Source organism: Thermobia domestica, chromosome 10, assembly GCF_964235325.1.
Source record: "Thermobia domestica chromosome 10, izTheDome1.hap1.1, whole genome shotgun sequence".
NCBI lineage: Eukaryota > Metazoa > Arthropoda > Insecta > Zygentoma > Lepismatidae > Thermobia > Thermobia domestica.
The window spans coordinates 1,527,359-1,590,649 of NC_137463.1; the positions used below are offsets into that span (position 1 = coordinate 1,527,359).

Consider the following 63,291-nt stretch of genomic DNA (forward strand, 5'->3'; position numbering starts at 1 on the left):
GAAGTGTAACCAAAGTGGAATACTGCAGTGGCTGCTTGATGTTTGTGAAACTACATGCAAAACCAATGGATATTGTGATAATACAAATGTATATGCCAACAACCGACCATGATGATGATGAAGTAGAAGTTATGTTTGATCAGATTAGTGACATATTGTATCAGGAAGGAAGAGGTACGGTCAACGCCATAGTAATGGGAGACTTAAACAGCGTAGTAGTAGAAGGAGCTGTGAATAAGGTAGTGGGACCGTTTGGACTAGGTAGAAGAAAAAACGAGGTGAAATGCTTATCGATTTCTGTAGACAACACGATCTGATGGTGATGAACACGTGGTTTAAGAAAAGAAAAACCGAGCTGTACACGTGGAAAGACCCAGGAGATAAGAAACGCTACCAAATCAATTACATTCTTGTGAAGCAACGTTTCAGGAATAGTGTACAAGACGTGAAGACACTGCCAGGAGCAGACATTGATTCGGATCACAATCTCTTGGTGGTGGAAGTACAAACCTGGTTAAATTCGATCAAGAAAAATGGGAGGAGAAATCGAAAATGGAATTTAGAGCGACTAAGAAATATCGACGATGATGTGAAGGAAGAAATCGAAGAAAAATTCTGTGCAATGGGCAATGTGGTTGACAATATAGAGAATAGTTGGGGAAAAGTTAAACAGATTCTACTTGACACACTCCACAATAACATTGGCAGGATGGAAAGACCACCGAGAAAACCATGGATAACTGAAGCAATGCTTAAGAAGATGGAGGAACGCAGAAGGGCGAAAAACATGGACATCAAGGAATACAGAAGGCTGAATAATGAATTGAGAAGGGAAACGGACAAAGCCAAAAAAAAGTACATGGAGCAAATATGTGAAGAAGTAATGAAACTTCAAAGGCGCGGCAGATATGATCTGATGTACCAGAAAGCACAAGAATTAGGAGGGAACGTTAACAAAAGTATACGAACGTACGGCATCGAAGATCAACAAGGTAATGTAAGCACTGACCTCAAAGAATCCTTAGAATTTGGAAGGAATACATAAAAGATCTGTATGATCAGAAGAACCGCCCCAAAGATATTGCGATCGAAGCAGAGGAAGAGGTGGATGATGAAAAAGGATCCAGTATATTGAAAAGTGAAGTAGTACAAGCAATCAAAGACATGCGAAGGAGAGAGGCCACTGGAGACGATGACATACCAGTAGATTTGCTCAAGGGATTAGGAGACAACGCAATGAAAGTACTGACTTCACTTATTAACAAGATCTATCTGAGTGGAGAACGGCCAAAGGATTTTCATGATGTTACAATGATTACATTGCCCAAGAAAAAGCAAGCAAAGAAGTGCAGCGATCACAGAACCATTAGCCTGATTTTCCACACTGAAAACCATTACCCTGATTTCACTGCACGCATACTGAACAGGCGGCTGGAAAGTAAGATAGATGAGAGGTTAGAAGAAAATCAATTTGGATTCCGGAAAGGAAAAAGCACCAGAGATGCGATTGGATTGATGATAATTATATCAGAAAGAATTCTTGATGTAAAGGAAGAGTTCTGTTTATGCTTCATCGACTGGTGAAAAGCTTTCGACCGAGTCAACTGGACGAAACTTCTGAAAATACTTAAAGAAATCGGAGTCAACTGGAGAGATCGACGACTCATTCAAAACCTGTACATAGGACAACGACTGAAGTTGCGCTTGAAAGAAGGAGAAACCACTAGTGTGGAAATTGGAAGAGGGGTCAGACAAGGATGTAGTTTGTCGCCCTAATTATTCAACATTTACAGAGAATGTTTAATGAAGGAAGCATTAATGGGAACTGGAGACTTCAAGATTGGAGGGCAGATCATTAGCAAGATCAGGTATGCAGATGATACGGTTGTAATACGAAGAACTAAAGGAGATGATTGACAAAATAGTTGACACTGGAAAACTGTATGGAATGGAAATTAACATCGAAAAGTCCAAAGTCATTAGAATATCCCGTGGAAACACGCCCTTACGCATAACAGTAGAACAAAGAAACTTGAAGAGGTGGAGAATTTCAAGTATCTGGGAAGTATTTTGACGAGAGACGCTTACTGCATCAAAGAGATCAGGTCAAAAATTGCCATAGCTAAAGAAGCATTCAACAAGAGAAGATTACTTTTAACAAGCAGGCTCAATATTGAACTTACGAAGAAGTTGGTCAAGTGCTAGACCTGTATATGGAGTATTGGACTTAATGGTTGAGAGACTTAGACATTACGGAATTTAGGGAAGAAATATTTAGAGAGCTTCGAAATGTGGTGTTGGAGGAAGATGGAGAAAATAAAATGGACAGAGAGAGTGACAAACGAAGATGTTTTAAAACGGATAGGAGAGAAGAGGACACTTCTAGCCACCATTATTCATAGAAAGCCCAATTGGATTGGACACATCTTGCGAAGAAATTGTCTTCTTCACACCGCCATACAAGGAAAGATGGAAGGGAAGCGGGGAAGGATGAAGAAGAACACAGCTGATCGATGATTTGAAAGATAGGATAAACTGTTGGGAGTTAAAAGAGAAAGCTGAAGACCGACAAAAGTGGAATAAACATTTCCAGGCCCAAATCTAAAATTGAAAAAAAATCCTCAGTAGTCCCAGGACCTGTCGAAAGGCAGAATACTTAATAATAATAATAATAATAATAATAATAATAATAATAATAATAATAATAATAATAATAATAATAATAATAATAATAATAATATATTTTTCATGTCAACTCTAAATATTGGAGATAGAATGGTTATAACAGCGATAAGAAAAATGAAAAATGGGACTATAGAAGACCATAGGCAGTAAAACCTTAACGGACCTTTATCGTGACTATGTAAAAGAATCCACAGAAAGAAATGAGCCGTATGAAAATATCAGCATGTATTGCAAAATATTCAACCACGAATTTAACATTTCATTTTTCAAACCGAAAAAAAGACCAGTGTGCTACTTGCGATACATACAGCAACTCATCAAATGAGTAGAAAGTTCAATTGGAAGAATCCTTCAGACGCCATCATGAAGAAAAGGAACTTTGTAGAAAGAAGAAGGAAGTCAACAAAGAAAATGCAAGGAATTTGAAGTGCATTGTAGCTTGTTTCAATCTCCAGGCGGCACTGCCAACATCTTATGGAGAGGTATTGGTATTCTACTACAAATCGAAGTTGTCTACATACAATTTCACAATTTTCAATCTTGGTAACGACGAAAGCATATGCTACATTTGGGATGAAGAAGTCAGATGAAAGGTGAATGAAATTTGGTCATGTATTTTCAATTTCGTTTCCACTTATTGCAAAGGAAAGGATGTTATCTTTTATTCTGATAAGTGTGCTGGGCAACAGAAAAATAAATATATGGCTAGTTTATACTACCAATACGGAGTTTTAGAGTGAGGCGTTGAAAGCGTTACTTATAAATTTCTTATTGCTGGTTATGCGCAAAATGAAGGAGACTCCGTGCATTCATTGATAGACAAGCAAAAGAAAAGAATTCTAGCATCAGGTCCAATGGGTTACTGTGGTACTATCAGCTAAAAAGTATAAACCACTCAGATGTTAAGAACTTGAAGAAAATATTGGTCGTAATTATTCTCAAAATGTGACAGAAGAAAAGATTAAAGTGTTGCGGGTTGAGAAGAAAAATCCATTCATTCTGTTATACAAAAAAACTTCTTACACGAAATTTTTGGCGAAATTTCTATGTTAGGAAGAGGAAGACATCCGCGTTCACCCAAAAAATTAAAAGAAGCTTTTATAAGCAAACCACCAACATCACAAAAGAAGAAAGAAGACTCAATGACTCTGTCAATCAAAACCACTTCTCGTCAATGTACCATGAGTTTTATGAGTCACTGACAATGTCTACTGATGATTCAGGACGATTGGAATAAAAAGAATAAAGATCCTTGTATTAAACATGTGCACAGTGTTTTTGTTCACTATTTTCTAAAAATAACATTTTGCACGTAAATTCGTACTACTTAAACATAAAGAATGTAAGGCTAAAGATACAGTGACGACTATCAGGTGCACATTGCAATCGGAAAACGAAAGCAATAGATTAAAATTGAGTAAAACAAAGGACGTAGATGTTCCTTGGTCCAGGGTCCGTGGCCCGCACTACGTTTTACTCTATTTGAATCTGTTGTTTGCTTTTCAACCACTGTACTAGGGTCGATGGCTATGAGTCTTAGGTCCATTGTCCTCACTGTTTGCCTTGACCAAATTATTTTATACGGAGTTGATTACCTATGCTCAACTTCAATCTAAATATGTACGAAAACAATCAGAAATAGCGCCATAACACAATAACCACAAGAATTATGATAATTATTAAAAATACCAAGAGAGAGTTCTATAATGCTTGTATCAAGTATAAAAGAGAAATACCTAATAAATTTCATATGAGAAACCTGTTACTAGAAATTTAAATCCTCATTTTCAATACCACTTTTAGACTTTCAGACGGTAATTTCTCAAAACTTCAAAATTTGAGTTGTGGCGGTGTTGCAGCCGTGGTGCGATATGATCTATGAGATTTTCACGCAATCACTATTGTTTATGGTTAAAACCAATCAATGAAGGAATGAATATACCCCATCCCCCCAGCCCCCGCGATTTAAAAATATATGCTTTACAGCAACTTCTATAAAAAATAATATTCGATTTGACTGTTACATGAGTTTTCATGCTCGGTACTATTGTGAGGTTTTCCCCGCTATAATTTCTAAGAAATAAAAACAGGAAACATGGGGAAGTCTTAATAAATTGAATCATTTCATTCTCAATAAAAGTAAAAATAAATAAAATAAAATAAAAGGATACCATGAAAAAGTTTAATCTAATAGTTTGTAAATAAGAGCATGCTTTTAAACTGCAAAAAGTTGTGAATTACTAAGATGTACCTAAGAAGAAACGTTTCTGTTCAAAATTTGGATTATTTCAAGGTTATTGAAAACTGTAAATGTACTTACAATTAAATATATCATTTGAAGAAATGAAACATTCTGTTTAGCTGATTTTGAGAAAAACTAAACAAAACATGCTGTGGTCAACATATTTTATTTTTTAAAATATTGTTATTATACTATTCGAAACTGTCTTGTTCCCCAATAGAAGCGTCTTTTGAATATGTGGATATTGGATACAAAACCTTATTTTGGCAAAAGTTGAATGTTTCCCTTCTTCAAATGACATGTTCAATTATCCATCAAGTTGTAAATTTTGCATACACTTGGCAGAAGAGACATACCATCTAGAGAAACTCAATAATCGAAAGTGTGAGAAAAGTCGCGTTCTTTACTTCCAGAAAAAAGCTGAGCAGTTTTTGAAATACTACACATATTTATGGATTATATCTGTCTTCAGACAACATGGAGGTGAGTGTAAGAAATTTTGATAAATATTCCTTACCTTCTGTTTTATTTGAAATCACCCAATTTCATATTAAAAGATCCCTAACAAAATTACTTTTTTTTTTTTTTTAATTTTAGGACACGAAGTTGTATTATATTTAGAGAATACGAAACAAGCATTCATTCATTTTTTTAGATTTTCAATTATTTTTGAACGGCCATTTTGTATAGGCCGGTAAGCCAATTACCCAATTTTGCACTCTACAAACGTTTGCAGTAAACATTCTAGTTACGTTAGTTTTGAAGAGGTTGATTTCAAACAAACAAATGAACAAAAACCTAAAAAATGATTAAGTCCAGTGCACAATTAAACCTACTATACTACAAATGCCTGAAAAGGCTGCTTCAAAGTAGTTTTAAAAATGCAAATTGTCATTTTTGAAATTGAACATTTTGAAGGAAAATATAAGATTCGCTGTTAATTTTTCCTAAGTACAGGATTCATGATATACTACTTCTCGCAGCAGCTAGGAACTTATGTCGTGGGATTACTTTAGTGTTACCCCACAGTGTTAACCCCCACGTGCATTAGTGAGTGGTGTGAGAAAAGTGTTTGTGGTGAACTCCCAAATATAATCTTTCATTCATCTATATGCGTGATACAGAGGGTTATTATCTCGCGAAATGTGAAGTGTAATTTTGTTTGTGGAAATAGTCAAGTATCTATACTCATATCAATATTTTGTGTAGTCTCTTTCTGGAAATGTTCTTTGATGTTTTAACCAGGTAAGTTCAGGTCTCCTGAAAGTACTCGTTGCTGAGACAGAAGGTGGCAGATCTGGAAAGCGGTTATATATGGGTAGTGTAGTATGCTTAAATCTGCACTAGACATAAAATGTACATTTAAATTATCTTCCAAATGGTTTTTGTTCGAAATGAATATCTTCAAAAGTAACGGAGCTACAGCGTTTAAATTACAAAATAGGCTTACGTGTCAATACAAAATGGCTGCTCAAAAAGAGAGAAAAAGAATATTTAAAAAATGAACGAACGCTTGTTTCGTACTCCCTAAATATAGTACAACTAAAATATGAACAAAAATTTAAAAATTAAGTTATCTGATTTGAGATGCATTTACTCGTTAGTAATGACAAGGCATCAATTTTGCAAGTATAATCAGCACTAAAATGTATTTAAAACAACTATCAATTCTGTACGATGCACGAACCAGAAACAAGTAACAAAAATGTTGACAAACAAACCCACAGTATGTAGATATGGTTGGCTTGATCTTTTATTTTTTTTCAAATTTCATAAGAACAATGTGTATAAAGAAAATGTTTACACTACTTATTTTATTTCACAAGAAACACAATTTCATTATCAAAATTATAGTTCACGCGAGGAAACGTTTCATTCTATCAGCAAGAAGAAATTTCCTCTCTTACCTTTCTTGTAGCGGAAATATCACATAAAAATACGTTACAAAAAAACAACAATGCAGCGAATCCAAAACAATTGAAAATCCAACCACAGAGGATAAAATTGTTATGTTTAGACAGCAGTCAGTCTTCAGATTAATACTTGATAATTTTACAAATCAAGTTTTGATAAATTTTGTGTACAATCTAATTCATTAAAGCGTGGTCCGTCCTATCCTTAAAATATTTTAATACTTCATTTGACACAAAGAACATTCACATCTGTTGATTTAGTTCCATTGATGGATAATAATAATGAGCTTTAAGCAAGATGGAGACCAAGAGTGTACTTGACACCACCTACAATTAGCATTTATCAATTGGTACAAATATTTCAGTCTGATGTAAAGAATAAAAAAAGAGAAAAAAGATTAGTGCACCTTTTGCTATTCTTTTGTAGTATTTTCGTATACCCTAGCAAAAATAATTTCCTTCTGGTGTTAGACGTGCTTCTAACTGATACGGATTACTTATAACTGAATTACTTAATTGCCCCTAAAAACATTGCATTTACTTTATTAAGAATAGCAACAAAAGGAATGGAGTATAACAATCAGTTTAAATAGCTTTGTGCACTTATTTTTCATTCTTTTAGGAACGAATTAAAAATAGATAACAATTAGATTGAAAAATTCTCAAAAATTTGGTGAAATTAACAGCCAGCCTAGAAATCAGGAACCCCAACAAAATGTCAATACTAGATTATATTATGGTCCTTTCGTTACAAATCTGGGGACAAGACGTAATGGTTACTAAGTATTATATGAGAATATGCCTTTCTATTCTGAAAACGGTTTTGGAAGGAAACAGTAAAATGAATATCAAAGTTGAATCAATTACTACATTTTGCTTCAATAAGCTAAACCCCAACTTATTATGCTCATTCTTATTCAATTTCTTGTATTTCTATGAAGTTTGTGGAACAGCATTCTCCTGGCTAAGGAGTTAGCATTCACTTCTCCGTATGCAGCCCAAATATGGCTTCAATGCTAAAATCGAACGTTTAACTTCAACCATCCAACCTACTTCGTGTATTATCGTATGAATTGAGTTTGTTAAAAAATTATTTCAAGCAGTTGGCTATAAAAAAAATATATGGAAATCAATTTTTTTGGGGATCACTGGGCTTCACTGAATATAGGCAGTAATAGAACAAATCAAACATAATGTGCTTGCAGTGCAAATATATACACAATTGATCACTATCGTTATAAGATCACACATGTCAATATATGTATACAATAGACACATTGTCAAGTATATAAATTGTGAATTCAAAATAATTTAGAATTTAAAAATGCAGTAATAATCTAGAATTTTTTTTAAAAAAAATCAAAGATCACTGATAACCACTATTTGAACAAAATGTACTCTACTACAAAAACTCTTAACACATTTTGCACCATGATAATTAACAGTAACAGTTCTGTCTGGGTGATCAGATCGACAAAAGAAAATTCGAAAGGCACAATGTCATGATAAATAAAACTGTTAAATACTCTTTGTTTTCTTCTTGAAGTTAATTTAAACAAAACTTAAAAATACAAATCAACATCATCTCCAACTTGCCTTCGTCAAACCAAAAAGAAAACAGATATTCTAAACTTTACCTTCATATTATCATTCACTCTCATTCTTTGAAATTATATTATAACACAATTTCTCCGAAATACCTTTTATTAGCTGCGCTGCACATTTTCGGTCTACTGATTTCTGTCTACTGTAATTTGAGACCAAATAAAAGAATATAAGATAAGATAGCTTTAGTGACAAATGTTCAAAAGATTATGCTATGGAGTTACGATATTTTACCCCAAATAATCAGCGTTATTCTCTAGCTGAAGTTTGTGCTTTCCTAATGGTATATCTCATTCATATTCGATAAATAACCTCTTTCACACTCCTTCCAAAGGTATTACATAGTAACTATAACAACTTTTTACCACACTGAAATGCACTAAAATCTACTAATACGTTATTTAGTCACACATCTTTATTATATATATAAATCACATTGCACCTTTCTTACAAACACAAGAATAAAGCTATAGCAACATAGAACATAATGATAAACATGAAAATAACAACAAACTATGAAAAATAACATTCATAAATAGAATTTCCATAATACGAAAACAAGATAAATTGAAATAGATTTTATACAAAGATCTTTCAACAGTACAAAATAGCAGCAGCTACTTAAGATATGATGGCACTGAAGAGAAACAGAGATCGCAAATGCAAGAACGGAAGAAAGCTAAAAACATTCTTCCTTTAAAGATCGCTTCCTGTATCTTTCCATTAATAAAATCTTAAGCGAAAGCAAGGCATCAGAGACTGTTTAACCCTCTTTTGTCTGGAAGACTTACTATTGTACTGTAACATTTTGCTCACAGGAAATACTTCAATAAAATGGCGCTTAAAACTACATTTTCTCCTGTATACATAGACTAGCATTTTCCTCTTTACATGGATTCTGTAAAACTGCTGTTCACGTGGTTGTACTAACTTCTGCCATAATCACACTTTTTGGGTTGAAAGTGTCCGAGTACACGTTCTCCTTCTTGTGCATTCGACGCACGTGAGATCGGAGGTTGTCTCGACGAGCCGAGCGATAGGGGCAGTGCGGGCAGAGATGGGGCTTCTCCCCTGTGTGCATTCGCCGATGCTGAATCACCTACAATAGAAACGTAACATAAACCCCTAATACGGTATTTGTAGACACTCACGCATGCACGCACATATACTTACATACATACATACATACACACACACACACATACATACACACAGAGAGAGAAAGAGAGAGAGAAAGAAAAGAAAAAGTACAGTAGTATTTATCCAAAACTACGTTTATAAAATGGCGTACTATTTATATATTTATTGTATGTTCAATTAATCAGAATATCGAAGTTGATACATATCCTCTCTGAATAATTCTAGATTGGTGAACAAAATAAAGAAATGTTTAAAGATTGAGCATATTTCATAATTATTGGTTAATTATTTTCAAATCAATTGTTTACTACCAGAAGTCTCTTGAAGTGTGGTCCATCCATGAATTCCGTACACAATAATAGTGACTTCTCATTATCAGATGGAAGATATATTCAAGATGAAAGTAATTTCTAAGAAGTCCTTTCATCATCTTCCCACTTACGCTTGCTTTTACCTAAAAAGTTTACAACGCATTTTTGTTCAAATTTCCATGCTATACAAGACGCTAACTGTCAATATTGTTAATGGAAACAAAATACAAGGTTTATTTGCACAATCACATTATAAGCCTTGTCGGTGGGCAAGTAATATCTTCGTGCGTAAGTTGGCTTTCATTTGTATTTGTCAGCCTTCCGCTTCCCTTTCGAAGCTATTACTTATTGCTATATGGAGTGTAGTGCGAGTGACATGTTTACGATGGCTGCTCTGATTCAGAATCCTGCCAAATGAACTGCGCTCCGCCATACGTTTTCTCCAAGCACGAGGTAAGCGTCCAGCGGATATTCTGGTTTAAGGAAACATTATGAGTCGTCAGCATATAACGAGACGCTGTTGTGATATGATGAAGATATCAAGAACGAAGCTAAAAGGTGATTTCAGTAGCAGGCGCTAGAATTGTATGACCGTGGGAAACAAAAGCTATCACCATGACTTACCAAGTGTTTGGACAATGGCGGCAATTCCGTCACAAACTAACCCCTGTATTATTACATACTTGTAATAGACATTTTGCCAAATACAAATATTTTGAATGAACTGCTGCTGTAACCCCACTTTCCAGACCCGCCTTGTATAAAATTTGTCTGGTAAATGCACATCTCATGATATCACAACGTCCATCCTGTAGATGCACTAATTGACTGCGCTTTTCTTTCTTTCTTTACAATGTTCTTTCGGATGAACCTTCGCAGTTAAACAGACAATTTGGATATTCCAAGTCTTGATATGTTTGTTAACTCCAGTAATGAATGTTTCTGTTTCATTTAATTTTTCTTTTTCCTCCTGTTTATCTTTCATTCTTTGAAAAGTACTTACGTAGTAACGTATCACTTACAAAGCCCGAAATTTCCTGCTGTTTCAGTTACTTAATTTTATAAATTCCAGTACTGAACTGTACACTCCCAAATCCTCTTGTTTTGTCAAACTTGGATATTCTATGTTGCTGACTTTTTTTTTTACACACTTAAATTTAATATAATTTTAATCTGTACTTCAGGATGTCTCTTTGGAAGTATCTCATATATGTTGTAATCTCGGAAACGATAATAATCGAATATCTTTCCAATATTCTATCCTTAAGCAGTGTTGAGCACAATTTCGATTTCTTTAGTGGAGAAATTTAATTTTTATTTTGGCCCCTTTTATCTTCTCTCTTAGAAGTCATCACTACTTTCCAAGAACAATTCATTAATACCGTCACCACTGTCATTATAACTACCACACCGTAATATAATACCGTAAATACGCGCGTAATTTTCGCCCTCGCATAATTTTCGCATCCCAATTTTGAAGGGCATTTTCTGTATATTTTATTTTCCTCGCGTAATTTGAGCACGCGAGGATTTGACAGTGATTTCTAAGGTAAGAAACTTCTTAATCAATTTTTTAATGTTATTTTTCTACAAATTTAGAATTAGTTGTTTATTGCCAATTATTGCTACAAAGAAAATGTGAACCGGTATTTTCGTATTATTTTGACAGAAAAAAAAAATAGATAATCTTCACTAATGTGGCTATTTTTTTTTCCGCATAATTTACGCACCCTTGTTTCAAAACAACTTTTTTCGTCTAAAAAAGTGCGAAAATTACGCGAGTAAATACGGTATTACCATATTTTATACGTTTCTTAGGTTGGTTAATGATCAAGGAAGAAGAAAACATGGGAACGACTTATATTCCAAACCATGTTCATGGCTGCATTGATATTATAGTCTTCAAACCATTTTTTCTCTGACTATATACACAAATAACCAAGTAATGCGATACAGCCACTTACAGTCACTAGTGACGTACTGCAAGGCGAGCAAGGAGTGATTGAACATAACCCTCTACAGTTTTACGGAGAAGCAATTAGCTTTATTACTACTGCAGTAGGCATAGGTATTTGAATTCAGGATGTCATTCTTTAGACGGCAATCCTGACAATATTTCTAGTTTTTCTTATTTTTATCTAAAGGATGCTAAAAAGGCATATTACTTTATATCTTATGCATTTCCCTCTCTCTACTACGTATAGAAGAAACATACCGTTATGCCAAGACAAGCAATGTTCTCAGAGTAACATTCATAGCTAAAAATGTAATTTTGAAAATGAAACAAACATAAGCACGACACATTATACAAACCAAAAGATTTCATGATTATGAAATAAATATGTTACGTAAGGGGGCACATAACACATCCAATATATTACTATTTTCACAAGACATACGAAAAATCTTACCTTTTTCAATTGCACAGTCTTGAAAGGACAAATATCGCAACAAAAATATTTTCCGTTTTTGTGTTTACGCATATGCTTCTTCCGATCAATTTCCGTTGGCCGGTCTTTGCCACAGATTACACACGACACTTTAATATTCAAGTTCTTCAAACCGAAAGAATGGAGCTTCAAATGTTTATGAAATGCCTTTTCAATTGTACACGAATATTGGCACATCGGACAATGGTACTCTTCTCTCTCATACCTACGGAAAAAAAAAAAAATACATAGGCTATGAAGTGTAATAATACATCTTTTTAAAAAGCACTCATATTATTGAAAATTATTTTGATTATAATAACCACAATGTAGACTCTCACTCTACTACCAGATGACTATTGCTACATTTAAGTATTCTTATACTTAAGAATTCTATGTAATTTCAACTATTTACAAAAAACAAAGGCCCCAGAGCGTCACGCTGTATCGTCTGCCTGCTGACGCTCATAGATGTCGCTAGCATGCAGTCAATTTGCTGATTTAAAACTATTGTGACAATTTAGTTACAACTTACCATCTGTATTGTTTTAATTTAATTATGGGACGTAACCATATTTAAATTTAAGCACTAATAATTCTGTTAGTGTTAAATAAAGAAGTAGGAGAGGAGAAAATAGACTAGTTCTCGATACCTGGGTATTATTATTAGTGAGAACATAAAATACGAACGTGAAATAAAAGCAAGGGTAAGAAATGTATATTTGGTTTAATTACATCGATGGACTTATTGTTTTAAAGAGAAATATGTTACCAGGTTTTATGAACAAGAGGGACACTGAACAAAATGTCAGAGAATGTTAAAATGTAGTGCTGTAACTTATAAAAACATAATTTTAGTCTTAATTTTCTCGATGATTTTCCACCATTTGATAATACTGAATATAAAAGAAGAAATTGTATATTTTTCCAAAAGTAATGCGTACCTTATTCTCTGAAGAGGACCAGAAACAGTGCGTTTCTTTCCCGTTGGTGTGTATCCCTCTTCCAAATGTAGTGCTATGTGAGCATCCATTTTGTCCCTTCTGCGTGTCTTAAATTTACACGCTTCCTTGGGACAGACGTACGTTTTCCTCAGCAATTCTGCTGGCTCTTGCTCGGGAGACGAATGATATGTTGAAAGGTGCTTCCGAAGGCTTCCACGGGTTTCCAGCACCATGCCACACTCTCCACATTCATATTTACTAGCCGCACCCACACTGATCCTCAAACTAAAAGAAATTTGATCTTTTTAGTGACAGTAAAAAAGGAAATCAGGGTGATAGTACAAACACATACTAAATTAAGACTATATGGAGGAATAGGAACATTGAAAGGAGCAAATACGTCATAGTATTTGCCACTAAGACCATATGATATAATCGTGAGAGCAAATTCAAAACCCCCTCCCCAGTGGCGTACGTAGAATTTCATCAAGGGGGATTCACGTACTCAACCTCAAATCCTTTCAGGACAAGGGTGATCTTCTTAATATCTACCATAATATAATAAATGTTTATTTTTCCATAATATCTTGCTCAAGGGAAGTCCTCCCTTGTGTACGCCACTGCCCTCTCTCCCTAATTTTCATCAATGAAACACACTGCACTTAATTTTTCATTTTGTGCTAGTTGAACTCCATTCATTAAATTTACATATTAGTAGAATTAACAGAATAACGAATATTTAGAGTGTGTAGAGCATTAACAAATATTATGAAAGCATTAAAGCTACAAAATATATTAATTGCTCTAATTATATTTGAATATCATGTTCGCCTTGTTAGTCTATCTATTTTTCCATTTACTTAAACATTTAAAATGCATCGTACAGCTTCAATAAGGAAATACTCCAATTCACTGAACTTTTATCTTCAGAAGCGATTTCCAATTGCACACATGCCAGAGAAGTCTCAGAATTGTACAGATCAGATCTGAGACCCAATCATTTCCAAAATAATATGAGAAATCTTTGTTGAGGATTTGTTTCTTTTTATTTCTATTTCGATACTTTTCAACATTTATCCTCAACACATCACCTATCAACAGATCCAATGATAACTTTTAATAGTACAGGTATTTCATATTTATTAAATGGTACAATAAAAGAAAAACTATTTACAATGAGAAATGGACAAAACAAACGAGTATGATATTCAAATACAGTGAAGCTGCTGTAGAGCAGTGATGGCGCTTGAGTGATTGAATGGTACACTGTTTTGTTTGGCAACGCAAATGCTTTATTCGCGCGGTGGCTCAGTGGTAGAGCGTTCACCTCCTGTGCTTGGGGTCTCTGGTTCGATCCCAGCTCGCGCCGTGTGGACTTTGTGGTGGACAAACACCGTGCTCGTGGGTTTTCTCGGAGTTCTCCCGTTTTCTACCACTTTCTTCATTCCACCATTTCATTCATTTCTCATAATCACCATTTCCTTTAGCCTAACCGGCATAAACGTGGGACGTAAACTTAAAGATTTCATTTCATTTTTTTCAAATGCTTTATTCAGTGCAGAAACAAATGCAGTGCTATCAGAATCCACGTGACAAAATACACGTTAATGTGAGTTTGAACGTCAGTATGTTTCTATGTGTGCACCATTCACAGCACATTAATGTCCAGGAGATAATTAATTTCACAGCAGACCAGCATGATAGGCCACTTCCTCACTTTGCTCGTATTGTTTCAAGTGCTTTGAATGTTCATTTTGAAGATCAATAGATTGACGCCAAGGACTCATTCCTTGGCTCCAAGAAGTCCCACTCTCTCACAATTAGATTTTTTTTCGTGGTGTTTTATCAACAACATTGTGTACCGTGTTAAATTGATTATATTAACTATCTGAAAGCAAGTATCAACCACGCAGGTGGCTCTGTTATGCCAGAAAATGCTCGACAGGGTCTGGTGTGAAACTAATTATCGCCCAGACATGTGTCATGTCGTGAATGTTGCACACATAAGCGTAGTGACATGCAAACGCACTTTAACATGATTTTTGTCACAGTAAAATGTCTTTAAGAGCAGTGTATTTGTTTTGGCTCTGAATAAACCACCTAAGTTGTCAACCAAAACGGAGTTCCATCACTCCTGCACAGAAGCACTACGAAAGCCCAACCTTCTTTCTCGATGACTTTCGTATAATGAAGCAAGCTATTTCATACTGTTGTTATTAATGCTTTCATACTGTAAGCCAAACTAATCACCAACCTTGGAATTGTATTGTCGATCATCAACGGAAAGTCTTCATCAGAATCAGGGGCCTTCGTCGGAGAAGAGGGGGAGTAGATGTCTTCGCTGCTCAAATAGTGACCCTTACGATTCTGCTGATCAGCCTTCTCATTCTGTCTCTCTTGTTTCAAGCTTCGATCTTGCTTTATGAACTGGGCTTCGAATCCCTGCGGAATCTTACAAACTTCTTTCCCTAACAAGTTCACTTTCAGGTACTGCTCTAACTTCGATTCCTGAACTTCTTTCGAATACTGATCACGTTTACTCTGAGCCTGTTTATTCTCTGAACAACTTATATTCACATTCTTACTATTCACTCCAAAAAGCGTTTTCCGTTTGGATTTCAGTTTACTTTCACTAGATCCACCATTTGTATTTTGTATTTTTCCCGAACACTTCGTTTTCCCTTTTTTGGTGTTAATTTTCTTAGATCCTGGGCATTGTTTCGGCACCTAAGAAAGATTTCAGAAAAGAATAAATAGTATGATATACGAAAGATACTTCTTAAGTAATAAGGCCGAAAAACAAAATTAACCACTTACATATCGTAAAATATTGTCTTAATGATGGAACATACAAATGTTGAATATTTTCTTGATAATATAAAGCAAAACTAATTAAGAAGAGAATATATGGATTACTAGCAAAACTGAGGTTAAATTTACGCTTATACACTTTAAGTATTCTCTCATTTATTAAGAGAAATTGAAAACGTGTTTCAGCCGACCACAATTCTACCATTTCTTCACAGTTGACGCAATACTATGAGGGAAACTCACTACACATCATGAAATACAATAATACGATTCAATATTTTGTATGCATAATAAAAGAATCTGGAAAACGAGAATTAGCTGCTTTTATGAACTTCTATAGACATTAAAGTCACTGATCACCACTCCCGATCTAACTAATTGAAATTCAAATCGTTCCCAAAATGCAACGAAAGTGATATCGGCCACACAACCGCCTGGAGCTGTAACTAATTGCATCGTCTGCTACTGGCAGTAGCTAATTGTATCACTGGCTAATTCTATCAAACTGACGCTCGAATGATTTGATTCGTTCTTATTTTTCAGTAGTTCGTGCTATCCAACTGCTTTGAGCGGCGGCTCCATAATCTTCATTCACGTAATTTAGTTTCAACGACAAGAGCAGCTGAAACCTCTTACACTATATCCTTACTCTATGGTTAAAGTTTTATTTTGGTAATAACACAATAATACCAAGTTCTGCTTTAACAATGCCTCTTTTTAAAAATTCAAAACGTATTCTAGCAAGAATGATATTTTCTTTCTAAATTACACAAAGTAACATAACAAAATTGACTGTAAAGGCAGATTTAGGCGCAAAATTAAATCAGACTTGATGTAAACCCAACAGGGGCCCAGGGCAAGTGAAATTCATTGAGACCAGTTTGTCAAAGCACACTGCTACTATTAACTATTTGAACGAATTATTTATTTATTTTTATTTTTATTATTATTATTATTATTATTATTATTATTATTATTATTTCGTTGACATCCATCACCGTAAGTAAATACCGTTAGAAATGTTTATAGAACCAGTGTTTTAATAAAAACTTAACTGTTTCCATTCAACATCTCATCTAGCACGTATTTCGATGCCTCTAAGGGTACAATGAGGTCTTCGAAATTAATAGCCAGATGAAATTGATTCAACAGGCACTTACTGGTAAGTATTAAATATTTGTCTATAATGTGCCTATTGTATCCTTTTTTTTTTTCTTTAAGTTACTGAATGTATTTACATATCTACATTATTGTTTTTAACTGTTATCTAATTTTTCATGTCTACTGCGTCCATGAACGGTGTGAGTCTTATGATAACATCAGGGAAACAATTATGTTAATTGTTTTAATAAAAAAAAAAAAAAGAAAACTGTTCAACAGAAACGGTGAAAAGATAAGCAATCAGGGTCAAAATACGTTATATATGGTGAATATAAAAATCATTTCTCGCACATTTGTATTTAAGGACTGACTCCTAGTCCTACCATCACAAAGTCCAACAGAAAGTGGTATGTTATATATGTATATAATATTACTCAAGGCTAGAATGCTATGGAATGATTATTATCTTCAACAAGAAATATATTTGAAATATGTTTTCTGCACAATGGCTGAAACAAAGCAATTAATAAGACAACGACAAACTGACGATGTTAATACAAAACAAATCTGAACAATGCTCATTCTATCTTCTTTTTTAAGTTATACTAACAACTCACGAAATAAACAAATAATAAAAAAAGATTCACTCCATTAAATCGTTAAGTCCTTCAAAAAGATTGCCCGTTATTGAATAAAGACGAGACGAAAAAAAAAAATTTAAAAAATAAAGTAAAAACTACATTTCTGTGAAAGATCAAGGATGATTACCCCAAAATGTTTATTTCACTGCATATGAGTGTGCACTTACATATTAGGGGAGCAACTAATATGTGAGGGGAGCATTCGAAGATGTGAAGAACATGCAAGAGCTACACATAAATGCTCAATAAGAGAGGAACAGAAATAAAACTGATTCATACAGTGAACAGAATAGTTTTCAAATTGAGGGATATTTGCAATATGTAAATTGATCTTATTATTAATGCTAATCAATTTGAAAGCGGGTTAGATTTGAGTTTAGCGTTCTTTTCAGCACCAAGGCTATTCGAGACGTGGACCTACAGCTTAATGTGTGATCCGAACTACATGAACTTGCGCCGGGAATAGAACCCGGGGCTTCCAGCCAGAGGTTCGTACGCTATCCACATAGCTACAAGGAGCTCGCCAATCAGTTTGAAAATTATAAACTCACACTTATTGTCGTAAAATATGTATGTTATGATATAATGTACACTGAAAATGAAACTAAGTTGGTTTTGGAATGTCAGAAATGAATAAAACAAATCGCTGACGGAAACCGAAACTGTTATATTTAACGTTCTCCATCTAACCTTCTTTCGCGTTTGTGTAGTAACAGCAGTAGGAGTATCGGCATCTGTGGATGTGTAACTCGATGAAGGAGTACTTGACATGTCAATCGCAGTACTAGGAACTAAGATTAAATCTCCCACGGTTGAAAGCTGCATCGTATTCGTTCCATCTGCAATCTCAACGCACTGCTGGACTATCATATCATTCTCACCAGACATCACCACCTGTGGAAAGAAAAGTTACGTTTAGTTTTACAGACATTAAAACAGATTTAGTAACATATTTAAACACTACAAAGAGTGCTACAAAAAAAGAATGAAAAAAACTTACAGAAATGTGACTTTTCTTACAACGATTCTAGATATTTAGAAAGATTATGCAGGGCTTGAAAAGGGATGCAATATGATTCAACCGACAAAAACCTTTTAACGGTGTAAATATGGCACAAATTTGTTTCTCTTCTCAGTGCCTACAGGAGAAAATCTGGACACTCAGGCACTTCACATACAGAAAGGCGCCGGCTTTGTTGTCATTGTGCTGTAAATTATCATTTATTTTTTCTAATTGCCATTATTACGCCACCTGAGAAAACAGTCATACACAAGTCTTCTATTGGATTAATACTTTTGTTTACAACTTTTTGTAATTAGTCGATTTCAGATAGTGGCTTGTATACTTAAAATATTAGGGTGTATTCAAGGCAATGAATGAATAATTATGGTTGAACAGAAACGTCAATAGCGACGCTATTTGTCTCTGTTCACGATCAGTACGACTGCTCAAACACGGACGACCTTTAAAAATACTAAAACGAACATAAAAACACATAAGAAGCAAGAAAAGCGCTGCAAAATAAAAATGAAAACAAACAAGAAGAGTCAAAATAATATGTAAACATGTGAGATAAACATAACAATAACAATGAACAGCAATAATAAATAAATAAATAAAATGTGAGAATAAAAGGTAAAATATTAGTAGTGAGAAATGAAGTGACAAAGGACTGAAAGGCTCAGAGAACGTAAGCAAGGTCAAGAGCGTGGACGAAGGCAAGAACACGAATAACAAAATCCGTAATGCACGGCTCTCTGAGACCTCAGTATTCAAGAAATTCGTCACAATACGAATAGTCCAAGGCATACGGCAAATAACTGTGTCCGATACACAAACTTGCCACGAGCACTCCATCTATCCAAATAGAGTAAGGGGATGCCTGCCAATTTCCCGAGAGGGACTTAATGCCATAAAGTTTATTTCTATTTGCCTGTCAATCAGAGCGCATCAAATTATCAAAATAACTACACAGATCGGTTGCTCCAATACAACCCCAGCCAAGGCGACGTTGTTGGCAGCTGTGTCAGCACGTTTATTTCTCGGAATTCCGATATGACCTGGCACTCGGCAGACAAAGACTACACAACGCTCTTGCTGTAATTGATGGCATCTCATATAAATGTCTTGAACCAGGGCGTGCTTACTAAAGATATTCATAACAACGCCCTGAGAGCCCGTGTAAACAAGCCCATGACGTAACGAAAGTGTGAGCACATGACCAAATGCAAGTTTAGTTGTACTTAATTCAGCAGCAAATACTGAACACGGACGATGCAGACTGAATTCTGAACTGTCCTCGTTGCTGACAAAGACTTATCCAACAGAATTCTCATTCTTAGAACAGTCTCTACCTAGGTATAGAACACATTAAAATCGGGGTACTGCTCTAACAATGCTGCCAACTCCTGTTAGTATACCTGGAGACTTGTTTGCTGTTTCGCATCCGAAGAGAAGCGAAGATCGAGTCTTCGTGCACAAAGCAGCCATGAGAGTACAGCACAACACTGAAGCAACGAGACTCAGTGGTAGAGCATTCACCTCCGGTGCTTGGGGTCCCTGGTTCGATCCCAGCTCGCGCCGTGTGGACTTTGTGGTGGACAAACACCGTGCTAGTGGGTTTTCTCGGGGTTCTCCCGTTTCCTCCCACTTTCTTCATTCCACCATTTCATTAATTTCTCATCATCACCGTCTCCTTTAGCCTAACCGGCATAACCGTGGGACGTAAAACTACAGATTTCATTTCATTTTTTCATTTTTTGAAGCAACGAGAGAAAGGCCACACGAAATCGTCAGTGAGAAAACTCTCACATGCAATATAGCGCTCGTAAATCTGCTCACCACTGACAGAAAATCTGCAGGAATACAGCACATATGAGCAGAATATTTGAGAAGTCGTCTCGTACAACGATATGCTAATGGTGGTTCGTCGGCCAGCAACGTGACTAGTACAGAAGTCACTAGTAGCTAGTTGAATACCCAGGTGATGACTGTATCAAGTTGTTTCAGCAGAGAAGAAAGAGCAAACGCATACCAATACAGCCACAGTATAAGCGTAGCAGAACAGTATTATGGGCACACCAAGTGCGGCGGTAGAGGGCACGAAGAAGATTTAGAGTGTGAAGATAATACAATGACGAATGTGTAGTGCTCACGTCAATCGACAGCCCAGAAAACGGACTGTATCAACGAACGATAAAGGAGTGCTATCGAAATACAAGTCTGGGAGATTTTAGGATACAAGTTTCAGCGGAAGACCAAAACCTTGTCTCCTTTGACCAGCAAGTAAGATAATGCACAGTCAGCTGAAGCTACCGTGTAATGTCGTGAAAATGTCCGGAGCGACAGTAATGACAAAGTCGTCAATATACAACACACCACAGACAGGAACCTGGGTCTGCGAAAGGACACTGTGGACGGCAACAGTAAACAATGACACTACTGACACTGCCTTGTTGAACACGGTTTTCTTGTAAAAGCGCTCTGTATGACTCAGTTCTACTGGCACTCTAAAATGTCGCTCATGGAGAAAATTCACGAATTGAGCCATATGCTTCCGAAGACTCCAGTCATATAATTGTTGTAATATATCATAATGGCAGGTGATGTCATAGGCTTTCTCTACGTCAATAAAGAGAACAAGGTGTTCGCCGTTTAGAGGAGAGTCATGAACGAGATTGTGAGTAGTGGATCGGAAAGTGAGAAATCCACTTTGATATTTGCTCAAGAGCGAATTAAATTCAAACTATGAACGAGACGCTTATTGATCAAGCGTGCAAGGAACTTACAGACCCAGTTCTTAAGAGCAATAGATCTGTAGCTCATGGAGCTAGTTTCGGCTTTCCCTGGCTTCAAGACGGGACGAACCAGAACGTCACGCCAACAGGTGGGAAGGTTTCCTCCCTTCCAATCAATTGCGATTATACAGCTGCAATAATGCATGTTCTGTATCGCGAGAAAGATAGCGCGACATATCATAAGAGACACAATCAAGCCCCGGAGCGGTGTTGGACAATTCACGGAGAGCAGAATCAAACTCAAGAAGCGTGAAAGGGGCTCCCTGTTGGCAATACGGAAGTTTAACGTGTTTCGCTCTATACGAGGGCGAAAATGAGCAAACGCTGCAGAGTAGTGGTCCAAAATTTAGCTACCTTTGAATGGTTTGTCCCTAAGACACCATCCACATATAAAGCAGGCACACCAACAGAAGAATTATTGCCGGTAAGAAAGCAAATTTGATGTCACCAGTAAACATAAGTATTCGACTACTGAGGAATGAAACATGATTTTTCCAGTTTTGGCGCTTTGAGAGTTTTAGAAGACATTTAGCCTGAGAACATAGAATGCGAAATTGGTGGAAAGTTTCGTCAGATGAAAAAGGATTAAAATTAGCAAGAGTTCGCCACAATAGCCTCACGGCATTCCGCAGACACTATGAGACTTGCCGACGGAAGTGGAACCACGAGCAACATCGAAAACACTCTGCTACAGTAACTACAGTGAGATCATTACGAGAATGAAACTTACTGAGCTCACGAAATTTAGGCCAGGCAGCATGCTTCCAGTTGGAGGAACAGAGAGGAAACGGAGAGTACTCACAATGCATTCTCCACATCAATGAGGCCGAGAGACCTCGTATGGAGAGGTACATACAGGAAGCAATGGAGAAATCGTTGAGGATAAGCAATCCACTCTCCTCAAGAAGTTCTGTTACCTGACGCCTTCGATTGTCATAGACAATGATAGGCGTTAAGATCTCCAACAAGCAAGACTATAGTAGATCGGCGGCTGTAAAAGCTTCAGAATGAGGGATGTATAAGGAACAAATGGTAAGTGCGCAAGGGAAGAGAAACTATGTGAATGCACCGAGAATGAAGATAATCGGAGACACATATGGTCACTCGGCAAGCAGCGCGACCAGCACCAAGTTTATCATAACTATAGACCGTATAGTCACAAATAGGAGAGGACTGGGTAGGCTTGAAATGAGTTTCCTGCAAACAGAAAACCCGGGACCACTCGCACCGAAGGCGAGAGCATTAGCGACTACGCTACGCGGGGCCACATGGGCTAGCACTGTCCACTCAGTATCCTTTAGGATGTCTTCCATCATGTCGGGTTTTAAAGGAACTGCAGATGACTTACGAACGGACGTAAATTTCGGTACTTTCGAGGAGAGGACATTATCATTTAGTCGGTGTATATGCTGGCTAAGTTTCAGGCCAGTGATGTAAGAAGAGTGGCAATTGGTGGGAGCGCGCCGAAGGCCACCACTAACTGAAACTCGTGGGAATTTGGGAGATTTGGTGGCCGAAATTACTGGGATTTTTGTTTCTGGTCCATTATCGGAAACTAGATCCGTTTGGGTGGAACCGTCGGAGAATGGCTTACCACAGATTTCCGAGAAGAAGCTGCAACGGCAGCAAATGGGGCAAAAAGCAAGGACAGTGCACCAAAGCTTTTAAGTGACGCTCAGCATCGGCAGCAGAGATCTTCCCAACAATCAGAGATTCCCAGATACGTTACTCACGTTGGAAGGCTGTACAGTCCAGATACAAAGCAGAATGCTCGCCCTTGCAGTTGACACAAGAGGGCTTGGTCGCTGTATAGCTTTCTGCACCATGACTACCCTGGCCATAATTAGCACAGGCCAGGGTATATCAGGAGCACTCGCGGCATATCATCAAAAGTTGTACAGCGTTCACCACGGTACATGGGATCCCAAACTACCCCAAATGACCTTTGTGGTCAACAAACACCGTGTGTGTGCGTTTTCTCGGAGTTCTGCAGTTTCCTTCAACTTTCTTCCTTTCCAACATTTCGTTCATCATCATCACAGTCTTCTTTAGCCTCTGTTCATAATCGTGAGATCCTAAAATAAAAAGAAACTGTAACTCATTGGAACCGTAAATGATTAAATTACTTGTCTTATCCATTGTCGACCGATGGACGAGGTATCTCATTGTAGCAATGACTGTGCAGTTTCTAATTATATCCTTACCTGATGCACTGGAGCTGTGTAGCTATATATGATTTCAGGAAAGTCTCCTGCGGGTATAACTGGTTTCATTGCGATATATTCAGGTTGAGTCCGAACTGAATTACAATGAGGAATGAAGAATGCAGTGCTATAAGAAGATGGTGACATGTTTTCCAAAATTTGGGTTTGACAGCTTCCTGAGTCTTCAACATCAATTATCCCAGCTGAATTTAAAGTTGTTAATGCCGACATAACTGGTCCACTTGCAACCATTTCAACATGTCCCTGGAAAAAAGAAACAAAACACTAAATGTGTAAGTACCGGTACTTCCAAACAATTCAAGCACATAAACTTCAAACATAAAGATGGTTTAACTGTTTTCAAAACTGAAATTATTTTTCAAGTTGGAAGTACTGACTGCTAAAGCGACCAGAAATTAATCAGACGTTTATTAAATATATTATTCTCAATACAATTCATACGAATATTCAAACAAAATAATTGCCTAATTATTCGTATTATAATAATACGAATGAATAAATAAATAAATTTAACAGCAATATAAACTATATATATAGTACAATACACTATAATATGTAGTGACCCCTAAAAGGGGTTTACACTGTTTGAATATTAGTAACCGAAAAGGTATTAATGATAACCCTATTATTTCTTCTATTTTCAGTTCAGTTACCAGCAGCGACAAGTAATTGACAAGATCACTGGGAACTTCTTCTTTGAACAACGAAAGTACATTTTAAAGTTACTGTGAGAGCATAAAAAACGTGCAGAGATGATGTCGGGCAGAATTTGATATTGTAACAATTACGAAATTACGCAACAAGTCTGAGAGGGAAGGAACTGTGTGTGATCCGACGAGCGGACGGTATGGCAGGAACAAATCAGTAGCGGACGAAAGAGGAGCAAAGCAGTGTTACAAGTTTTCACAAAAATCTCTCTGAAGTTCATACGGCAAGTTGTGCGTGAATCATGTGTAAGCAAATCAAGTGTTCACCACATTTTAAAGCAAGCGAAGTGGAAACCCTACATTCCCAGTTTGTTTCACAGATCAATGAGAACGATCCGGATAGGCGCCTACAAATTTTGTGAATGGATTTGCGATCGTGAACAGCTGACTGATTTCATTGTTGATCTGATGAGGCAATTTTTAAATTGAATGAAACCATCAATCGCCACAACTGTGTGTACTGGCCAAGAGATAATCCCCATTTATGGCAGAACGAGCTGTTAATCTTCCCGGGTTATCAGAGGACTTTTATCGCGCCATCCTTTTTCGAAGGAATCGTGACCCCACACTGACTACTTATGGCTTAATTTCGTAAACTGAGTATATATTAAATTCTAATAGGATATCTGAACCTCACAATAATGATTTCCCGAATGGAGAACGAAATGTAAATGAAATTCTATATCAAAACCAGTTGTTGGTTTATGATACATTCTTCTTGTCTGCCAGTTTGAATTTAGGCAACCTGTACAATACACAAGACAAGATGTATAAGTTTCAGGAACTTGATAAGGTGGTTATGCAATCAACATGACCCTTTTTATGCTGGGTTGAATAAATTATACTTGCTAACCACCATTGAAATGCCAGTTCGAAAACTATTGAAGACACCCAGTCCCTGACTGAACGTAGGGCTTATAAGCAATGAATGTTGTAAAGGTACTTTTTTAATTGCATAAGCCACTACAGGAAAATAAAGATGATACTTGAATTGGAAAACCATACAAAATTAGAAATCCAGCTTTTTATGGGAAAAGTCCTTCATTCACGAAAGCCAGTTACTTTAGATCTCAGCTGGTAGTAAAGTACATTCGAAAAATACAAAATATAACATAAATAGTATACGTACCAAGCTAATGCTTCCCGAACAGAAATATTCAACGATATTTAATTACTACTGCGAATTGTCGGCAGACTGTAGGAGTTGGAAGAATTAATCGCCAAAACAAACATTAAAAAAAAAAATAATTAAATAAAAAAAATAGAAGTGGCGCTGGCATCAGGCATGAGTCCCCGCCGAGACTTTTCTTTCTTATCAACAACTACGGCACAAAATGGGAGACAAGAATGGCCGTAACTGAAGTAAAATTATAATTAGAAAACATGCTTTGCAACAGAACCAATTAATCTAAAATAAAATATGAAAATATTTAAACCATGAAAACAATAATGCGAGTAAATTAAGTATACGTATCATACATCAATTAATTTCTAAATCTTTTACAAATCCCTTCATTAAACCCAGTTATAGTACAGTAATAAAATGTGTTGTACAGTCATGAAGCGGTGATCAAAATTAAGAAACAATAATGATAGCCTACCACATTCTCGATCATGGTTGCACTGCCTAGTCCAATGTCAGCCATGGTGATTATTTCCTGATTGGCTGCATCCATTCGTAAAAACTGCCATCTGTAAATCAAAGTAGATAGAAAAACTTAAATTCTAGGACCACATAACTTTTATCTGATTGGAACATCCAAAGCTTTCTGCTGCCAGTTGTTTATTTATTGTCTGGTGTTGTCTTTCTTACCATCGAAGCCACGGACACTCCCAGAAAAAACGGATAAGAAATATCATAATGAAATATATTCGATTCCTCATTAGGGATTCAAATGTAATTCTACTTAAAAAAAAACAATTGAGTGGAAAATATTGAAATGCTATCTCTCACCCGGCGGTACGGACTTTATCGAAACGGTGTAAGATGTCAACTACTTTTACTCCCGTCGGGGTTTCTTGCTTATCATTTAACCATTATGACATCCAAGTTCTTCCACTTTACTTACACGAAAGCAAAAAGTAGTAACATGGGCACATACTAAGCATTTTAAGAAATTTATTTCGTACATACACATTCTTTTTTAGTACCTGGAACCTGTACATTTTACGTATTTTGTTTTTCATGTCTCTCATTATAACACCAATAGCTACTTGAGAGATAGTGAGATATCACTCTCTACAGAAGGAAAATAAACACAAAATTGTCGTTTGCTATTAGAAGAATGTTGAATAAACATAGCAAACTACGCATGATGAAGAAGACAAGAGGTCAGTACTCTCTGTTTTATGTACTGTAATTACCTTTCCGTTATTATACATGCTTTTGCTAATAAATCCGTTCATTTATATTATAGTATACTAAAATTCTGAAACCTCGAAATTATTGTAAATTATGAACATTTAAATTTTGTAAATAATTTACGGTAGGCTTTAGTACAAAATATCAACTGTCTGAACTGAAAGTACTAATTCAGGGTTGTTTCCAAAATTAGTCTGATTTATTGATACAACACCAAAACTTCTTTTATTCTATCAGACATACAGGAGGAGCTTCCAGACAAGGATATATGAAAGGCAATTTGATACTGCGGAACAGGCAACCTCTACATTCAGTCAACCACTTAAAAGTCTACACTTTAGTTCTAGACTTGTCATTCGTATATAAATAATGCAAGTTCAGAGGAGGTAGAATCTTTGAGATTGACTTCAACTAACATAATGTAAGTGCATTTTCACATTAATATTTTGACAGTCTAAGATTCCTTGCTTCGTATCTCGAGGAAACCCTTTATACACATTATGAGAACAACTAATATAATATTAAAAATCACTCAATTATTAGTTTCTTATTCTCTTCAATTCACTTTTGTTTCTGTCTCTCGCTGTGAGAAATCAGCCTAAGATTTAGAACCTACAATCAAGAGTTCGATTGTCAGTTGGCACTACTATTTAGTATTCTTTACAGAATAACAATATATAGCATCTGATACATTTCTACCCCTTCGAAAACCATACTGATTCGTTGAAAAAGCATTATTTTCTTCCATAAAAGCAACTATTCTTTTTTATATATACATTTTTCCAATAATTTGATACAATTACTGAGTAATGAAATTCAGTGACACCGTGCATGAAACCCATGACCCACAAATTTTTGAACATGAAAATAATTAATACCCCTACAGTGCTAAACCTTTAATACATCATCCCTCCAATCGTTGATATTGCATATGCAGTAATATAAGAGTAACATAGATGGTAGCAGAGTCTAGAAATCTTTAATAAAGACATCTTCATGCATTTAGGCTTGATTCTCTTTCTTTCTTTCTTTTTTTGGTGAGTGCGTGGGTTATGGGTTTCATGTACGATGCCGCAGAAAGAGTCTATTTGTATATAGGTTTTATAACTGAAATTTTGAATGCATCCGGGTACGTTCTCGTTTCTATACTTAAGCTAAGCATGTACTGGAAGTTACTTTGTCAATTAAGTCATAAACGCATCGCCAATTGAGACTCAACACTTTTTTTTCCTTGGACCCCCATTGTTGGGAAACGGATTCAAGGTGTTCCAAATTCTCTCACACAACAATGTATACGTTCCCCCACATAATTTCTGCATGGCTTTAACAGCCTGCTGCACTGCAAACGTTCCTTTTTTATTCAATATAGGGAGCCTTACCATGTGGAGCCCAAACGGCTGGTACGATTGGAAAAATCCTCCAAATATATACTTGCATGCACCTTTCTCTTTGTTAATATGAATGGGCAATACACACTAACAATACACAATATCATTATAGGCTACGTATAAAATAATGTTATTTTTCTTTGTCAGAACACGAAAAAGAAGAATCATATTACTCAGCTATTTCAGAACGGATCATTCTTTCATTAGATAGGGTGTCATTTCTCTTCCTTTTGGCAGCAGGTTTTTGCTTTGTGCGACACATTGGCTATTTCCAAGAACTGATGGGTGTCGACAATACTGGGGAAATGCAAAGAATTGCGGCTGGTTTTAGTTTCAATTTTTGTCTTTATCATTTGACTTTTTCTCCATTCACAATAAACGTAACAAACTTTTACGAGAAAAAATCCGAGAAAAGAGTCACAAATACTACTATTTCGCGACAATGATCTGTCTTTTCTGGGGATATCCTTCTCTCATTACGAAATTCATTCTCGCCTGATTTACGTACAATCCGGCACAAAGCACAAATGGCATTCTTTAGTATTATGGTATATTTACAAATAATCACTAGCTACATTGTATGATTACTAGTAACGCACGAAATTACTTAATAAGAAGTCGCTTCGAAATATTTCAGCACTGCTTCTTACAGCCTCCATAGAACATTAACGTCTGCGACTCGAGAGCCCACCGCTCACAGTGGTAAAAGGATATCAGTGAGAATACTTTCTCTTCTATCCGCTCTGTATCAATGGTACTGTCAACATAATTAATCAAGATTCTACTGACTGAGGTTTAAGGTTGAAATTTTCGTGATGAACGAAGTAGATAAACTCCTAACGATGTACAAGAATGTGCGAAGTGTTCAAGAATAACGTAAGTTGTCTTGTACATATACTGAGGTGATAGTAGTCTCGCGTTTCCGTCATTCATTGAATATTATATATACACGTCCCCCAGTAACATTTGGTCTGCTTTAACCCATATATTCCCACTGCCCCGAAAATTGGGCAATATATTTCCGATTTTTAAATAAGAAATCTAAAAAATTTTTAAAACTCTATTATTTATGAATCATTAGTTGGAGTATCTGGCTACATTGCAACATTCGGTTAGTGACTGTCTTTTGTTTCGTTTGTGTGTTTTATAGTGAGGACTTCTCTGAAGAACAAGACGCGATGTCAGACCAGAAAAGGTAAGATATTAAAGTACTAATATTTTGATTTTTTTTTATTTGTTTTTATTTATTCGTTGTTTTCGATCTTCTGTAATTTAGGTATAATAATATATTTGGCAATTATTATTATAATCCACTGTTTTTCAACCAAACCTTTGTTGCCCCAAAAATTGGGCAGTGGGAACTGTAGGCATGCCCAATTTTTATGCCTACTGTGAGAAGCCTGCTGCCCAATTATTGGGGCACTGGGAACACCAGAGATGATTAACATTTGAGCATATTACGCTTTGGGTATATTGCTAGTTCTGTCAGGTAGGACTGATTTAAGCGAAAGAACTATCGCTATTTCTATTTCTACCGAACCTTCTCTCGCTTCTATCAGCTTCAACAGGTGGTAAGGATATTATATATGTATAATTATCGGTTGTACGGATATGTTTAGGGAAAATGTAGGACAGTCAAACATAAATATGCCTTTTAGCTAAAATGTGTGTTCCTAAGCATGCGACAGAAACTTAAGTGATACAATAACAGTCTAAAATGAATATTTTCATCAACTAACACATTTTAGTTATACAAACTTTTAAAATATTCTACATAAAAAAGTAATACATTTATAATCTTTCAAGTATGGTATTTTCTTTCTGCTATATAGGTTGAAACATTCATTTTTTGTAGTGTGCACAATAAGTAATTCATATAGTAATTGTTCTAGCGTATGAAACAATGCAAATTTCGAAACCGAATGTGTAAAAGACTCCCTTCTTTTTGTTTCTTCGAGTACGACAGCATCCTATATGAATTATAGAATTATTGATCACATTGTGATTCAGCCCTGCAAACATTATGGGGTGTTATGGTGTTTTAAAGTTTAACTTATAGAACATATTCTTTTTCAAGTGTATAAAATATGTTTTAGAAATTTTTTAACGATATTTTCTACTCACACTAAAATATATCCTTTATATATTCTCTTTCTTCAGGTTGACTGTCAACGAAATTGCTGCCATCCTTGAAGCAGAGGACAACCTCCTAGATGCGAATATTTATATCACTCCTCCTGAGAACTCACAATTGAGCGACGAAGACAGCGGGGACGAGGATTGCCAAAGTGCATCAATAAACAACCTATCTGGTAACCAGCTTAGTGCAAGCGCTGAGCTTGAAATTAGAAGAATTACGTGCAACGGAATTGTTGTGGACAGAAGAGGGTTGGAAGAGGAAAGTGAACTTGAACCACCTACTGCTAGTGTCAGCAGCTCACACCGCTCAAAAAAAGTAAAACGTAATTCACTTCCAATTAGGAAATGGAAGAGGGTCGATATTCCTAAGAAACCTCCACGTACCTGGGAAAGGCCAGCATTATTAGAAGAAGATGTGTCTCCTGTTGATCTTTTCGAACTATTCTTCGACGAAGACGTTCTTTCTCTCTTCGTTAACTATTCGAGACTTTACGCTGTTCAGAAAGATGGGAAACAATTTGATGTTACTCCTAACGAAATGCGACTATTTTTCGCGATTCTTTTGCTTAGTGGTTATTGTACGGTTTCCAGGTATCGTTTGTATTGGGACCTGGGTGTAGATACCCATCATGTTGGAGTAGCTAAGGCCATGTCTAGAAATCGATTTGAAGAAATATTGCGTTATCTACATGTTTGTGATAATACTAAGCTTGACTGCAGTGATAAATTCAGTAAAATTCGCCCACTATGGACCATGTTAAACGAACGTTGGTTAAAGTATTTTCCTAAAGATTCATATGTGAGCATTGATGAGTCCATGGTACCATACTTCGGGCACCATGGTTGTAAGCAACATCTTCAAGGGAAACCGATAAGATTTGGGTTTAAAATATGGGCCATGTGTACACGTTTAGGATATTTAATTTCTGCAGAACCTTATCAGGGTGCTTCAACGGGAAACACATATCCTGAAGTCGGGGTGGGAGGTTCAGTTGTTTTAAATCTAGTTGAAAGGCTCCCAGCAGGAGAAGGATACAGCATTTACATGGATAACTTTTTTACATCCGTGCGTCTGTTGGAAACATTGGGAATTAAAGGTCATGATGGAACAGGGACTGTGCGGATGAACAGAGTGGAAAAGGCACCTCTAAAACAACCGGAAGAAATGAGGAAACTTCCTCGTGGATCGTATGATCAAGTTACAGACGTTTCGTCAGGTGTAACTATTGTCAGGTACAAAGACAATAATGTTGTAACTATTGCTTCAAACAAGGTAGGTGTAGCTCCGCTAGGGAAAACTAAACGCTGGAGTGAAGTAGCGAAAAAGAAAATTGATGTTGATCAACCAGCGTGCGTGGCAGAGTACAATATGTATATGGGTGGCGTGGACAGGTTAAATGAAAATATTGCCGCATATAGGGTGTCTATTCGAATGAAGAAATGGTATTGGCAGCTACTGATGTACCCTTTGAATGCATCAATGTGCAACGCATATCACCTTTATAGGCTAACTCCGAGTGGTAGGCAAAAAAATTGCATGAGCTTTTTGGATTTTACTAGAATAGTGGTTCAATCGTATCTGGCAATGTATACTGTACGCCTACCAATGGGTAGAACACCTGAATCAGTGCCAGGAAAGAAACGTGTTCCAGAAAGAGCTCGACTGGACGGAAAAGGACATGGTATTGGTTCGAGTGAAACACAGAAAAGATGTGGGCAATGTCACAAGAATACAACAAAAATATGTGTGAAATGTGAAGTTGGACTTCATGCTAAGTGTTTTCTTGCATTCCACTCATAATGATCGTAGCACAAAGCGTTGTCTGATTTTTAGATATTCTTTTTTATTTGCAGATATTTTTGAATGCCTGAAAAATGTTTAATTTTGTTTGTTTAAAGGCAGGTTTCATGCCTGTATGTCTAAAATTGTTAATTCTTATATTTTCTTAAGGTTCAGATGTTCTAACATTGAATAAGTTAATACTAAAGCACTTCAAAAGATCTGTAAGAATAATATTAACACTAAATTTAATAAAGCACATATTATGCATAACACAAATTGAGTTCACAGATACATTCATGTCTATCTGGTATTTATTTTACCCTACCCTCCACTTCCCACTGCCCCATTTCTGGAGCTATATTGTATCAAGTGACACGTACCCTGTAGTTCCCACTGCCCCATTTTTGGGGCGGCCTCACCCCGCAAAGGTTTATGGTCAGAAAAATAAATAACAACATTTTTCATGTTACATGAGACCAGATGAATAGATAAAACCAAAGAAGAATTAAAAACTCGATAAAAAAATATCTTGGGAATATATGGGTTTAATTTTGAGTTATTCGTGCCCTACAGTCTTGGAGCAAACAGGTCAAGATTAAAGCAGACCAAATAAAATTTACGACTGGGACAATAATGCAGGAAGTTCTACGTAACGATATCGTTATTTAAGTGGAATAAATTAATCACTCTTACGATACGCATAAATTACATTTATTGCTATATATATATATATATATATATATATATATATATATATATATATATATATATATATATATATCAGGGTTGGCAAAAACCATGGTTTTTATTAAAAAACCAAAAAACCGGTTTTTTGGTTTAAACCAGGTTTTTTTTTTTTTTTTTTTTTTTTTTTTTGTTGTTGTTTAAACCAGGTTTTTATGGTTTAAATAATTTGCTCTATACATTCATATCATATATGGACAGAAATAAGTTTGTTTCGCCTTGATGTTATTATGCAACAACCGAGTTATGCTGGAAGGGGTCACATAAGCTTAAAGCGGAATAAAAACCGCTTCTCGAGTTACATCCGAGAGAAATTGTCCTCCATTTGAACTCGGAACCAGGACTAATTGGCCACAAATGCGATACGTCTGCCGACTCACTCACGAAGGAATCCTGATTTAAAAAAAAAAAAAAAAAAAAAAAGAAAAAAAGAAGAAGTTGTACTGATCTTTACATGCTTCTTAATATAACTGTCAAGACTAATTTCAGAAGGACAAAAAGATAAACAGTTGCACAAGTGAAACCATTATACAGAATTACATATGAACAATTTCAAAGCACTACGGAGTACAGAAGAACTAATTTAGTTCAAGTTAGTTAACAACGACTTTTATTGGTCCAAATTAAAGAAATACAACGACTTAATCTGCATATCAATAAAAGTGAATAGATACGAATTATTTGAGTCCACTTTGGCTCAGACTCATTTATACATAAATAGATACCCAAGATACTTATTTCACTAAATGCCTCTCGTGAGGTCTGTATGACCCCCCACCCACACACACACACACACAAAGTACGGCATTTTCGATGTATTTTATCAATAGTAATCATTGAAACGAAACAATATTATATAACACTAATAACAACTACAAAAAAAATCACAAAATAAACATTTATAAACTTATAAAAAAAGGTTGCTTTTGTAGTATAATCTTTTTGAGTAATGAATGGGGAATTTAGGTCTGAATATAATACGAATAATATACGGGAGTGAAACGTGATAACCCACAAATGTGTGTTCATCAAGATTTTACAAACACTTACACTTTTACGAACATTTTTTTTTTTTTTTTTTTTTGGTTTAAACCAGCCAACCCTGATATATATATATATATATATTTGAAATAAATCGAATGAACCATCATTTTATTCTTCTATCAATTCAAGTAAGACGCAGAATCGGAAAAAATCAGGTTTCACAATACAAATTTTAAGGATAAAATTGAATTACTTCAGGAGTATGTACGACTGAACCATGAATTTCTATTGGCGTCTTACAAATGAACTACAAAGAACGATAAAAACCAGGGTTGGCAAAAACTATGGTTTTTATTTTTAAAAAAACCAAAACCCGGTTTTTTTTGGTTTAAACCTTTTTTTTTTTGGTTTAAACCAGGTTTTTTTAGTTTAAATAATTTGCTCTATGTATTTATATCACATATGCACAAAAATAAGTTTGTTTCGTCTTGGTGTTATTATGCAACAACCGGATTATGTTGGAAGGGGTCACATAAGCTTAAAGCGGAATCCAAATCACTTCTCGCTTTACATCCGAGAGAAATTGTTCTCCATTTGAACTCGAAACCGGGACTAATTGGCCACAAATGCGATACGTCTGCCGACTCACTCACGAAGGACTCATGATAAAAATACGTTGTACAGATCTTTACATACTTGTTAATATAATTGTTAAGTCATTTCAAAAAGACAAAAAGATAAACAGTTGCACAATTGAAACCATTATACAGAATTACATACGGACAATTTCAAAGTACTGCAGAGTACAAAAGAACTAATTCAGTCCAAGTTAGTTCACTACGACTTTTATTAGTCCAAGTTAAAGAAATACAACGACTTAACTTGCATATCAGTAAGAAAAATGAATAAACATTTGAGTCCACTTTGGCTCTGACCCATTTATACTTAGATACCAAAGATACTTCTGATTTCAATAAATGCCTCTCGTGGGGTTTTATGACCCCTTCCTCCCCCAAAAAAGTACGGTATTTCGAAACAATATTTATAAACGAAACAATATTTATAATTTTTCTTTGATTGTATAACAATAATTACAAAATATTTAAAAAAATCACAGAAAAAAACATTCATAAACTCATAAAAAAAAAAAAAGCAAAACTTGCTTTTGTAGTATAATCTCTTTGAGTAATGAATGGGAAATTTAGGTCTGAATATAGTACAAATAATACATGGGAGTGAAACGTAATAACCCACAAACGTGTGTTCATCAAGATTTTCCGGTTTTTTTCTTTTTCTTTCTTTTTTTTTTTTTTTTTTTAAACCGGCCACAAAACATCGAATGTGGAATCAGCAAATGAACCGCCAATGTTGAATAACTGCGTAGTCTACGAGCTTACGAAATGTATTTGGAATATTCATAGTGACTAAACTGGCGCTAACTAACTTGAACACGCCTCTGCACTGTAAGCGTCCTAACCCTCTGTGCTACTCACTTGGCGAGCTGCGAAAGCATGATTAGTACAACGGCATTTTTCCGAAATTGGTCGTCCGTCTGATTTTCGACAAAAAGCCTAATAAAACCTACGAATTTTTTAAAATGATCAATTATTACTTAAAGTTTACCGATTTTCTGTTTCGTTCCGTCAACCTTGCGGGGTGGAGGTATGGGGGAGGGTTACTATTCTGCACTTATTTCACTTCCTGGATGTTAGGTAAACAATAAACTGAAAATAACAATAAAATATAACTTACCACATGAGTCGTCTAGTTCCAAAACGGCTCTTGTCCATTTACAGAAAATCCCAGAAAACTTTAAAAAATGTAGGATCAGCATGTTTCAATTCATCAGAATACTTCAGTTCTACATGTGAACCTGAACACTCTCAAATATTTAAAGTTCTACAAGACGCACCAATCCTACAGTTTTTTCTCGGTTTTACTGTAAATCGACAGGAGCCGTTTTAGAACTGGACGACTCACATATTCACTACACGAGTTTTTTTTTTTTTTTTCTTTTCTTTTCACTTACAATTTAAGATTCTATTCCACAGATGGGAGCAAAACGGAAAAATAAAATTTATGGAAAGTAATGTAGGGTAAACTTTACAATACATGCTCCAGCTGTGCATCGATAAGTGGGACCGCTTTAAAAGGGTATAGTGGAGTAGGGTTGGGTAGAAAAAAATAATTAAACCTTTAAGTTTTACGTCCTATTATTATGCCGGATAGGCTAAAGGAGACGGTGATGATGAGAAATGAATGAAATGGTGGAATGAAGAAAGTCGGAGGAAACGGGAGAACCCTGAGAAAATCAATGCACACGGTGTTTGTCCACCACAAACCTCATTTGGAGCGAGCTGGGATCTAACCAAGGACCACATGCACCAGACGGAACGCTCTACCACTGAGTCACCGCGGCCTCAAGGGTTCAGTAGGGTCGAGTAAGGTAGGGATAAGTAGGGTTCGGTAGGGTCGGGATAACTTAGGAAAGTTTTGACCCATTTTTCAAAATTAATAGAGTGTAATTTCTCGTCTCTGCGTAAGAATACCAAGTAGAGCGTCTCAGTACACATGCAAGCATGTTCAGAAGGGTTCACTCGAGCCGATGGTTCTACCAAAAACGAAGTTTATAGGTAAAATATAATTTCAAACATTTCTCGTGAAGAAGTAAGTGTTAATATAAGTAATTTCTGTCATTCCACAGCAAATTGAAATGGATTTTAAATGTAAATGGAAGTATTGTTACCATAACTATTTACTGAAGCAAATAGGGTAGAAATAAACGGCGGGAATTTTAGGTTCATACGTTAGTGATAGTGTTTTGTATACGAAAGAAAGTATTCGGTGGAGATGTTGTAAAAGAGTCTTCAGTGCCCAGGAATTTTGAAGTGATTTAAGCAAGTGCAATACAGTTTTGGTTCGAATAAGCTGTTACTGTTTGCACTTGAAAGTAAAATACAAACCCACTGCAGTGAACATACTGCAGTCTTCAGCAACTCAAAGAAGATACAGTTTTCCATAAATTACAGAAAACTTCTCAAATCAGTCCATCAATTCCAAAGTTATACGCAAATAAATTTTACAGAAGAGAAAGAAATTTTGTCGCTGACTGTACATTCGTCACTGGTTTGATTCGTCGCTCTGGAACAGTCCTAGTTAATAACATGTAAATTTAAATATCTATTACATTCAGAGTATTTCCTCACATTTTCTGTACTTCAATTATAAATGGTGCCAAAATTTCCGTTTGCTTCGTTTCTTGGTGCCAAAATTACCGGGCCCCAGGAAAGGAAGATTGTGTAACACTTACGTATCAGCTGTGAAAGGTACTTCTGTTGAAGAATCGAAATTAACTGTGGAGAAAATATTGGCATTTGCAATACATTTATGCATTTTGCCATATCCAAGATAGGGTTCACTCGAGTACGGTTATTACGGATATTTTAAATATTTTCCACTATCCTCCTTTATGCGTACGTCTCCCGTCGCTGACGCGCCTGCTCCCTACGGACGCATCCTCTCCCAACAGCTCGGGCTCCCCTGCTCCGCTCCTGCTTGACTCGGTTAGACAGCATTCGTGCTTTTTAGAGGCCAACTAGCACAAATTGGTTCGTGGTTTATGCATTAGTTCCTCATTTACTGCATGCTCTGCAAAAAGAAACCGGTAAATGCAAGAAATGTGTGAAAATTTGATAGAACCGTCATGCTCGAGTAATGCCGTTCAGAATAGATGCTCTTTACTTTCTCCCAATGCAACCATACGGTAACCTTGCACCAAGTGGTTCCCTCCGTTTGCCAAATAGTTCCATGTTTATAATCGTTTATAAAAAAATAAACACAACTTCCGGCCTCCTTACAAATTATCAAGTACACAAACGAGGAAGTTATCCATTTCTTAACGGTAAATTTTCAAAATTTTGCTAGAAACGGCGGACCAACTTTGGAATATAGTGTGTATACCCAGTAAGTGTATAAAGCAACTAATAAAAAATGAGGACAATGTTTAGCAGAAGGAGTCCAGCTATTTTTTTTCTACAATTTACAATTTACAATTTTCTACAATGTTACAATTTCGGTACTTTCTGTTCACATTAGGTTAGTTTAGACTAATTCAGGTAGGTTTGGGTTGGGTTAGGTTATGTTACTTTATGTTAAATTATATTAGTGTAGGAATCCAGCATACGAATTATAGAATTCCGAACAAATTATAGAATTTCGCTTATTTCTATTAATATTAGGTTAGTTTAGGATAGTATGAGTTAGTTTAGGTTAGATTTGGTTAGGTTATGTTAGGTCTAAGTCTTGCATCTTCCATTTCTCCCGTCAATTTTGTATTTTTTACGTACTTCTGGACCCCGTCTGCTAAACAGCAACAACAACGCAACAATTGGGTATCAATAAAGACGAAGTCTACGAAAGAAAAAAAAACTCACAACGTCGATCTATTGCTAGTAACTGTAGTAAACGGTGGTAAAAGAGTAATGGCGCTAATAAAGACAAGTATCTTCAAAGCTTCGTGAATTATATACGAATAACGCTATAAATATAACATTATACATACATTTTTATTTGTATATGGATGTGTGTGTAATTTTGTGTATTTGTACCCGGGATTTTCACTAACATTTCTAGCCATAATATGTATGCCGACCTATTCCCAATGTACACGATGACGCTGGCAAAAACATACGGTGCTGGAATATCTGTTTTTAAGGGATTTTATTATTATTTTTTCCTAAGTGCCATAATGCGGTGTGCTGTATATTCTCTGTCTGCAGGATAAGTACAAGTGTACATTGTAAATTACAGGTACTAGTAGGTGCGCTACAAATATAAAATTATATATCAACTATTTATCAGTCCCTACATTTTCCAACTTCCATATTTTGAATATATATTAAAAATACAAATCAAGGATTTGGACTGGGAATTTTCTAATGAGTGTAATTCACATATCCCTCATTACGAAGGCAAGTTACAATTATTAATGAATTTAATATTTTTTTCGCACCAATATCCACACTTGATGGACATATAATGTATTTAAGTTTATTTCTGTCATTTTTGAAAATGTAAACCACAGTGAAATCTAGCGGACAATGTTTATTATGAATATGTTTTCAAGATCTTTAAGCCTAACTTTAGACCCTAAAATAACCCTAACCTTTTTCAATACTTAAATTGTAAAATTATTCCAGAACAGTTAGAAGTGCATGAAATAACCACAATTTCAATTAAATTCAATTATCATTTATTGCTTACCTAATAAAATATGTTCAAATATGAAACTTTCCTCTACACTTTTTTCTCTAAGCCTAACAATATTACCCAGAATTCCACAGGGAACGCGCATTATTTGTGATCTCGAATGCAGCAACAATTAGTTAATTGTAACTTAGCTTCTAGGCAAACATTGACATAATATTTAATTTAAAATAAAACAGTTTCTTTGAATAACTTTTGCCATATTTATTGATAAGACAGATTTAAAAATTAATGTAATTGTCGAATTACAGTGAAGTGTATTTTTGCTTTCACAAACTGGTCTGTAATGTAATGTACCTATACATTGTTAGGATAGGCCTAAAATTCATATAACCTCTTCACCATTGTTATACCATTTTTTTTCTTTAAAGGGATATCCATCCATTTATTCACAGAACCAATGATTCAAATTTTATCTGTATGAAGAGTTACCAAGAACTTAATCTTCAACAGGGTTCGAATCAAGCTGTTTAACGAAGGAACGGAACTTTTCCATTTTTTTTTTTTCTTCTTGATGAATATGAAATGGAGAAAATAATTCCGAAAGAACAAATTCGTGGACAAGCCGAAGAAACTGCTTGAAGAGAAGCCCTTCTGTTGATTCGAATCCTGGTCTTTAGCTTCGACCAAGTCGAATTTAAGACAGTGGCGTCGCCGTGAGATGTAAGGTGGTGCGCAAAACCCCTAAGGTGGGACGCAGACAAAGTTGGACGACGACAAGCCTGGACACTTAATTTTGGTCGCTCCCGACAAGGTTGGACGACGACAAGCTTGGACACTTCTCATTTTATCCTTTTTGCGCCAGACTCGAACGAATTCCTGAGGTGTCCAAGCATGTCGTGGTCGATCCCGACAAGCCTGGATACATCTCATTTTTTGTTGTTGACGACAAGGTTGGACGACGACAAGCCTGGACACATTTCTGGGGTGTCCAAGCTTGTCGTGGTCGATCGCGAAAAACCTGGACACATCTAATTTTGGGTCGCTCACGATAAGGACCAATATGTATTTAGAACCTTCAATTGATTTTAAAATTACGTTTTTGTTAAATTCATTGATTTACGCAGCTGAGACTGCATTTCCCTTAAAGCCATTAAAAGACAAATCGACGATGCCTAAAGCTAACAAAGTTAAAAGCATAGAACTAGATCGAGTTAAAGATCTATGTAACATGTATTATGATTTCTACATAAGCACTGGCGATAAGTCATTTAAAGAACTTCATATAAAATATAAAAAGCAATTTAGGAAGTTATTGAAAGAGACCAGGATAAAAAATAATGACTCACTAATAAATAATGCTGGAAACAAAAGTAAGGCCATGTGGAATATTGTAAGAAGGGAATGCAATTTAACTAGGAAAAATGAAAATGAACCTACTTCAATTACCGCTACAGATTTGAATGATTTTTTCATTAATAAAATAAATGAAATAGTAAAGAAGATTAAGGCAAAAACTCCTAGTAGAAATTTTTATAATTATCTGAATTCTATTCCTCAACCATCTTGTACTTTTAGCTTCAAATTAGTAACTGTTAAGGACGTTGAAAAAGCAATTTTGAAGATGAAAAATAGTAGTACCTGTGATGTATATGGTCTTAATTCTATTATACTTAAAAGTGACATACATTTTATTGCTGAACCTTTAACACACATTGTCAACAGTTGCATATTAGAGTCGATATTTCCTGATATGTTAAAACATGTTAAAGTAATTCCAGTACACAAAAAGGGCAATAATTCAGAATGTGACAACTATAGACCTATATCTATAATCCCTGTAGTAGCCAAGCTTGTTGAAATATTACTCAATGATCAAATAGTTAAATATTTTGAGAGTAATTCATTGTTTAGTAGCTCCCAATTTGGGTATAGAGAAGGATTAGGTACAATTAAAGCAACAACTTCTTTAGTTAAAGATCTTTTAGACAGTTTAGAAAGTAAATACTTTACTAAAGTTAGATTTTATGACTTGTCAAAAGCGTTCGACACGGTACCTCATAAGATTATCTTAAGTAAATTAAAATACTACGGTTTTCAACATGATGCGTTAAACCTTATAAAATCATATTTATCAGACAGATATCAAAAAGTAGAATTCCATAATTCGAACTCCAAATACTTACAAGTGGGTTCTGGGGTACCACAGGGATCTGTTCTGGGTCCCATTTTATTCCTTATTTATATCAATGACCTTCCCAAAGTAGCTACTATTCCCGCTAAAGGCTATCTTTTCGCTGATGACTTTGGAGTCTGTGTAAGTTCTAAATCAACTATCGAAAAAGAACAATTAACCCAAAATATAACAACCGTAGTTGAGGATTGGTGTACTGCAAACCTTTTGTGTTTAAACCTGAGTAAAATACAAGATCTTAATGTTACATATAACAATCTAGATTACACAGAAAAATATTCTACAGTTAAATTTTTGGGATTTGAACTTGATTCAAAATTAAACTGGTATAATCACATTGAAATCACGGCAGCTAGTGTAACAAAGGGTATATACATGTTGAGAAAATTAAGAAGTTGCGTTAGTTTGAAAATCTTAAGAATTGTTTACTTTGCCCAAATCCACAGCTTTCTATCATATGGTACTATTCTTTGGGGTGGATCTAGTAACATTTATAAGCTTTTAAAGCTGCAAAAGAAAGCTGTCAGATTGTTATGTAGTCTTCCTTCTCGTAGTCACTGCAAACCTAGTTTCAAGCTACTCAAAATAATGACTCTTCCTGCTATTTTTGTTTTTCAATGTTTAATGTATGTAAAAGAGAATAGAGATAACTTCCCTGAACATTCCAGGTATCATTCATATAACACAAGATACAAAGATAATATAATGGCAGTGTATTACAATTATACCAAAACACAAAAGAGTTTTATTGGCACGTCCGCAAAATTATTCAACTCTCTCCCAAAAGCACTGAGAGATACCGAAGTGGGTACTTTTAAAAGTAAACTCAAATCACTCTTATTAGATAATCCAATATATGATATAGAAGAGTTTTACGAAATTACAAAGCAATTAAAGTGAAAAATTGAAGAACTATGAGAGAAATAAATAGACATGTATAGTACGAGTAGTTATCTATTGTATTGTTGTGATCGTTATTCTTTGTATTGGAATTACAATTGATATGTATTACAGTTATATCTTTATATATTTTTTCTTTCTTTCTTTTCTGTATCCATATTTGTAAATATTATGTGTCCAATTTTTTCCTTTTGTAAATATTGTATATGCATTTTAATCTGTAACTTTAAGATCTGACGATTGTAATGCTTTAGATGTCCTCTGAAGTTTCTGCAATAAAGACGATATGAATATGAATATGAATATGAAGGTTGGCCAACGACAAGCCTGGACACATTCCTGAGGTGTCCAGGCTTGTCGGGATTGATTTTGGATCGCTGACGACAATGTTGGCCAACGACAAGACTGGACACATTCCAATAGGCCGATTTGGTGCATTCAAAGCAAGTAGATCTGACAAATACAACTGTTTATTCACTTGTACGGGTGTACAAGGGCAGTTAGTGTTATCAATGTACAAGGGCAACTGTTCTCTGTGATTATATTGCAGTGTTATTTTTATACCACCGTGATATTCATAAAAATCGTAAGAAGTACCACAGACATGAGGGTTCAAACCTATTCAAGCCATCAGGCTTTGGGGCCGCTACGTTTCAACGACATCGTATCGGCGCCAGCTCAGTTCGGCGAAAATTTTTTGTACAAGGGCACACATCCCATTTAATAATTATTTAAGTAAAACGAAAATTCTGTAAATAATAATAATCTCTTTTAATAAAAGATAAATAAATTTAAAATAATTCGAAAATCCTCTAGTAGAGGGCAGTAGCTGACTGGCGAGAATCAGCCAATAGCGATATAGATGCGAGCCATGCAACTCTATATGGAAGGGCGTGTATGTATGAACTGGAAACGCCTTAACTGTTAAAGTTTGTTGGAACAGACATTTCAAATTGGGTCGTTGACGACAAGCCTGGACACATTCCTGGGGTGTCCAGGTTTGTCGCGGTCGATCCCGACAAGCCTGGGCACATTTCATTTTGGGTCGTTGATGACAAGGTTGGACGACGACAAGCCTGGACACATTCCTGGGGTGTCCAAGCTTGTCGTGGTCAATCCCGACAAGCCTGGATACATCTCATTTTGGGTCGCTGACGAGAAGGTTGGACGATGACAAGCCTGGACACATTCCTGATGGTGTCCAGGCTTGCCGGGATCGACCTCGAGATGCTTTGACATATCTCATTTTGGGTCGCTGACGACAAGGTTGGACAACGACAAGCCTGGATACGAAAAGTGTCCAGTCTTGTCGTCGTCCAACCTTGGCGCGGTCCTCCTAAGGTATATTGCGCAATCCGAGAGCTCCTGACAAAAGTCATATACGTTAGGTTCTAGAAAATGGATAAATAAGATAGGGAATGGGTTGCAGAAAAGCGAAGAATTTAGGCCTAGTCTTTTCTAAGGGCCTTATTCGTTACCAATCTTCCGCAAAAAGTACGGCGTGTAACGCAACACAAAACATGCAAATATCAATTATAACTACTATCGTTATTGTCACAAACTAAAATGCAGATTTGCGATTCGTTGACGCAACCGTTAAGGTTGACCTGCTCAGTGTGTTATCAAGCACCCGATGCCTCGTGAAAATTAAGAAACATATTGCCGGAGGCATTTTCGCGGATCCCAAGAGCTTCAGATATCCTTTGATCTGATTGGCCGATACAGATACGACATGAAGAGTCATGTCATGACATATATATATAGCACAAAGTAAACGTTTGCTACTGTTGGCCCTCCTGGCCGAGTGAGCTAGCGTAACATGCTAGTAAGGAAATCCTTTTCGGCGTGGGTTCAAACCCTGCCTAAGGAAAGTTTTTTTATTATTTTTAAATTTTTTTGTAACACTTCTTTTGTTAAAATAATATTCAGAAAGTGATTTAACGATTACTTTTTAAAATTTTCATTAAACTCCTTTCATTAAAATAAGTTTCTTCTTGTACTATACAGATCCAAAGTGATTTAACGATTATTTTTTAAAAAATTCCATTAAACTTCTTTCATTAAAATAAGTTTGCCCTTGTACTATATAGATCCATAGAAAAAGCAGTAATAGTGATAGTAGGTGACGTCATTGGTACGTGGACAATAAGAATGCTACTTCAGCCATGTTTTGGATGAACCTCTTGGGATCGGCGAAAATGCTTTCTGGAGAGTTCGAACCGCGACCAAGATGCTGGCCACTAAACTACAGTTGCTAGTTGCTATTATAAAATAAATATTTTACACTTATCGAAATACTTCTCTCTGTTTACTTTCTCATACATAGTTTAACAGTAATTTTCAAGAATGTACTACCATGAGCAAAATAAAGGACGCGTCTCTTTATTTTGAAATTTTTTGAAAATATCTCCATTTTCTTTATATGTTCGAAATTTCGGAAGGTTTCCCCAGCAGGACAGGTTAATAACAAACCCGTTTTTAATATTTGTGTTAGATATTAGCTTAAGATAAATAAATTAGAAGCAAAAAACATTAAATCGACAGAAATCTCGAGAATTACCAACTCTGCTAAAGTGGGAAATTTTCAAGAACGCGAGGGAATTATGCAGTTCAATACGAAGCAGCGACATCTATGTCACTGAGAGAAATGTGGATAAAATCTACAAACGAAACTTTTAACGAAATATTTCTAATATGTCTTATTTCGTGCATTATCTGTAAACTCCAAATATATGAATATATGCCAAGTATTAACGTAAAAATAGAGCAAAAAGTGGAAATTGTCTATGGAAAAGGACGAATTGGTAGCGCGACCGTAATGAAAAAACGTCTTTACCGTAGAACAGGGTCAGTTCACGTAAGGAAACAAATAGCTCAGTTTGTTAAAGCAACTAGTCTGTGTGCCGAAGGTAGCGGGTTCGAATCCAGATGGAAGTGACGTTGTCATTTTTATTATTATGGTTATTTTATTTATTTTTTATATGGGAAAAAATCAAATTGTAACATATGTGTAAAACTCATGACGATACCAAAAAAAAAGAAGCCGTTCTCGCACTTGCGTTAGTGTCTCTAATTTTTGTTTGCAAACAGTTTAGTAATTATTTCCCCTGTGCTCACTGCTCACTATACGTAATGCTCGCTGGCGCGTTGTTTCCCAGTAAATGTTAATCCTAATTTGGAGAATTTTATAAAGTTTCACAATATTTCCCACCAGATAGTCTTCTATCTACTTGTTTGGATATTTTGATAACAGATTTCCCTATTAAATGTTTAATTTTCCCTAGATGTTTAATTACGGAAAAGTTTTACAATGTATTTGTATTAAATTGAAATTGTTTTGAATTTACCACATGAGATAAGTAGCTCGAAGGAGGAAAACTCAAGTAATTGATATTCTACGTAAAAGCTACCTATTGTAGAATGATGATACTTCTTGCCATCAGCACATAATCTTCACGTTAGAGAGTCAGACAGAAAAAAATTCTGGTTTTTCCTCCCTATGACCACCCATCTTAAACCTCTACATTCCATTGATCGTCTCACAAAATTTTGGTGCTCCAAAAACATTCATATAATAATAATAATAATAATAATAATAATAATAATAATAATAATAATAATAATAATAATAATAATAATAATAATAATAATAATAATAATAATAATAATAATCCTGAATATGCCATCCTTACATAATGTAAGGATATCTTAGTTTCTTAGTTTAAATCTTAGATATCTTAGTCTAAAGTGCTTTGTTTAGTAATTATTTGAACAACCATGTAGGAAGGGGTACGGCGTTTTATTTTGCCCCTCTCATTTCAGTACCCTTCCAATAGAAAGTAATTTCTGATAAGCAAGGTAGACAAAATGAATAAGAAATTTATTTACAGCATCCTCTCCCCTTTCATGATTGGAATATCACGTAGCATTTTTTTATTCTACCAAAGATGGCCCTGTGCGGTTAGGGGTAGGTAACTAAAGAAATACCTAATATATAGCGCCCCTTGATTGTAATATTACCGCTTCTTTATTTGTACGAGGGAGCCCCAACAAGGTGACAAAAAGAATAGGAAGAATGTCTATTGAATCCAGTGGCGGATCCAGCACAAACTTCTGGGATGGGGGGGGGGTAGTGAAAGATTCTTTTGATGATGTGAAGCTGTCACAAATTACCACTTAACTAAACTAAACATAATAGTGGGGTGAACTGGAAGCCAGTCAGTTTAAATTGATGTAAAAGTTTAATTTTTGGCTTCATATTAAAGTTTTGGTTTCAAATGAAAATTTAAGTCCCAGTGGTCAAGGATCAAATCTCGTGGGGCTCTTCAGTGTAGGCTAATACGGGCCCCTTATGAGAAAAGGCAAAAATATTAAAATGTTTCTAACGTTCGAATTTTTCGTCTATTTTAAAGAATTGTTGGGCTTCGTATTAAAGTGTTGGTTCCAAATGGCAATTTCAGTCCGATGGAGAATGATCAAATCCTGGAGGCGGGGGGGCTCATCAGTATAGTGTGCTACGGCTCCATTATGGGAAAATGCAAAAATATGAAAATGCTTATAACTTTCGAATTTTTCGTCTATTTTAAAGAAATTATTGGCTTCATATTAAAGTCTTGGCTTCAAATGACAATTTCAGTCCTTGTGGACAATTATCAAATCTCGGAGGGCTCTTTGGTGTAGGGGTTTCGGCTTCTTTATGGGACAAGATTCACGTAATTGATATTGCAAAATTGTTTTGTATACATTAGTGTAAACTTGGTTAATTTACCATTTGGTTAATTTTACCTCTTATATTTTGCAGATTTCAAATTCCAAGCATAGTTACTTCTCAAAGCTAAAAGGCACTTACTAAATAGTTTCATTAAAAGGAAATGTCTTTTATGAAAAGTTATCATGGAGTAGATGAACGAACAGGCACCCAAACATTGGTTGAGTCGGACGGTTGAAACTCGTTAAGCTCACTTCAATTATTATTATTATTATTATTATTATTATTATTATTATTATTATTATTATTATTATTATTATTATTATTATTATTATTATTATTATTATTATTATTATTATTATATAATAATAATAATAATAATAATAATAATAATAATAATAATAATAATAATAATAATAATAATAATAATAATAATAATAATAATAGAGCATTCATGGGGTCCGTGGCTCGACTCCACTTCGCGCCAAGTGAAATTTGAGGTAGACAAATACCGTGTGCATGGGTATGGGTTTCCTTGGAATTTTCCATTTTCATTCATTTTCATTCATTCATTTCCATTTCATTCATCATCATTCTTCCTTAGCGTAGGTGCATATTCGTGCAACGTTAAACTAGATATTCCATTTAATTTTAATTTCAATAACAATAATAAACAATTAATTCAACTGAAAGAACTGTAATTTATGTTGACGGCAATTATCATAAATATGCAACCATTATAAAAACAATGCTTTGAGTAGAAAGATAATCCTTCCCAAGTGTTAACGAATGCGCACGAGATAAGACATGTCTCGAGAAAGAGACGAGACGCGCTTTGTGACATCCAAAAGAAGACGTAACAAATGTTTTGGACACGAGATAGCTTTTAAAATGTCTCGTCTTGTCTGGAATGACTCGAAAACAAAAGTCTAAGTTTTAAAATTATTTTTAAAGATCTATTCTCTCAAAAGTAGCTCTCTGCCTTAAAATTAATAACGGCATTTGTGATTTTTTAAAAAAATAAACAATGTCTAAAGTTAATAGTTAACTTTTCGAAAAGAAGCTTCATTAAGGGTGAACCTGAAAGATGTCCACAAACTTCGGGAGATGATTCGTGACATCAAAAGGAGACAAATAGCCCTCTTGCAGTTTTCGAGTTCAGCTTCGTTGTCGAGATACAGGGTTGCCAACTGGTCGTGTTTGAGAAACTCACTGGAAATAAATTCAACTCCAAGAATAAGCTACTACAGGTCAATTGACTTATACCATGCTGCAAGGTTAAATATTTGTTTATGAAGTGTGTACAAAATTTGCCAGTGTCCTTTCTGAGAACATCGTCGAGAAAAAGTCACCTCCAAGAATAAACTACCCCTCGTAAATTTTTCTAAGAGAAATATCTGATACTGCAATATAGGGTTGTTAATTAAATATTGATTAATGAAAAATAAACAAAATTGTTAAAACCATTTTCTAGAAAATAGCTTTTTTCGATTTTCGGCTGTTAGCAAACCACACTTATTTTAGGCGGTAGGAAAAAATGGGAAAATATCCTGTAGGAATACTATGTAAACCCTAAGTTTAAAATTTGGTGTAGATACGTTGAACGGTATGGCCTCTAGGCGAGTGCACAAAAAAGTGTACCGAACGGACGGACCGGAAGGACGGGTATCGAAAAATCACATTTCCGGTATGTAGATCCGTTGAAATCTGAATTTGATATACTATTTTCACAATCACCATATTTTCTTCTCTCTTTTGTCGCTCGAAAAAGAAAAGCCTGAGTTTACCACAAAAAGCTAGGGTGTTTACCAAAAAATATTCAATTACAGGGCCACCGCACTAAACTTTTTAAATTCAACTTCTTAACTGTGTTAGGCCGCAGTTGTTACTGAAGTGTGTATTTGGATAATACGAAAAAAAAAATATCGTATTATTCACATACATCGAATGTCAGATTATCGAATAAAAAACATCGATTGAAGAAAATCCACACTACAAAACTAACTCACACTTTGAGCACATTTTCATTTGACATATAATAGAGCAATTAATGCAATAATTGTTTATGAAATATGAAAAAATCAAATGAGTCATTTTCGAGAAAGTCGTTCAAAAAGAACACGTCAGAAGTAACCTACCTCTTGTGAATTGTTTCGAACAATGAGTTAAGATATACTTTTGCTTATTAATGAAATATTTATTTGCGAAATTTGAACAAAATCGCCTGTCGTTCGAGAAAATTGTTGGGAAAAACCTTGACCCCCAAAATAATCTATCCGTCGTAATTGTTTTTCATAGAAATGACATACTAAAATATAGGGTTATTAATGAAATATTTATTTATGAATTATCAATAAAATTGTCCACGTAAGTTTTTAGAAAATCGTGAGGGAAAAAAACCCAAAAAACTATCTCTTGAGGTTTCTTTCAGGGCAAGCGAGTTATTCCATATTATTAGGTTTTTAATGAAATATTTATTTCTGAGTACGAACAAAATTGCTTGATTCATTTTAGAGAAAACCGTGGAGGAAAACACCCCAAGAGTAAACTACCCCTCGTATATTTTTTTTCAGGACAAACGAGTTTTGCCATATTGTTCGGTTATTAACGAAATATGTATTTTTGAAATAGGAATAAACTCTTTTGAGTCATTTTTGAGAAAATCACCCAGACAACACACACCACCAAGAATAAACTACCCCTCGCATTTTTTTTAGGACAAACGAGTTATTTATGCCATATTGTTAAGTTATTAATGAAATATTTATTTATGAAATATGAACGAAAACACTTGAGTCCATTTTGAGAAAATCACTGAGAAAAAACTCACCCCTAAATATAAACTACCCCTTGTAGATTTTTCTCAGATAAATGCCTTATACCACAAAATAGGGTTGCTAATTAAATATTGATTTATAAAAAAAGAAAGAAAACAAGATCGTTAGAGCCAGTTATTAGAAAATATATTTTTTCTATTTTCATCGTACAGGAAACTATCCTTGTTTTGGGAGTAGAAGGGAAATAAAAGAAACTATAGGAAATACTATGAAAATCTTAAACTAAAATTTGGTGTAGATAAGTTGAACGGTTGGCCTCTAGGCGAGTGCACAGAAAAGTGTAGCGAACGGACGGACGAACAGATGAACATGTATCAAAAAATAACTTTTTCGGTATTAGGGGCTATAATACGTGTAAATTCGTTGAAATCTCAAATTTGACTTTTTTTTCGAACACCATACTTTCTTCTCTCATTTGTCACTTCAAAGTAAAAGGAACTCAGAACTACAGATAAAAGACACCTACTTTTACACATAGACATTTATTGATTTAAAACTGTTTTAGTTTGTCATTTCACTTCCAATTGAAAGGTTTTACCATGACTAACGGCATACCAATGACGAGACGGAAGTTTTGAGGAAGTAAATGCATTCAGAAGTCTAGACTACATTACGCCTATCAGCCTGTTTTTACTTGTTGACAGTTGTAATTTCGTCCAAACGCTACATGAAATAATTCTTGGTTGACGTCATTGTGTTACTATTTTAGTATTGTTCTCTTCAGACTTGGTTGAAGTTTTGTCTTAACGGTTATACATTTTTTCTTTCTTATTTCAACATTACACATAAGAATAAAATGTTCTGGTGAGTGTATAAATTCGAACCTACGAACATTGAGTTTTCATTCTTCCAACACATTACCAATGGACCAAGCTTTGTCTTCACGTTAACGCACGGTTACAGGGTTTATTACGATTTAAATAAAATGCCTAGCTGTTAGAGTTTCCTGCCCAAATATTTCGATAAAAAATTTTCATTGCTTCGTAGATACGTAGAGCAATGTTTAGATACACATTTTAGGATAGTGCATTTTAGTGTATATAATAATTTCATGCCAGATAAAAACTAGATAAGTTTTGATAAAATGTTTCATATGTAGTTCTCAATAATAGGCTTGCTGTTCGGGGTGAAGTTTCAAGATTCAGCATTGACTAGCAGTTTTTGCTATTAATATCCCTTCTAACAATATTGGCAGTGGACAAAAGTTAGCCCGTGTTGAAGCTTTTTGCTCCTAATTTAATTATTTTACTTTATTATTTAACGAATATATTGAAAATTGTCAGCAGGCACGTATACAGTAATTTATTTCGGAAGGGGCCCGACTTCAATATTAGGATGAATTATAATAAAATTTTAAAAGATAATCCCAAAAATTAGGCTAAATTTACAGAAAAGTTGGGATTTCAGAGGGGGTCCGGACCCCCTGTACCCACCCCTAAATGCGTCCTTGTTTGTCAGTAACGTTTCCTCATTTTGAAACCCTCAAAAACTTCGGATATATAAAGGGAAAAGAGTTATTTTCGATAAAATATCACTTCAAGGAGACGCGACAGTTTTATTGCACATGGTGGTATCCAACGTTCACAAGGGCAAGAATTCCTTCCCTTTTATTCTTTTGCTATTGTGCTCTATCGAAAGGTTAGGTTTGTAAAATATTACTCTTACAAACAAGCGTGATTGGCAGATAGGAATACTGAACAGAACTCCACAGAAATGCATGCTGAACTTACGTTTATAGCTACTCTTTGGTGATTTGGCCTCAAGGTCAATCGAGTGGTAATTCAGTTCCGTCTCTGTTCTTGAGCCATGTTCGTATTACTTCGAACAGTTTTGCTAATGAAAAGCATGCCTCGTAATATAACAGACTTCTTTCGCGTTAGAAATCGAAACTCAGTTGGTCACAGAAACTTTTGTTACCTAACCATAACGGCCTAGGGTCGTCTTCAGTAGAATAAAAAATGTTACGTGATATTCCATTCACGAAGGAGGAAAGGTTACTTTAAATTATTTCTTATTCATTTTGTCTACTCTGCTTGTCAGAAATTATATACTTTCTGTTGGGACGGTGCTGAAAAGAGAGGGGGGGAATAAAACTTCGTGCCCCCTCATACATTTTAAATTTTGTTACATGGTTGCTCAAATTATTACTAAAGAAAGCACTTTAAACCAAGATATCTGAAGTTACATTATGTAAGGGTGGCATATTCAGGAATAATAATAATAATAATAATAATAATAATAATAATAATAATAATAATAATAATAATAATAATAATAATAATAATAATAATAATAAATGTCTTTGGAGAGCCGAAATTATGTAACACGAATCATTACATGTAGAGCTTTAAGATGAGTGGTCATAGGAGAGGAAAAAACCGGGTTTTTCTCTGTCTGACCAACGTAAAGATTATGTGCTGAAGTTAAGAAGCATAATAATTCTACAATAGGTTGCGTTTACGTAGAATATCAGTTACTTCAGTTCTCCTCCTTCGGGCTACTTACCTCATGTGGTAAATTCAAAACAATTTCAATTTAAGACAAATACATGTAAAACTTTTCTGTAATTAAATATATATAGGGGAAATTAAACATTTAATCGGGAAATCTGTTATCATAGTGTCCAAAAAAGTAGATAGAAGACTATCAAGCGAGAAACATTGTGAAACTTTATAAAATTCTCCTAATTAGAATTAACATTTACTGGAAAACATTCGTTATGCACCAGTGAGCATGTAGTGAGTAGTGAGCACCGGGAAAATAATTACTAAACTGTTTGCAAACAAAAATTAGAGACACTAACGCAAGTGCGAGAACGGCTTTTTTTTTGGTATCGTCATGAGTTTTACACATATGTTACAATTTGATTTTTTCCCACATAAAAAATAAATAAAATAATCACAGTAATAAAAATCACAACGGCACTTCCATGGGGTTCGAACCCAATACCTTCGGCATACAGACTAGTTGCCTTAACTAACTGAGCTACTTGTTTTCTTACGTGAACTGAACCTGTTCTACGGTAAAGACGATTTTTCATTACGATTGTGCTAAGAATTCGTCCTTTTCCATAGACAATTTCCACTTTTTGCTCTATCTTTACGTTAATACTTGGCATATATTCATATATTTGGAGTTCGCTGATAATGCATGTAATAAGACACATTAGAAATGTTTCGTTAAAAGTTTCGTTTGTAGATCTAATCCACGTCTCTCTCAATGACATAGATGTCGCTGCTTCGTGTTGAACTTCAGAATTCCCTCGCGTTCTTGAAAATTTCCCACTTTAGCAGAGTTGGTAATTCTCGAGATTTCTGTCGATTTAATGTTTTTTGCTTCTAATTTATTTATTTTAAGCTAATATCTAACACAAATATTAAAAACGGGTTTGTTATTAACCTGTCCTGCTGGGGAAACCTTCCGAAATTTCGAACATATAAAGAAAATGGAGATATTTTCAAAAAACTTCAGAATAAAGAGACGCGTCATTTATTTTGCTCATGGTAGTACATAATGACAGTTTTAGTGTCGTTATTTGGACATTAGTGGGCGAAATTGTATCCACTGAGTTTAGGCCTATATATGCTCATGTTATTCAATAATGTAGAGGAAAGGAGGGCAAAGCGGATCACTTAACTTCAAGGGCCTCAAATGGCAACTAAAATTAAGACTAGGAAACCAAAGTTTTGAGGAAATATTTTATGATTATTAAACTTTCAAATAACATTACAATAGTAACAAGGATTGCATATACATAAATGATATTGCTTAATTACTGAACTACTGCAATTTATTCACTTTGCCCCACCGGTCAAAGGTTTTAATATTTTATGATAAAGCAAGGTAGAAAAGTTTTTGTTGTTGGCGATCAAAATTTATGCCAATGAAAATTAAATTTATATGATTATGAATACGGTAATGTTTAATTTACTCATTTGTCATGTCAAACTTACAAGACTTTTCGAATCGATTGCTCCAAGCTTTGTCATGATGTTTTGTTATTATTTTGTTTCGCACTCAGGCTATATAAAGACGAGATCTACAGCCATCTGAAAATCGAATCCCGAACATACGCACTACCTGCGGCATGGAAAAGACTTTCCCCCAAAGTTAAGGGATCACATCGGATTAGCTATTCAGTCTTTTTCTTTCTCATGTCAACCATAGATTGGTGGGCAACATGGACATTATAAAACTTTCTCTCTTTTGGGAGAGCTGTTTTATACTTTGGTAAGGTCTCTTCTTCGTAACTCCATCTAGATACTCTATCCTTGGTCTTCCCCTTCCTAGTTTTTCTTCTGCCGTTCCTCTATCAACACAGTGATTCAATCGGGCTGCCGAATAAGATGGCCAATCATGCTCTTTCTTCTTTTTCCTATCATCTTAATGATCTGTCGTCCTTTCTTAGCTTCTTTTAGTACCGTAAGGCGTGGTAACTTTGTACCAGAATTAGGGAATTTTAAAAGAAATCGCACGTAACTTACAAACGTAATGATTTAGAACGCTGTATTTTAAACATATGATAGTCAGATCTTGTTTTTGAGTATATTTTGAAAATGTAACCGCCCATAACTCGGAACCAAAAGCCTATACAGTGTAATATTTCATATGTTTATACAGTAGATGAAGTTCTACCTTTATACCTACGTATTTTGATTCCGGTCAAGTGAGTCTGGTGTAAGGATTCTTGCTTTCGAAAATGACGTAAAATTGGACCGCCCGCTACTCAGGAACCTTAAGGCTCGGTTCAGACGAGCTGAAAAGTCTGCTGCGGGCTCGCAACAAACTCGGGCGGGCATTTCGGTCCAACATAGAAAACAGTTTATTCTATTTTCAGCTACAGTTGTCTTCCATGTTTATTGATTTACGCAATGACAAAGAGAAGTTCTTTAAATTATTTTCGCATGATCAGCACTTCGTTTGATGAACTCTTAACGATAATAAGTTATGTGATAAAATTAAAGCAGAAGATACTATCATAAGACTTCCGATATCTCCAATTCAAATGTTAGCTGTTACATTAAATGTAAGCTAATTATGTTAGTTAACTATCGTTTGTATGAATGCAGAAAGTAAGAAATTTGCGGACCTATTCATAGACATTTTCAGTTGTTATTAGCATCCACTAGCGTGATTTAATTATCACGTGACTAATTACAATTTTTGGCATATGTTGGCAACTTTAATTTTTTTTTTTAAAAAAAAGACACTTATTTGAGCGTTTCCAAATATTTCGCTCCTAAGAGAGAAAGAGAGGCATTTCAGTAACAGTAAAATTTCCCTTTATTTATTCACAAAGAGCCAAATGTGAGAATTCATTTCGGTTAGAGATGTAAAATTCGGAATATAAACCCCTAAATAAACATAATGGAGCACAGGTTCAAGCGTTTTTTATTCTTTCTCTTGAACAGGAAAAGGGGGATTTCTATAGTAGTTGGGTCGCGGTGGCTCAGTGGTAGTGTGTTCACCTGTGGTGCGTAGCGTCCCTAGTTCGATCCCAGTTCGCGTTAAGTGGGCTTTGTGGTGGACAAACACTGTGCTTGGGTTTTCTCGGGTACTCCCCTTCCCTCCTACTTTCTTCAATCGACCATTTCATTCATTCTCGTCATCACCATTTCCTTTAGCCTACCCGGCATATGCGTGGGACATAAAACTCAAAGATTTCATTTCATTTCTATAGTAGTGAAATTTCCCTTTATATATTGAGAAAGTGTTCAATGTGAGGATTCACTTAAATTGGAGATTTGAAATTCGGAATGTAAACTCTTAAATAAAAATATTGGATATGGTGTTTCCGAATGGTCCACTTCTAAGGTGGGAAAAGGGGAATATTTTTATAATTGTAACATTTCCCTTTATTTATTCACACAGTGCCGTGTGTGAGAGTCTCTTAAGTTAAAGATGTGAATTCCAAATATGAACTCTTACATAAAACAATGTAGCATGTTTCAAGGCTTTCGTATATTCCACTGCTAAAAGAGAAAGGGTGGTCATTTATATAATATCAAAATTTCCACTTATTTGTTTACAGTTTAAGTGGATAGGAAAGTTCAAAATTTATGCCAAAAATAGAGTATGTAATGGGGTTTTGTAATTACATTTTTATTGAAATGCAATCATCAGAGGGAAGGTGGCTCAAATATTTTACGAATAACTATAAAAGGATTTCAGAAAATCCCCAATATGTGTGACAAGGAGGCAATACAGCAAACAAAAACAGGAAAAGATGGGCTTATTATTTTGTAAGCTACATAGGTAGAGTTTCATGGCAAGGTTTTAAGTTGTTCTTTGTGTCAAGAAACATTCAGTTGCTATCTCTAAAATAGCAACGATGTGCACAATACTATCAATTATACGAGAACCAATAATATTTTTCTTATGCATCCAGCACGCTTTTTTTAAACCTCATGAATACCCTGATGTTCAACTAATTTTCGTGTTAAATCTAATATTTTTAAAATTTAATACGTTAATAATGGACGACAAATTGTCAGCCGAAAAACTTTTTTTTCTTTCTTTTCTGTTCTGCTATTATGTTGATGGTTATTTTGGACTTCAGCGTCCCTTTCCAGCACAGAGGCTATATAATACGTGACCTCGACCTAAAGTATAATGCTATGTTACAAATGGCCATTCATTCCAGAGTGAGTGATATAAGAAATCTCAAGGAACTGGATGCTAAACGCAAATCAAGTGTAAATACTACATGAATTTATTATTATTACATTCGCTCAGCCGGTGCCTTGAGCATACAAAACCGGCGTATCCTTTATTTCATAACTAAATGAAAAAAGGAGAAAAGGAAAGGAAAGGGAAGGGAAGGTCACGAACAACCACAGACAAGAGATTGATAAACAAAAACAAAACAAAGCAAAAAGAAAACCAAACAAACGAAAAACAAAACAATTAAGACTTAACGATATCTTGACTCTAGTTTTAAGGTGTTACTATGTCACTAGTAACACAACATGAATATCAGATTCTCACATTAAAAAGTAATAATAATACATATCAATACTGTTTTTTCTTTGTTCTTTCATTAAATTTCTCACAAAGGCCTATGGTCTCACACATCTTGTTCCATGCCTCTCGCTTTTTATTTCTGTCTCGATATTTTTCACACTTTAAATTCCATATCTCGGGATACTTTTGTATTTCGTTAATGAATAGTTCTACGTCCAGTTCTTCGTTTTCCATTTCTGCGGGCGCGGGAAACTCTACTCGTGTGGCTTGACTCATTGGCAGCAATGGTTGCCGACCCCTAAAGCTGTGCGGACTCGCTGCGAGCCAGCAGTCTCCGCAACTCAATTTTTACCCGCTGCGGGTCCGCAGCAGAGTCGAGAGGGAAAGTCTGCTCGTGTGGCATGAATGATAAGAACCAACATATTTCCGGCTCGCGCGGGGCCGCAACAGTTTTCTGCTCATCTGAACCGAGACTAAGCCTATCTAACAATATTTCATACACTTCTATAATCGCTGAAGTTCTATCACCATGCCAAGTTTGATCCCAATCGGATGAGTTCGATGTATGGGATTTTGTTTTCTATCTTTCAGTTTTTCACTCACAATTAAATTTTCTCACCAAACAATTGAGGATCTCGTCATGTTAGATTTATATTCATAAAGTATTAGTCATTAAACCGATACTAGTCATAATCATAGATATTTGGCCATTATTGGCGGGGCACTTGCTGCAACTAAGAAATTTCCATGCTCCACGGTCTTCCGCTAACCTCTTCGTCTTCACATGCGATTTTCTATTTTGATATCGTCAACTAATTGTAGTCTACTTCGCCTCCTCCCTCTCTTTCCTGTCACCATACTCTCTAGCATGTCCCTCATAATACACAGTGGCGTAACTGAGGGGCCCGCCGCGTAGCAAATGCCAAGAACTATAGGCTACAAAAAGTGAGCTGAATACTGAATATCCATTTCCCTGAACATTATTGATTTTAGAAATAAAAAATATATATATATGCTCTGGGTGAAAATCCATCCATTCTAACATCAGTTTTAAAAAAACATTTTAGCACTCGAAGGTTACGGGAAGATAATTTTGCTGCTGACTGTACAATGTGTTGAAATGTCTTCTTTATGGTGCAAAAATGAAAAACGAAGGATAACTATTTCTCCAGTCTAAGATGTATCTATTGTTTGGGGTGTTTTGCCCAATGAACACTTTATTTCACTGACTTTATAATTAATTGTGTATGTAATGTATTTGCTTATTACATACTGCATGCAAGGAGAAAGAAAACATTGATCATGCATGCATTAGAAACTCCAACCGGAAGTAGATTATCTTGCAAACGTCACGAGATATTGAAAAAATAATAATAAAACAAATCTCCCCTTTATGATACCACTCGCCGATTTTTATGAAGACGCCTTCAGTTGAGTCTGTAAAGTGACATGTACAGATTTTGTGAGGAATGACAAGATGATTTATGCTCATATGTGAATGATGCGCTGTGTAGAGAGCACAAGTTCAGCTAGTGCTATATTAAAATGATACGTTTATATGTTTGTCTCCAATTTTTCGACAATGAGATCTCGAAAACCGCAAGTGCTAGAGACGCCGTTTTCACTGGTCGATTCCAAATTTTGTGTAGATTGTCCAGTTCTAATTGAATATTTAAAAAACGTGGCAGTTATTTCTTTTATTATATTTTTAGGGGTACACTAGAAATGTTGAAATTTTAAAAGAGTAAAGCATCATATCCTACGAATTATACATTTCACACTGAAATTTTAAGAGTAAAGCATCATATCCTATGAATTATACATTCCAACACAACATAGTTGTATAAAGGGGTCGTATATCTCAGCCGTTTGTTTCCTGGCCAAATGATGAAAAACGAAAGATAACCCTTTATTCCGTCTAAGATGAATCTTTTTGGTTTGGAGTGTTTTGCCTAATAAACACCATATATCACTGAAATTATAATTGTGGATTTGTTTGTTACATACTGCATGGACGAAGAAAGAAAACGCTGATCATACATGAATTAGAAACTACAACCGGAATCAGACTCAAACTTGTAAACTGTGCAGTGCGAGTTATTGAAAAGAAAATAATCGAAAAAATCTCCCCTTTATCGTCCCCGTTGCCGATTTTTATCAGTACGTTTCACTTGTTTTTGTAAAGGGATATGTACAGATGTGAGGAATGACAAGGAGATTCATGCTTATATGTGAATGATGCGCTATGTAGAGCGCACAGGTTCAGCTAGTTTTATATTTTCGTTTTACGTGTATATTTGAAATATGTAATAACTTTACAAAATGCCATGTGAAGAAACACAACTTTGTTAGGTTGGCAACACTGTTACTCTGTTGCGGTATCGGAGAATGCCAAACAATGCCCCCCATGCCGGTATTTGCATTTTTTTTTTTTTTTTTTTTTTTAGTGCATTAGTTTAAAAGTTGCAAGGGCGTATCAAGATAAATGGTCCACCCTGTATATCGTACATGATCAATAATACTTCGACGCTAACTAAACAAAATATTATGGTAGGCAGGGTGTTTGGAATTAGTGAACGGATATTATACGCTGCTTCCTGTCGATGAAACTTAGTGTAAGATAAACGCTGATAACCTTCATATCTTTGGTTCTCGACTTACTGACCATCAAAATTGTACTTGGGATGAGCCCATCATGTTACGATCAGCATGGCCTCTAAGACACGTTCTGTTCTGTGATGTAGTTTCAATCGAATGATGTATATGAGGCATTTTAATGCGCATCTACCAGTATAACTTCATAAATAAGGGGTTACAGAATGTGAAGATTTGTATCCCGGAAAAGCCAAGCTCACCTTTTTCTTCCTATAAACACTGCATTTATTCATAGGTCTCGCCGATTGTTCCCTACATACCACATTGTTTATCGCGAGGGAATATGACAGCTATCGCAGTTTATAATATACAAAACAAACAACGCTTTTGTATCATTTTGGATTAAAAGAAACAATGATAAAAATTAATAAATACTTTATAGGCAAAAAAGGTGGAGCTAAATAAACCCATGAAAAAAGTCGAAATTTGTCGTCGCGAATCCTGTCGAGGAATTTGAAGCTTAAAATATATAAAACGATAATCATGCCTGTTGTTCTGTACGGTTGCAAAACATGGTCGATTACTCTGAGGGAAGAACGTAGACTGAAACTATTTGAGAATAAAATTCTGAGACGAATATTCAGACCCAAGAGAAACGGGAATGGGAAATGGTGGAAACTTCACAACGAGGACCTTACATAATTTATACGGATTACCCAACATTGTTAGGGTCATCAAATTTAGAAGGCTCAGGTAGGCAGGTCATGTAGCCAAGGTGGAAGAAAGTACGAACACTTTCAGTCTTGACTGGAAGACCAATCGGAAAACGACCATTAGAAAGGCCTAGACGCAGATGGGACGACAATATTAAGATGGATCTCTTAAAATAGGAATACATAGTAGAAACTGGATGCAGTTGGTTAATGATAGAAGTCAGTGGAGAGCTTTTGTGAACGCGGCATTGAACTTCACAATGCCATGTTCCATAGGCCATACAATTAGTTTAGTTATGTCGAACGTACACTTCGTTTATCCACTATAAACACATATTTACATTATAAAGAAACGCTTTCGTGATACTACAACCTCCAAGATACCAGATGGAACGCAAGCATTTAATAGACATAAATGATTTATATTAAAAGCAAGTGTTTGCTGAAATAAACTGTAGCTAATAAAGTTCGTAATAATAGTTTTATTTTTTTTTCTGAAAGACCATACAAACCTTAATGCTCATTAGTTATCTTGTACACCAATCTTACGAGGAAGAAAAACTGAGCAACACTGAACAGCGGATTGTTTCACAATAATTTAAGCTTACACAAATATATTAGACACAATCTGTGCTTTTACAACTGCAAGAAAAGATAGTCGAAAAATTCATGTCAAAAGATATTATAATTATACAATAAATATATTTATATATAATGTATGTATATTCATATATAATAATTTGATACATTAGATGCAACTACCCACCCACGTCTACCCTAATAAATAGTTCAAATGAATCTATGGCACATAATCAGGATGCAGTTGCTGAGGTAATCTAGTGGTAGTCCATTGTGCTGATATAAGTTATCAAGGAAGACAATTGTAAATTATGCAGGGAAATAAGCTAATTGGCTTCAACCATTATTCCCATAATAAAGAAAAAAAACCCTTGTCACCAGTTTTAAACAATGGAATGGTAAACTCTTTCCAGCGTCCAACAGTATTACTCAAGTGCTGCGGTTATGAAGGATGAGAAAAGGACTTAATCATTATTTCGAAAATGTCATTCATTCAACTGTACGTCCCAAACAATGATTACTTATTGAATGTATTCTTATTACTCGTTTAAGTGTGTTGTAAATTCCAAACTACTTTTAGGATTAATATGATGAGTGAATTCATGCCAAAACACAACTTCTTATTTACCATCTGCTTCAATGGAACGCTTACTCAAAATGCAGTTTCAGTTCAAAGTATATTTTTCTTAACGAAAGAAAGACAGAAAAAAAAAAAATGAAACTCAGCGACTTATTTGAGATTGAATCAAGGTTTCCGCATTCCTGAACTACTACGCTTCTCAGTTTCTTCCCACATTTTGTTTCTCTCACTTACATAAAACTTTAGAGAAAATCTAATGATCGCGATTTCTCACTTTGTAAAGTGGAAAAGGAAAGAAATAGGCTAACGCAGTATACCTTTATATCCGTTTTCTGGCATCCTATGTCAGCCAACAATGAAAAACAGAATAAGCAATGCCCAAGAATGCTTTATGCACGAAATACTAATTTTCTTTCCATACTATATAATAATGCATTGTCATGTCTATACAAAGTACTGTTAAACATTCCAATAATTTAGGTTGAAAAGATTCCAGTTTCTCTGAATTCTTGTGAAGCATTCGCATTATCCACAATCCAGCAATGGTATAACTTACTAAAGTTGAGGTACTCGCTTTCGTCTATACATTTCTTTCTATGAGGAACGTTCCGAAAATAAGTTTCGTTATATTTTTCACAGAGAAGCTCTATTACAAATTGAGAACATACACTCTGCCATAACAAATGAATATTTCCAGAAGTCACGACGCAGAGCAATTACACATTCGCAGCATAAGTAGGAGCGGTAGGCTCGAGCTCAACCGAGTGCAAATCAGTTTAGCAGAAAGAAGTGTATTCGAAACGTGGTCAAAAATGGAAGTGTGGGCCATCGTGCGCTATGAACCGACGCATGGAGATAGTGTTTTAGATTTTAAGAAAACCTATAGAGCGTCTAAGGAGTCATCATGATGTCTCGTTAAATGGGCGCGGGTGTGCAATGTTCAATGAAAACCAATCTCGGCATCTCTTCCATTCACAACTGCAACAAATATAGACACAGTCCAGGAAATCGTTTTAGCCAACAGGCGCGTACCTGTGTCTGATGTCGCATTTATATTGAACACTAGACGTGCTCAAGCCCATGACATGATTCATGAGTTGATGAGATACTGGAAGGTGTCGACACGATGGCTGCCAAGAGATCTGACCCCTGATCACAAAACTGCACGAATAGCACACCTGATGTGGTACAAGCAGGAGGCAATGACTTCCTGTTCAGGATCATCACAGCTAATGAGAACTGGGTGCACAACTTTACTTCAGAAGCCATGTCCGCCTCAATGATATGGAAACATACTAGGTCACACACCACATAAAAAACGGTCCGTGGCGACTATGAGGGAAAATAGCCTCGAGACTTAATTTTTTTATGTTTGTAATAAAACTTTTCTGTGAAAAAAAAAATGAAGAAACTTACTTTCGCAATGTCCCTTGTAGTTACAAAGATTTCGAAATAGATGTTCTACGACGTAGTGCGTTGGTTTTAGTAATTTCATTGGTCCACAAGCTTGAAGTTTTTCTATTGCTTTGTTCGCAACAGTCATGGCTTGTAATTCCCTAACCCCATTCACGACCTACAAGTATCAATATAACCAATACGAACAAACGAGTCTGAAATTTTTATAATCAACTATGACTGGTCCAAGTAGGCCCAATGACAAGTTTCAGAGAGGCACACCTTTTCCTTAGGAAACAAAGAAAAGTAGATCAAACATTCATCATTCGATCCGATTGATTTTTGTATATTAATGAACTTCTCACATCTTATTGAATTGATACTGAGGTAATAATCTGTCCAATGCCTGCCTTACAATAACATCGTCACCTAATATAACCTGGAATATATGTTTTGTTTTTGTTATTTATTTGTGGGTTTTTAAAAATCACTTATTCATTCAATAAATTTAACTACACACAGAATTCCTATATAAGCAGAAAATGCTTACAGTAAATAGGTGCTGTGGAAATCTATCTCCACTGTTCACAATCTCTCATGCCCTGCTTTTGATTGCTTGAGTGAATGTTGTAATAGGAAAGTCAACATTTGTGTGCCACTTGAACCAGTC

At 35.4% G+C, this 63,291-nt stretch overlaps 1 protein-coding gene across 2 annotated transcripts; it reads right to left on the reverse strand.

Annotated features, from left to right (window-relative positions):
- Positions 1 to 6,658: 6,658 nt before the first annotated feature.
- LOC145662236 (uncharacterized) lies at positions 6,659 to 39,354 on the reverse strand. Of its 2 annotated transcripts, none has more exons than XM_081727595.1 (8): positions 39,215 to 39,354; positions 26,154 to 26,244; positions 23,825 to 24,088; positions 18,513 to 18,716; positions 15,524 to 15,996; positions 13,270 to 13,554; positions 12,308 to 12,551; positions 6,659 to 9,544 (listed from the first exon to the last, which is right to left on the reverse strand). In XM_081727595.1, exons 2-8 carry the CDS (start codon positions 26,226 to 26,228, stop codon positions 9,359 to 9,361), a joined length of 1,731 nt encoding a protein of 576 aa, XP_081583721.1. In that variant the 5' UTR covers positions 26,229 to 26,244; positions 39,215 to 39,354; the 3' UTR covers positions 6,659 to 9,358. The 2 variants fall into 2 exon arrangements, with proteins under 2 accessions (XP_081583721.1, XP_081583720.1); XM_081727594.1 differs by lacking the exon at positions 39,215 to 39,354 and adding an exon at positions 37,263 to 37,360.
- Positions 39,355 to 63,291: the final 23,937 nt, after the last annotated feature.

What these genes read in the sequence shown, in the direction of transcription:
- LOC145662236 (XM_081727594.1), bottom strand. Translation starts at nt 37,345, where the DNA reads ATGCATAAATGTATTGCAAATGCCAATATTTTCTCCACAGTTAATTTC. An exon ending in CAACCATGATCGAGAATGTG is followed by an intron (nt 24,089 to 26,153) that starts GTAGGCTATCAT and finishes TCTTTTTTCCAG; the next exon opens with GGACATGTTGAAATGGTTGC. An exon ending in AGACTGTGCAATTGAAAAAG is followed by an intron (nt 9,545 to 12,307) that starts GTAAGATTTTTC and finishes TTTCTATTGTAG; the next exon opens with GTGATTCAGCATCGGCGAAT.